General features: G+C 45.1%; 1 protein-coding gene across 3 annotated transcripts; it reads left to right on the top strand.

The window, feature by feature from the left end:
- Positions 1-37,685: 37,685 nt before the first annotated feature.
- Positions 37,686-46,112, top strand: LOC123078347 (DEAD-box ATP-dependent RNA helicase 15). 3 transcript variants are annotated; one of them, XM_044500826.1, is made up of 13 exons: positions 37,686-37,846; positions 37,932-37,987; positions 38,077-38,197; positions 38,302-38,402; positions 39,330-39,502; positions 39,593-39,824; positions 39,955-40,073; positions 40,726-40,782; positions 40,884-41,068; positions 45,341-45,485; positions 45,563-45,646; positions 45,733-45,796; positions 45,911-46,112. In XM_044500826.1, the coding sequence occupies exons 3-13, from the start codon at positions 38,082-38,084 to the stop codon at positions 45,919-45,921; spliced, it is 1,287 nt and encodes a 428-aa protein (XP_044356761.1). In that variant the 5' UTR covers positions 37,686-37,846; positions 37,932-37,987; positions 38,077-38,081; the 3' UTR covers positions 45,922-46,112. The 3 variants fall into 3 exon arrangements, with proteins under 3 accessions (XP_044356761.1, XP_044356760.1, XP_044356762.1); XM_044500825.1 differs by having other exon boundaries at positions 37,745-37,987; XM_044500827.1 differs by lacking the exons at positions 37,686-37,846; positions 37,932-37,987 and having other exon boundaries at positions 39,208-39,502.
- The last annotated feature ends 25,977 nt before the right edge of the window (positions 46,113-72,089 follow it).

The following is a 72,089-nucleotide window of genomic DNA, read 5'->3' as shown; positions in this document are numbered from 1 at the left end:
AGGCATTTCAGAGAGTGCCTAGAGCCAACAGGTCAGCAGCTGTGCCAGTCAGTGACACTAGAGCTACAACTTCAGCACCTGCTGCCACTGCCCCAGTTGCCCTCCAGTTGCAACCCCTCCAACTCCTCAGACATCAACAGAAGTTTTTGCAGATGTTGTCCTCTCCACGCCATCTTCGCACACTGGAGCTCCTGGAGATCGTGCTTAGAGTGCTGCATAGCACTATGCATTTTCAAGCTTTTTGGTAACTTATTGCCAAAGGGGGAGAAAGTGTATATATCATAGGCTTCGAGAGAGAGAGAGAGTGCTTTGCTTTTGGTTGCCTCTCTTGCTACTTGTTTTTGTTCGTTTGGTTGCTACAATATTTATGCTTGTGTGTGAGATACTCTTATGATCATGTATTTGATCATACTATGCTTTAATGAGTGTGCTTGAATGATGTTATCTTATCACTTATGTATGATCAATCATGTTTGTCTTGGTGATGAGTGCATGCTATTTACATTTTATCATTTTGAGTGCTCCATCAAGATGTATGTGACATGGAAGAGTAACCCATGATCCTAATCGATTGTGCATTTGCATACAAAAGCAAAATTTCAAATAATGCACAAATTTAGGGGGAGCTCTTGCTTATCACATACTTCTCAAAGCGACGATATATTTCATTCATATTATCATTTGTCGAAGCTTTGATCTATATGTTGACATCAATTACCAAAAAGGGGGAGATTGAAAGTGCAACTAATCCCCGGGTGGTTTTGGTAATTCATAACAACATATAGCTCATTGAACTAATATCCATTCAAGATGATTATTTCAGAAAGTTCAATGATTGGCATGGCATGGACTAGAGATGTGGACCCCTCAAAATGCTAAGGACAAAGATTGGCAAAAGCTCAAGACTCTTCATTTCTACTTTAGTGATCCAAGATCACATTGAGTCCATAGGAAAAGCCAATACTATTAAAAGGGGATGAGGTGTTGCTTAATGGTCTACTTGCTCAAAATGCTTAGTGATATGCTCCAAAGCCCTCAACCACTCTCTCATATCCAAATATATCCTAAACCTAAAGTCAAACTCGGCCCCATCGATTTGATCCATCCGGCGCCGCCGAGTTCACTTGACATACCATAGCCGGAAACCTTAATCAGTTCGGTCTCACCGATAGGGATTTCGGTCTCACCGAGATAGGATTGCAAGCTCTCTGTTTCCCTTCGTAACGTTTCAGTCTCACCGAAATGAGCGATCGGTCCCACCAAGTTCGCAATGCAAACTCTCTGTTTCCCTTTCATAATGTTTCGGTTTCACCGAAAGGAGCGATCGGTCCCACCGAGTTTGTCTGACCAACTCTTTGTTTGCTCATTGCTGAAATCGGTCCCACCGAGTTCATGTAATCGGTTAAACCGAGATCAAGTTTTGCCCTAACCCTAGCGCATCGGTCCCACCGAGTTGATCATGTCAGTCCCACCGAGAATCCTAATGCTCACACTAAATCGGTCTCACCGAGTTCACCTATTTGGTCTGACCGAGTTGGGTCAAATGTGTGTAACGGTTACATTTTGTGTGGAGGCTATATATACCCCTCCACCCCCTTCTCTATTCAAGAGAGAGCCATCAGAACATGCTTACGCTTCCACTACTCATTTTCTGAGAGAGAACCATCTACTCATGTGCTGAGACCAAGACATTCCAATCCAACCACAAGAATCTTGATCTCTAGCTTTCCCCAAGTTGCTTTCCACTAAAATCATCTTTCCACCATAGCCAAATCTGTGAGAGAGAGTTGAGTGTTGGGGAGACTATCATTTGAAGCACAAGAGCAAGGAGTTCATCATCAACACACCATCTATTACCTTTTGGAGAGTGGTGTCTCCTAGATTGGTTAGGTGTCACTTGGGAGCCTCCGTCAAGATTGTGGAGTTGAACCAAGGAGTTTGTAAGGGCAAGGAATCGCCTACTTCGTGAAGATCTACCCAAGTGAGGCTCCTTCGTGGGCGATGGCCATGGTGCGGTAGACAAGGTTGCTTCTTCGTGGACCCTTCGTGGGTGGAGCCCTCCGTGGACTCGCGCAACTGTTACCCTTCGTGGGTTGAAGTCTCCATCAACGTGGATGTACGATAGCACTATCGGATCCACGCCAAAAATCTCCATGTCTACATTGCGTTTGCCTTTCCAAACCCTTCCCTTTACCTTCATATGCAATGATTTACATTCCGCTGCTATACTCTTAGAATTGCATGTGTAGGTTGATTGCTTGACTTGTGCTAAGCTGCTAAAATCTGACAAGACTTAAAATTGGAAAAGGCTAGATTTTTATTTGGTCAAGTAGTCTAATCACCCCCCTCTAGACCTACTTTCGATCCTACACGCACCATTAGCTTCCCTAGGTACAAAGGTGAATTTAAATCCTTGAAAATGTGGGAGATAAGCCCTCATCTCTCCAAAGACAAATCCAACAGTCGATCTGTCATCTCCTTGCTCCCACATGGTACATATATTCTCGCAATCCGTCTCTGTGATCACATGTGGCAAAGCTTTGCCCATAGCCAGCAACATAGCATTTTGGCATGCCAAGACTTTGGCTGGAAAAGGAGCCACTAGAGATCCATGCTTGGAGAAATGTGCTACCATGAAAAGTGCATGCGGCGTCACGGCCAGCCATCCGTGTACCCGCTTCTCCTACAAGAAAGTTAATAGCCGCATTAGTGTTAAACTTCACCCATCGAGGCTTCGATGAGGACCACCTAGGCTTTTGCTTAGCATCAACTGGAGCATCCGCTTCCACGATATGCAAAGGTTTGATCAGTTCATCAACAAGCTCCATAGACTTATGCAATTGATGCCCCACTTCCTCGTGTGTATATTTATTTCTGCTACTCCATATTACCCGCATGATAGTAATGATAATAGCAGCATGTTCCTTACTCACTATCTCTAAATCAAACAGGTCCATCGTCCATGTTTGAGGATGCAGTTTGGGTACCTTGACCTGGAAGGAATTCAAAGCAGCCCTCCAAAATAGTTTGGCATGATCACACCGAACAAGAGCATGGAACAGTGATGATAGAGGCAAAGGTGTCCCGTCTTTCAATGAGATGGTGGCTATCGTTTTGGATGGAGTAGACTTTGACGATCCGACTACGAACGTGCGAGGACGTCGCGCCTTAGCAATCACCAAACCAACTCCGCGAGGTTATTGAACACACCGAAGCATGATCAACCTGACCACGGGGGTCTATTTCCTGCAAGCAAACGAAGAACAAGCAAGAAACTAAGATTGCAATCTGGATATTGCAAATAAAAGAGGAAAGCTTTACTGACCAAGTGGGGTTCTGTGACGTCTTGGTCTGGTCGTTGAACACAAACGAAGTACGCAAAGTTGCAGCTATGGCGAACTTTTAATCTAAACAAAACCCAAAGTCTAAATGATGCCCTAAGGGCTGTATATAAGGAGGAAGAGGGGGGGATTTCGTGGCCCCTTGTAGGAGGGGTCCGAAACCAACCCTAACTCTATTTTTCCCACATATATGGACTCTAAAAATAGCCAATACTTCTATATTCTGAAATTACATGGGCCTGGCCCAATAATAAGGTGACTAGCACCTATAATAGCCTCTGGACGAAATTTGTGAAGTGGCATCTTGTATACTCTGTCCAAGCCTTCATGCACTCATTACGGTGGCTCCAAAGTCCTGAAATCATCACTTGAAACTCCGTTCTTGTTTCCCTTGCGCATGCCATCATCTCCATGCTTGTTCTTGCTCCTATGTTCATCCTTCTCCAAGCTAGGCCCTTCATTTGTAAGCAAAACAAATGTATCAAATTTAGGCAGCATCATATTCTCATGAACATTAGAATCATTACCAAGAAACGAGAGTACCTGGTAATTTAATTGGCGTGCACGAGCTCTAGTAATTGGTCCAGTATGTATAGTAGCAGGGGTTGCGGGTGTAACAATGGTATTGATGTCCTCATCATCCTCCCCTTCTTGAAATGAAGTCGTCCTCGACGGAAGCTCATCTTCCTCACGCAAATAAGGCTTCAAATCTGCAATGTTAAAAGTGGGACTAACCCCAAAATCTGTAGGCAGCTCAAGTTTATATGCATTATCATTTATTTTCTCTAACACCTTAAAAGGACCATCAGCACGTGGCGTTAGCTTTGATTTGCACAAATCAGGAAATCTATCCTTACGCAAATGTAACCAAACAAGATCTCCAGGTGCAAACACAACATGTTTTCTACCCTTATCTCCAGCAAGTTTATATTTAGCATTCATACGCTCAATGTTTTCCTTAGTTAACTCATGCATGTTTAAGATCAATTCAACACGTTGTTTAGCATCAAAATTAACCTTCTCCGAAGATGGAAGAGGCAACAAATCAATTGGTGCACGAGGTAGGAAACCATACACAATTTCAAAAGGGCACATCTTAGTAGTAGAATGCAGCGAACGGTTATAAGCAAATTCAATATGAGGCAAGCATTCTTCCCACATTTTCTTGTTATTCTTCAAAACAGCCCTAAGCATGGTAGACAATGTTCTACTGACTACTTCAGTTTGTCCATCAGTTTGGGGATGACATGTAGTACTAAAAAGCAGTTTAGTCCCCAACTTAGCCCATAAACATCTCCAAAAGTGGCTAAGAAACTTAGTCTCACGAACTGAAACAATTGTATTTGGCACACCATGCAAGCGAATAATTTCATGAAAGAACAAATCAGCAACATTAGTAGCATCATCGCTTTTATGACATGGTATAAAATGTGCCATTTTCGAAAATCTATCCATGAAAACAAATATACTATCCCTCCCCTTCTTTGTTCGAGGTAAACCTAAAACAAAGTCCTGAGATATATCCTCCCAAGGAACACTAGGTACATGCAAAGGCATATATAAACCATGAGGATTGAGTCGTGACTTAACTTTTTGACATGTAGTGCAGCAGCAACAAAACGCTCAACATCCCGTCTCATCTTTGGCCAAAAGAAATGTGTAGCAAGTACATCCTCTGTCTTCTTCACGCCAAAATGTCCCATTAATCCTCCTCCATGCGCCTCCTGCAACAACAAAAGACGAACGGAGCTAGCTGGAATGCATAGCTTGTTAGCACGAAACACAAATCCATCATTAACGACGAACTTGTTCCATGTTCTCCCTTCTTTACAATTCTGCAATACATCTTTAAATTCAGCATCATGCACATATTGATCTTTGATGGTCTCCAAACCAAATATTTGAAGGTCAAGTTGTGAAAGCATAGTATAGCGATGAGACAATGCATCAGCAATAACATTTTCTTTACCCTTCTTGTGTTTAATGACATAAGGGACAGTCTCAATGAATTCAACCCATTTAGCATGTCTACGGTTCAGTTTTGCTTGACTTTTAATGTGTTTCAAAGATTCATGATCAAAATGTATAACAAATTCTTTGGGCCATAAATAATGTTGCCATGTTTCTAAGGTCCGAACAAGAGCATATAATTCTTTATCATAAGTAGAATAGTTCAGACTAGGCCCACTCATTTTTTAGAAAAGTATGCAACGGGTTTACCATCTTGTAATAACACACCTCCTAATCCAATTCCACTAGCATCACGTTCAAGCTCAAGAGTCTTACTAAAATCAGGAAGTTGGAGTAAAAGGAGCGTGTGTCAACTTATCTTTCAACACCGTGAAGGCTTCTTCCTGTGCAGTACCCCAAACAAAAGGCACATCCTTCTTTGTAAGCTCATTGAGAGGTGCAGCAATGGTGCTAAAATCTCTCACAAAACGCCTATAGAAACCAGCGAGTCCAAGAAAACTCCTCACTTGTGTGACCGTTTTGGGCTGCGGCCAACTCTCAATAGCTTCAAGGCTTTATCAACTTCAATTCCCTGTGGAGTAACAATATAGCCAAGAAAAGACACTCGGTCGGTGCAAAAGGTGCACTTCCCAAGGTTACCAAACAAACGTGCATCACATAGAGCAATAAAAACAGGACGTAAATGTTCCAAATGTTCTTCCAAAGATTTGCAATAAATCAGTATATCATCAAAATAGACTACCACAAATCGTCCAATGCAAGCACGTAAAACTTCGTTCATTAATCTCATGAAAGTACTAGGTGCATTAGTTAACCCAAAAGGCATGACTTACCACTCATATAAAGCAAACTTAGTTTTAAATGTTGTTTTCCATTCATCTCCGAATTTCATACGAATTTGATGGTATCCACTACGCAAATCAACTTTGGAGAATATTGTAGAGCCACTCAATTCATCAAGCATATCATCTAGCCTAGGAATAGGATGATGATAACGAATAGTAATATTATTAATGCCTCTACAATCAACACACACATGCAATGTACCATCCTTTTTCGGCACTAGAATAATAGGAACAACACAAGGACTAAGGGATTCACGTATATAACCTTTGTCGAGCAGCTCCTGGACTTGACGCATAATCTCCTTCATCTCCTTTGGATTGGTACGGTATGGTGCACGGTTGGGTAGCGATGCACCGGGAATTAAGTCAATCTGATGCTCAATCCCTCGAATAGGTGGTAATCCCGGTGGCACGTCTTGTGGAAAGACATCAGCGAACTCCTGCAAAATGTTAGTAACAGCAGGAGGCAAAGAGGAAGGCACATCCTCGAATAAAAATAATGCCTCTTTGCACACAAAAGCATAACAAATAGATTTGCTAAAATCTAGCTCCTCAATATTAGATTTGGTGGCAAGTAAACATGCACTTTTCAATTTAATTTCAGAAGCAACACTAGATGGTTTATTATCAGGCTTCATTTGTTGCGCAAATTCTTTTGCCACAATCTGATTTTCACTCTTATTTTTCTCTTGTTTTGTTTTATTAGCTCTATTAATATCATCTTTCAAAATGGAATCAGGGGACATAGGAAGCAAAGTAACATGTTTATCCTTATGAACAAGAGTATACTGATTATTTCTACCATGGTGTACATAATTTTTATCAAATTTCCATGGTCTACCAAGTAATAAGGAACATGCTTGCATACGTACCACATCATAATCAACATAATCAGCATATGTAGAGATACTAAAATGCACACGAACAGTACGTGTTACCTTAACCTTGCCGCTGTTGTTAAACCATTGGATGTAGTAAGGATGTGGATGTGGTCGTGTGGTGAGAGATAGCTTCTCCACCATCTCCATGCTAGCCAAGTTGTTGCAGCTCCCTCCATCTATGATGACGCGAATAGAACGTTCCTTCACTACTCCCTTTGTATGGAACAAATTATGCCTCTGATTTTGCTCAGCTTGTGTGACCAGCACACTCAAAACATGTTGAGCAACTAAACATTCATACCTATCAGCGTCTTCAGGGGCCATGTATTGTGTCTCATGATCAGAATCATCTCCACCGTGTTCTTAACGTGTAATAAGAGCCAAAGTCTCCTTATCATAGTCACTAGCGGACTCATACCCACCATCCTCAGTAGCAATCATCACACGCTGATATTTGCATTCTCTCGCATAATGACCTCGTCCCTTACAACGGCAACAAATAATATCACTTGTGTGCCCTGTGATGCCATGGAAGAAGAAGAACTCTGTGCAGGCCCAGCAAGTGTGCTCTTGGCAGATAGTGGTGGTTGTGCCTGCTTTCTTGTATCACGGCTGGAGGTGGCACCTGATGAAGGTGATGGTGCAGTGGAAGTAGAGGATGCACGCGGTGTCCATGATGAAGGTCGACCTATAGAAAAGTTAGTCCGCGCCAATGCCTGTCGATCCTGCACTTCACGTTCAGCTTTACAAGCAAGATGGAATAAACGAGTGATATTATTATACTCCTTATACTCTAGAATGGTCTGAATCTCTCTATTTAATCCACCCATAAAACGTGCAAGCATAGCTTCATTCTCCTCAACAATACCACATCTAATCATGCCAGTTTGTAATTCCTGATAATATTCTTCTACATAATTTTTCCCTTGTCTTAAGCGCTGCAATTTTTTAAGTAATTCACGTTGATAATAAGGTGGAACCCAACGAATACGCATAACAGTTTTCAAAGCAGCCCAAGTAGCTGAAATGGGATATAATCTACAATGTTCAGACCACCAAACACATGCAAAACTAGTGAAAGCACAAGCAGCAGGAACACGTCCCTCCTCAGGATATTGTAAACATGTAAACCGTTGTTCAGTTTCTAACTCCCAAGTAAGATATATATCAGGAACATATCTACCCTCAAATGGTGGAATATTCAATTTAGTTTAGGAAGATGGTCATGATCTCATACCTCAGGTGGTGGTGCAGCCCTACCGTTGCGATGATATGCATGAGGACGATCTGGTGGTGGTGGTGGTGGTTGCACGTAGTTCTGATTTTGATCAACCTCATCCTCGTAATGGTCCTCCACCTCTGCAGTAGCATCAGGAGCTACAAAAGCATCAATAGTAGGTACACCGGCACCAGAAGTTTGACCAGGCTCAAGGGGAACGCGTTGTGCTCGTCCCACTTGATTTGGAAGGCGATGTTGTTGTTGTTGTTGTTGTAGAGGTGCGATAGGTGCAGCTGGCGGTGGTTGTGGAAGACGCGCGAGCAATTCATTAAACTTGTTATCAAGCTTTGTTTCGAACGCCTTCTCAATGCCATCTATCTTCTCCATGGCCTCTTCAAATCTGTTTAGCACATCTTCCACCTGTCCACTCATCATTTGCTGAAACTTATCATGAAGCTCCTTGTTCGTCAAGTTCTCCCAGTCAATCTCATTAGCTTGTTATCCTACCATGGTTAGCAGCAATAGAAACACATAAGAATATGATCCTACAGACTACTAACAAGTGGTGGTGGTGGGTGTCACAAATCCGTCAAGCAAATCTCAAATTCTTACCAGTTCTTACCCAGCAGTAGGCGGTGATCGGCAACCGTTGTAGTCAAAACTCTTAAAGCTTGGATAGAGCGATTACCAGGGAGAACCAAACGCACGACGTAGATGTATGTGGAGCTGGGAAGGCTTATAATATGGTAGCAAAAAGGGTCAGCAATAATCAATTCAGTAATGCAAAGTTGAATAAACGCTCAACGACGGTACTGTGCTGGTCCTAGGCTAGACCGTGCTAGAGACGCGAGCCTAGAACACTAACAAAATCACGGCGCTGCGCGTAAACAAGGAGGAGCATGCTCTGGATTTTTCCCCTTTTTCACTTTTTTTTGCACTTCTTTTTTGCTCCGCAACATTTTTTTCAAAAAGTCTACAAATTGTCTAAAAACTGCCTAGCCAGAATTTTCCAGACTTAGTTTTTTTGTTGAAACTAGAACTATTTTTCTACTGCGGGTAGCACGAAAGTTCGGAGTCCTACTCTGTCACGACTCGGAGTATGGCGTGATCTGGAAATCCAAAACAGAGTAACAAAATACTGGACTCGGACTGGTGGCGGAGATGAATCTGGTGGAACTCCGATTGGTGGCGGAGATGAATCTGGTGGAACTCGGACTGGTGGCGGATATATGTTGTAGGTGGACTCGAATTGGCGTGATGGCGGCGGATATGTGGTGGCATATATGGACTAGGATTGGCGGTGAATATGTGGTGGTGGTATATGGTAGCGGCAATGAAGTTGGTGCGGTGGTATGGCAGCAGCGATGATGATGATGCGGTGGTGATATATGATAGCGGCGACGTGACAACCTGTGAACAGAACTCGAAACTCTAAAGGACTAGACGCTAAGACCAACAACTTGACACGACGATGCAACCGCAAATTCAACAAAGCAAATAGAGAAAAGATTATGCAAAGGCTCAGATTGGTTCGGATAGGACGAACTAACCCTATTTTTTTGGGTTTTCATGGACTATAGGTATGAACAACAGACTCGATCTAAACTACGAAAAACTGTAAAATCTCACCGAGCAACCTGGGAATCTGATACCACTTGATAGAGGCAAAGGTGTCCTGTCTTTCAATGAGATGGTGGCTATCGTTTTGGATGGAGTAGACTTTGACGATCCAACTACGAACGTGCGAGGACGTCGCGCCTTAGCAATCGCTAAACCAACTCCGCGAGGTTATTGAACACGCCGGAGCTCGATCAACCTGACCACGAGGGTCTATTTCCTGCAAGCAAACGAAGAACAAGCAAGAAACTAAGATTGCAATCTGGATATTGCGAATAAAAGAGGAAAGCTTTATTGATCAAGTGGGGTTCTGTGACGTCTTGGTCTGGTCGTTGAACACAAACGAAGTACGCGAAGTTGCTGCTATGGCGAACTTTTAATCTAAACAAAACCCAAAGTCTAAACGATGCCCTAAGGGCTGTATATAAGGAGGAAGAGGGGGGATTTCGTGGCCCCTTGTAGGAGGGGTCCGAAACCAACCCTAACTCTATTTTTCCCACATATACGGGCTCTAAAAATAGCCTATACTTCCATATTTTGAAATTACATGGGCCTGGCCCAATAATAAGGTGACACAGCACCTATAATAGCCTCTGTACGAAATTTGTGAAGTGGCATCTTGTATATTTCGTCCAAGCCTTCATGCACTCATTACGGTGGCTCCAAAGTCCTGAAATCATCACTTGAAACTCCGTTCTTGTTTCCCTTGCGCATGCCATCATCTCCATGTTTGTTCTTGCTCCTATGTTCATCCTTCTCCAAGCTAGGCCCTTCATTTGTAAGCAAAACAAATGTATCCAATTTAGGCCGCATCATATTCTCATGAACATTAGAATCATTACCAAGAAACAAGAGTACCTGGTAATTTAATTGGCGTGCGCGAGCTCTAGTAATTGGTCCAGTATGTATAGTAGCAGGGGCTGCGGGTGTAACAATGGCATTGATGTCCTCATCAAGTGATTCATCCCTATGACCACACATAGGACATACAACATCATCGCGAATATGTCGTCGTTGTAGTTCTCCGAAAGCTGGCAGGATATTCTTCATATAACACGCCACACCAAAAAACTCCGATTTTGGGCCCTTAGCTTCCAAAGAGCTGCTAGCCTCGCCATGCAAGGAACTAATTGGCCCCAAGTCTTGAGTCATCTTCTGTTCCATCAATAATCTGTATGATGAACATACAATGAACACACCAAGTTTTCCCCCTCCCACGCCCAAAAATCATGCCCTTCTCCCCGGATTGGCTTTTGCAACGCTTGAGTATTTGCCATGGTGAGATGAGGGAAAAGCTTATGCTAGTTCTTTGGAGGGCTTGGCACCTTAGAGATGATGTCGTTCACAACAAAGGTGAAGCTACTATACGAGATTCAATGGTTTTCTTAAGGAATAATTGGGAGTGCTTATCTAGCCCAAATCCGGTTGTAAACGATGTGAAGGGGAAGCAAAAGTTGCATGGAGTTAATATACAATCTTCTAGCCTGCCTCCCCATGTTGATGTGCTTGGCTGGACTAAGCCGCCCGCGGATCACATAAAGATCAATGCCGACGCTTCTTTCATTGCAGGCACAGGTTTGGCTGCGCTGGGAGCGGTTGGCAGGGATTGTTTTGGTGATATTGTCTTCTCGGCTGGTTGTCATTTTCATGGATGCTCGGATGAAGAGGAAGCTGAAGTCCAGGCCCTTTCTTCCGGCCTCAACCAGGCTCGTAAACTGAATTTGAACAAAGTGCAGATGGAGACCGATTGCATCGCTGTTGTGGCCGCTGTGAATGATACTAATGTTAGCAGGGCCAGCTAGTGGGCTTGTTATGAGAACTCTAAGGATATGATCAAGGAGTTTGGAGCTTGCTCTGTTTCCAAAGTCCATATGGAGAGCAATGTGGCTGCGCATGAGTGTCACGACCGGTTTTTCAATAAAATATTTATTGAGAGACCAATCCCTTTTATGGACCAGTAAAGAAGAATTCCTTCTCACTGGTAGACAATATCTTGGTCACAGAAGAAAAATACCAGGAGTACTGAATAAAATACAAGGTTGAGCGGGGACTGCTCAACAATTTATTACATGCACGCCGATAAAACGAGACGGCGGATAGGGTGGCATAACTACTACTTATGATAACAACGGTGGTGGAAGTATCACCGCGAAGTGGGTGATATGACTCCTGAAAACTACAGCTCTTCGAGCGTCGGAGTGAGGCTCGAGGAGACTTATTGCGGGTGGCGGAAGCGTATATAATACAAGTGACCAATATCCGGGATCGCACAGGACTGACTGGGACTCCTCTAGGCGTCGGACGCACTAACAAACTCTTCATCCAAGAGATCGCCTTCGTCAACATCTGGCCAAAACAACAAGCCAGGTGAGTACTATGAAAGTACTCGCAAGACAGTTCGGACATAAGATATAACAAATGTAAACATGAAGCATGTGAACAAATTAACAAGTGTGTTCAGACATAGAGATAATAATGCATGGGAAAGTAACAGAGAAGTCGGGCGGTAGTCCTCCCGAAATCCCAACATAAATACTGGGTGCCAAACGAGGGTCTGAATGACTCCTCGAGAGGAAACTGCAAGAATGATAATACCGGTGCCAAACGAGGGTCTGAATGACTCCTCGAGAGGAAACTGCAAGAATGATAATACCGGTGCCAAACGAGGGTCTGAATGACTAATCGAGAGGAAACTGCAAGAATGATAATACCGGTGCCAAACGAGGGTCTGAATGACTCCTCGAGAGGAAACTGCAAGAATGATAATACCGGTGCCAAACGAGGGTCTGAATGACTCCTCGAGAGGAAACTGCAAGAATAATAATACCGCAGTCGGGCGTCAGGGCGACACCACATAAAGGGCTTATAAAAGAAAATAAAAGATAGTGCATGCCACAGTCAGACGTCTGAGCGACATCACATAAAGGGCTTCATAACTTAACATCTTATTAGCTCAAGAATTTACATCATATCCAGAGAATAATCAGGCATGAGATAAACAACAGGGTTAGTCCATCCACAGGAGTAACGTTCAGCTAAGTCTACTACTCGTGCTCACTTACCGGAAACAAACCACGAGGACTTGACATAGATGTGGATACACTGATCACGATACTTGACCATGGATACGATGACTCGGAAGGATTTGACTCTGCAGAGTTTGTACTTTAACCACAGCCAACGGATTTCAGTAGTCACGGGGACTAGTTCCGTTTACGGTGTTTTGGAAGAAACACGTCTAACCAGTACACACCCATTCAACATTCCGAAGCCAGGGATCACCCTCGGCAACATTCAAGAAAAACCTTGAGACGGGGAGGCTACAACCTCGCGTAGCATGGGATCAAATTTCTATACGCGCGCTCTAAGGGGTGCCCCCCTCTCGGTCCCAACCGGAAACACCCATGCCCCCTGACCGGATGACTGGCTTTAATCCAGGGCCATGGAACCATCATCCCGGCCCCTCTGTTTGGTGTGTACACGGAAAGAGGTTACCAACTTACTAAACCGCATTCTGGCAGAAAACCAGTGGTAGCACGGAAGGGGGAAGAACGATAACGTGACTCCGCCCACGTTAACGTCGGAATTTGTCGGATGACGCAAGGCTGGTATGCTACAACAGTACCACCTTGCTGCCCTTCATGTCACCACATGATTAGGCCATCTCTCACCAGAGATCATCGCAACTTTGGAACATGCGGGTAGTTGCCTCACAAGCAACGAGGTACTCACCGACACTCAGATGCCACGCACAACCTCTCACGCAAACATGCAAAACACCTATCATATCAAAGGTTCAAACATGCTTGCCTGGTTCGGAGAAGTCGGAGTCTAGCTCGGCGAAGTTCGCGGCTCCGTCACCTCTTCCGGAACCTACGGTATAGCGAAGAAGCATACTAACGTGAAAACCAACGCGTGCATAAAAGTTGTTTCAAAAATTTTCCAAATAAATCCCATAAAAAACTATACAAAAATACAAGACTGACAAAAAAAGAATCACTCAAAAATCATTTTATTAAAAAGTTATAAAGGTTTCTGTCCAGGGACTCATCTGTAATGAAACAGAGAAGTTCCAGGGGCTTAACTGAGAAAACAGAAAACGCTTCGGAAAGAAACGCGCCAGCTCAAAAGGGAAAACGTATTTTCCCGAAGGCGCCAACAGAAAACGTTTCGAGGGAGAGGAGAATAGAGGCTGACAGGGGGGGTCCACATGTCAGGTTTAAAAAAGTTCGCCGGCGCCCGAAGACTGCGGTGGTCGCCGGCGTCGAACCACGGCGAGACAGGGAGATCGGAGTGTACCAAGAGCTTCAGCGTGTCCTTCCGCGTCGGTGGGTGGTGGACTCGACCGACGGGGAGCACCACGTCGACGGCGACACTTTCTCCGGCGGACGGCGGCTCGGGTGATGGTGGAGAACTCCGGTGGGTGCTGCAAACTCCGAATTGAAGCGCGGGTCAGGAGAGTGGATGCATAGGGAAGCTACTGGCAAGAGTTGAAGGGTGGAGGTGCACGCACGGGAGCGAATCGAGCTGGATCCCGTGGCGGGTCGCGGCGGCCGGAGTCGGGGAAGAAAGCTCCCTCGGGGCTCTTCCAGTGGCTTGGTGTGGTCTAGGTGGAGTGCAGAGGTGGTGTGGGTTCGAGTTGAAGCTCGGGGCCTCTATTTATAGGCGGATCGAGGGGGTGGCCGTGAACGGGAAATCTCCGGCGAGCGATTACGGCGAGGCAGTGGTTGAGCAGGGGGTTTGAGTGGCCAGGCAGCATCAGGGAGGTTTACTGGTGCCGTTCCACTGCTAAACTGGGTCGGGCTTGGCGTAATGGCGCTGGTCCTCGACGGGGCGGCCGTACGGGCACGACGGCGGCAGAGAGCGCGCTCCGCGCCCAGCGGTTCACGACGAGAGTGGCAGCGCGTTCTGGGGAGTGGAAGACCACGCGGCGATCTCCGGTGGCTTGGGCGGCGCTGGGTGGCGCCGTCTGCGCCGCGCCTCTCTCTGGCGGCCGCAAAGCCGCCGCTGGCGTCGGTCACGGGGCGACGCACCTCCTCCAGCTCGTCGCCGACGCCCGCAAGCGTCCAGGTGTTCGTGCGGCGCAGGGACAAGGGGGAGGGGACGGGGAGCAAGGTGCCAACGCGGTTACTGGCGAGATCGAGGAGATGTTCTGAAGAAAACGACAGCAGCTTCTGAACTGCACTCTGAATTTACTGAACTTGACATTGACAATGCCCTGCAGGTGTTCGACATAATGATATGGCATGAAGAAATTTTTTTCTGGAGCTGGGACTTGGTGAGGTGACCACTCAATGCACCCAGAGGCTGCCTGATTTTTCTCAGAATTTTTGGAGAAGGATTTGAATGAATTTCATCAAATTTGGCAAATCTGGTCCAAACTTGCAGCAAGTATAGTTTGAAAAATTTGAACTGAAGACCAGTGGATCTTCATGGATCTTGGTTGAGGGTTCAAAGGACTAGGGAGGGAAATTGGTTTGGGGGCAAAAATCAAAACAGAAATGGTAGCTCCTTTGTAAATCTCCAAGGGCTAGAATAGAAGGCAGAAATTGTTTTGATGAGATTTAAATGGAAAATAATCATATGGGGAGGTTCAACTTGCTGGATTTGATGCAAATCATGATCCAAAGGTGAGGGAAGGTTTAAGGGAGGGGATTTACCCTTGGGTCATGGCAAGAAGAATTTTTGAAAGTGGCAAAGGATCATTCCAAAAGCTATAGGGCCTTTTTCAAAGAAATATTCAAAAGGCATTTTTCCAAGAGAAAAACATTTTGGTTTGAGTCCAAATAAAAGAAAGAACCTCCAAGACCAACATCAAGTCTTGGGTGAATCCAAATAAAACTCTTGCCATAAAATTTTTTTTTTGAAAGGAGGGTTTCTTTTGAGGAAAATTTTTAAATCACCTCCCTCAAGTCAAGTAAAAATTTAAAAGTTTGAAAAATCCAATTAAAATTTTTGGGTGTCACAACACCTACCCCCTTAGGAAAAATCTCGTCCTCGAGATTTCTCCTGATCCTCAAATAGATATGGATATTCTGCCTGAAGGAAATCTTCCCTTTCCCATGTAGCTTCATCCTCAGTGTGGTTGCTCCACTGAACCCTGAAAATTTTTGTCGTTTTCTGACGGGTACTCCTTTCAGACTCTTCCAAAATCTTTACTGGCCTCTCTCTGTAGGTGAGGTCTGGTTGCACATCAATGCTTTCATGAGGTACATACTTCTCCGGGTTACTTACACATTTTCTTAGTTGAGAGACGTGGAACACGTCATGGACGTCTGACAGCTCCTTGGGTAGGTCTAGTTTGTAGGCTACTGTGCCTCTTCGTGCGACTATACGGAATGGTCCAATAAATCTCGGGGCTAGCTTCCCCTTAATTTTGAACCGTTGCATGCCCCTCATAGGAGACACTCGTAGGTATACGGAATCACCGGGTTCAAAGCTGACTTCACGATGTTTCTGATCGTAGTAGCTCTTTTGTCGGCTCTGCGCTGTCTTGAGTCTGTCCCTGATCTGCTTAACTTTTTCCTCGGCCTCTTTAAGCATGTCTGGGCCGAAGATACGGCTGTCACCTGTTTCTGACCAATTCAGTGGGGTACGACACCTCCGCCCGTACAATGCCTCAAAGGGTGCCATTTGCAAGCTGGCTTGGTAACTGTTGTTGTAAGCAAACTCGGCATACGGCAACCTCTCTTCCCAACTGGACCCATAGGTGAGCACACAGGCTCTCAGCATATCCTCTAGGATTTGGTTCACACGTTCTGTTTGTCCATCAGTCTGAGGGTGGTACGCTGTACTGAAAGCTAGCTGCGTGCCCAGAGCTTGTTGCAGGTGATCCCAAAATTTGGAGACAAATTGTGTGCCTCGGTCGGATATTATAGTCTTTGGGACTCCATGCAAGCAAACTATACGGGAGAGATAAAGTTTGGCCAGTCTTTGTGTGGAGTAGGTAGTCTTCACGGGAATGAAATGAGCAACCTTGGTTAGTCGGTCTGTGATGACCCATATGGCGTCATTTCCGCGTTGTGATCGGGGTAATCCGACAATGAAGTCCATTCCTATTTCATCCCATTTCCACTCCGGTATCCTGTTTGGCTGGAGTAGCCCTGCTGGCTTTTGATGCTCGGCCTTGATGCGCTGACATGAATCGCAACAAGCAATAAATGTGGCTATATCTCTTTTCATACCGTGCCACCAAAATCTTTCCTGAATGTCCTTGTACATTTTGGTTCCTCCAGGATGGATCGAGTATGGAGCGGTGTGGCTTTCGGTTAGGATTTGTTGCTTGAGTTCCTCAATGTTAGGTACGCAAAGTCTGTCTCCGTACCATAATATTCCTTCACTGTCTGTGACGAACTCTGAAACCTTACCAAGGTTCATTTTCTTCTTTATACCTTCGATGCTGGGATGTCCCTGTTGAGCCTTCTTAATTTGTTCCACTAGGGTGGGTTGTATCTCCAGATTTGATACGGTGCCCTCAGAGACTAACACCATGTTGAGCCTAGCGAACTCTTGCTGAAACTCAGGCCTCAAGTTTTGCGGACCGTCGTTGTCCGGGCTGGGGTTTCGACTAAGGGCATCAGCCACTACATTTGCTTTCCCTGGATGGTAGTGAATTCCGACATCATAGTCCTTGACCAATTCCAACCAGCGTCGTTGGCGTAAATTTAGCTCTGGCTGTGTGAAAATATATTTGAGGCTCTTATGGTCCGTATATATTTCACAGCGATTTCCCAACAGAAAGTGCCTCCACTCCTTGAGTGCATGTATGACTGCTGCTAGCTCCAAGTCATGTGTTGGGTAATTTTCCTCATGTTTTCGCAGCTGCCTGGAGGCATACGCGACAACTTTGCCATCCTGCATTAGTACACATCCGAGGCCTTTTCGGGACGCGTCACAATATACTTCAAAACTCTTGTGTATGTCTGGCACGGTTAATACTGGTGCGGTTGTTAGCTTCTTCTTAAGTTCTTGGAAGCTTCTCTCGCATGCTTCCGTCCATACAAATTTCTTGTCCTTCTTGAGCAACTGTGTTATTAGTTTTGCCACAGTGGAGAATCCTTCAATAAATCTTCTGTAATATCCGGCCATTCCCAGGAAACTCCGCACATCTGTAATGTTGGCGGGTGGCTTCCAGTCAAGTATGGCTTTGACTTTTTCCGGGTCTACGGCCACGCCTTCTTGGTTTAATATATGGCCTAGGAAACCAACCTGCCTTAGCCAAAACTCACATTTGCTAAATTTGGTGTACAACTGATGTTTCCTTAATTCTCCCAAAACAATTCTGAGATGCTCAGCATGCTCTTCTGGTGTCCTTGAGTAAACCAGAATATCGTCAATGAACACCACAACAAATTTGTCCATGAATTTCATGAACACTTTGTTCATGAGGTGGACGAAATATGCGGGGGCATTTGTTAGACCAAAAGGCATCACTGTGAATTCATATAATCCGTATCTGGAGGTGAATGCTGTTTTAGGGATATCCTCTGTCCGTACTTTCAGTTGATGATATCCCGATCTCAAATCAATTTTTGAGAACACCTTGGCTTGTGCGAGCTGGTCAAACAAATCATTTATCCGTGGCATCGGATATTTGTTTTTGATGGTGACCATATTGAGGGCTCGATAGTCTATACACAGTCTCAGTGTCCCATCCTTTTTCTTGGCGAACAACACTGGCGAACCCCATGGTGAGGAGCTGGCTTGAATAAATCCTTTGTCCAATAATTCCTTTATCTGCTTCTTCAACTCCACCAATTCTGAGGGTGCCATTCTATAAGGTTTCTTATAGATGGGAGTGGTGCCAGGTGCTAGTTCGATGTTGAATTCTATCTCTCGGTCTGGTGGCATGCCTGGCAGTTCTTCAGGGAACACATTAGGAAACTCGCATACCACTGGAACTTTTCTCAGTTCTGAAATGTCCACTTTGTTCAGTTTTGGTTGCCGTGACCGTGGCCTTTCTTGAGCTGTAACCTTTATTTTCTTGCCATGATGGTGAGTGAGAATCACGGCCCGATTGAAACAGTCAATGAATCCTTTGTTGGTGGTTAACCAGTCCATCCCTAAAATGACATCCAGTCCTTTATTTTCCAACACGATGAGATTTGCTTGGAACTGTAGTCCTTCGAACTCAATGATTACTCCTTGGCAGTAGCTCTGAGCGATTTGCTTATTTCCGGGGGACTTGATGATCATAGATTTTTCCAAGGGGAGTATCGGAAAACCATGTTGCAAAACAAAACTCTTCGAAACGAACGAATGGGAAGCTCCAGAATCAAACAAAACCGTGGCAGGTACTGTGTTGACAGGGAACGTACCGAGCACGATGTCTGGGGCATTCTGCGCTTCTTCCCTGGTCACATGGTTCAGGTGACCCTTCCTGTGGTTGTTGTTGGGATTGAAATTGTTGCGCTTGGGGGCTGGATTATTTCCACCATTGTTCGGCTTGGGGGCCGAGTTCCTCGGCTTTGGGCATTGTTTAGCATAGTGCCCTTCTTCACCACAAGCATAGCAGGTGACCCCTGGACGGTACGTGAACTCCTTGTCCCTGGCATGAAACTGTCTGACGGGCCTTAGATCAGTAGTCGTGGATTTCCTTGCTTCTGTCCTTGGAACCTCAGTCTTGCTTCGGTTGTTGCGAGCAAGAGCCGTCTTGTCCCTCTTTCGCTTACGGATATCTTCCAGACTACGGCGCTCATTCTCCAAGGTAATGGCCTTGTCAACCAGAGTTTTAAAATCCGGGAAAGTGTGTACAACCAGTTGGCATTTCAGTGCCGGTGCCAGGCCGTCCAGGAATTTTTCCATCTTCTTGCTCTCTGTCATGTGTTCGTCGTAGGCATAACGAGATAGCTGGGTAAACTGACCGTTGTATTCTGTCACTGACATGCCTCTTTGCTTGAGGTCGTCAAATTCTCTCTTCTTGATTTTTATGATGCTCCTGGGGATGTGTGCCCCACGAAAGCCTTCCTTGAACTCTTCCCAGGTGATGTTGTGTTCACTGGGATGCATGTGTAGGAAGTTTTCCCACCATGCTGTAGCTGCTCCAGTAAGGTAGTGTGGTGCATAAAGCACCTTCTCATGATCTGAACACTGAGCAATAATCAGCTTCCTTTCGATGTCACGAAGCCAATCATCGGCCTCCAGCGGCTTATCAGTGTGAGCAAAAGTTGAAGGGCGAGTCTTCTGTAACTCAGATAACTTGGAATGAGGTTGATAGGGTTCACGGTGGTTTCCCATATTGATGACGTGATTCATCATCTCTTGGTGCTGTTGCTGGCTTTGTTCGAAGAGACGGCATACTTGAGACAAGGCTGCTTCGCTGTCTTGTTGACTGGACTGTCCCTGAGTGAAGTTGTTGCTAGTCTGTGTCCCATAAACTTCTTCTGGCTGATTGGGCATGGAGCGAGTCCACGGGCGAGACATTTTTCCAGTCTGGGGTATTATTTTGCAAAACCCATGAGAAGAACTGTGTAGCACAAGGAAAATCTTGCAAAGCCAACAATTTAAAAGACCTCAAGGTTTTTAAGAAAACATAAACGATTTTGCACGGAGAAGAACTGCTTAGCATATATCTTACACGCGAAAAGCAAACACACGATACAGCACTCAGGATGTGCGTACACATTCCTGACATGTTATTTAGACTAGCATACTCCTCCGGAAAGCAGCGAACACACAAATACAAACTAGCGTACAGATAAAACACACCATACAAGCAGACATAATGCGCGACTACTCGGCGCACTCAGTCGGAGATGGTGACGATGTCCTTTCCCTTGCTGAGGGCAAGACTCAGCGGTGCAGGAGATTCAACCTCCAACTCCTCTCTAGCTAGCTCCTGGCGCGCAACACTGCGCTGCGGTGATGGCGCGGGGGCGACAGGCGGTAGTGCGGGTGTGGCAGGCGGTGCAGCTCTGACTGGAGTAGGAGCGATGACTCGGTCGAACTCCTCAGTGGTAGGCAGACGGCGAGCAGTGGCCAAAACGGCCGGTGCATAAGAGGCTGAAGACGAGACGAATGTCAGAGGCGGTGCTGTGAGGAGAAGCTCCTTCCTGCTGGCAGGACCGCCCCGGACTAAGTCCATGCGGGCAGCCACAAGATCGTCCACGAGGTTCTCGAAAGACTCCTCCAGAGCCTTGAGATACTCCACAACCATCTTGATGGCTTCATCTCGTTCTCCCCGATGGCAGGCGAATGCATAGTGACTGGTATATGGCACATGGCATGGGAGGTAGCGGTAGCGGCGAGTCTTCATCATAGGGAGAATATCCCGAAGGCGAGCTATCGCCTCACGGGCAGCCATCTGCATGGCATGCCTCTCCGTAGGCATGGCCTGTGACGCCCGGATAATTATGCTACAGTAACCCTACGCTAATGATGCCACGTCACCTCTGTTAGTGTTGATAATCTCGCGTTAGTTCAAAACCGATTCGGAATTCAACTTCAAATTAAAGGCAAACAATTAAAGTTTTCAAAAGTCAAAATAAAATGTTGTTAATGTGACAAATAAATCATGGATGATATTGGTGGAGAAACAACATCTTTTTAAAATATTTAAATACCCTAAAGTGATGACAACAGCAGCAAAAACAATTAGTTATACCCCTATTATATTTTATAAAATACTAAACTACTTTAGCTAGGTTCCAAAGTTATTGTGGCAGTGGTATAATTAATGTTACTATTTTAGGTACTAAATGGATATTTTACAAAACTAAAACAATTTGGGAAATAAAATTAAATCAGAAAAGAAAAATAAGAAAAAGGATAAGACTAAACAAAAATTAAAACAAAAAGAGAGCCTCCTGGGCCACTTGGCCCATCTAGCCAAAAGGGGCCAGCCCACCCCCTCGTCCCCTTCCTCTGCTACAGGGAGGCAGGGGGATCGTGGCGCTCATCCCCCCGGCCATGGCCACCCGAGCCCTGCGTGGAAGCCATCCACGACCTCCCCCTCAGTACAAAAGGCCCCCTCTCCCTCCTGCCAACCCTAGCCCACTACACCCCATTTTCCCCACGAACTCGTCTCCCCTCGCTCCTCCTCCCGAACGTGATCTGGATCGGGGCGCCTTGCCCCTGTGCCCACCGCCGGCGCCCCGTCGCCCCTGTCCCCCGTCTCCGACCACCGCCGCCTGAGGCCCCGACGTCGGCGCCGCTTCCCCCCCCCCCCCCCCCGTCGCCCGCCTCGCAGGACGCCGTGCTCGCCGCCCCGACGCCAACCGCCGTCGCCCGGAACCGTCGTCCTCGTCCCCACCGCGCCGGACGGCCTCAGCCTCCCCCGAGCCCGCTGCCACTCCCTACGGCTCCCCAGTGAGCTCCGCTACCCCCCCTCTCTCCCTGGGCTCCGGTTCCTCTCCTGCTAGCTTCCCTGCTAGTACCGACCGCCGCCGTCCGCCATAGCTGCCTGGCTCGCGCACCCCGAGCTCCTCCGCCCGCACCGATGGTCCCCGCGTGCTCCTGGCACTCCCAGGGCCCCGTAGAGCCCCACATCTGGCCTTCCCGTGCCTCCCATCGCCGTGCCTGTGCAACCCCGAACTCCGGCCGCCGCTAAGCTCACCGCCGATGCCGTTTCCGGCCATCTCCGGACGAACCACTACCACCATCTGGCGCGGATCGTCTTGGCCGTTCGAACGCGACCAAGCGCGCGTGAAACGGACCCCTGTGGCCGAATTCCGGCCACGGCCGAGGCTCGCCGCCGTGTACGGGCTCGCCGGAGTGCCCTCCCGCCGGCGTCCGACGTGGCGCCTGGGGCCCACCCCCAGGGTCACTGACCAGCGGGCCCCTGGGCCCCACCTTTGACCCGTTGACTTCGGTCGATGCTGACTGGGCCAATCCCAGCAGCTGACATACGGGGCCCACCAATAAAACCTTAAAAAAAATAAAAATAAAAATACTAATTAATCAGTTAGTTAAATTAGTTAGTTAAACTAATCCCTAATCAGACACTGACTAGTAGGGCCCACAATCTAATTAAGTTTTTTTTGTTTAAATTAACCCAGTTAATTAGCTACAGAGGCTGACATGTGGGCCCCACATGTCAGGGTGACATGGTCAGCGCACAGTTGACTGCTGATGTCACACATACGACATGCTGACGTCACCATTACTGTTTTGGATAATTCGAATTTAATTTAATAAATAAATAAATTCCAGAAATTCAAATAATCTTTGAAAATTCATATCTTTTAAACCGTAACTCGGATGAAAATGTTTTCTACATGAAAATTGCTCAGAACGACGAGACGAATCCGGATACGTAGCCCGTTCGTCCGCCACACCTCCCTAACCTATCGAACTCGCAACATTCCCCCTCCGTTTCATCTGTCCAAAAATGCCTAACTTCGGGAAAACTTTCCGGATATTATCCCCCTTCGCTAGTATCGTGTAGCACTGCGTTAGAACACTCCTATCGCTGCGCTTTGCCATGTTATGTCTCATCGTGCTTATGTTTGCATTGTATTTACTGTTTCTTCCCCCTCTTCTCTCCGGTAGACTACGAGACTGACGCTGCTGCTGCCCAGTTCGACTACGGAGTTGACGATCCCTCCTACTTGCCAGAGCAATCAGGCAAGCCCCCCCTTGATCACCAGATATCGCCTATTCTTCTCTATACTGCTTGCATTAGAGTAGTGTAGCATGTTACTGCTTTCTGATATCCTATCCTGATGCATAGCCTGTCATTGTTGCTACAGTTGTTACCTTACCTGCTATCCTACTGCTTAGTATAGGATGCTAGTGTTCCATCAGTGGCCCTACACTCTTGTCCGTCTGCCATGCTATACTACTGGGCCGTATCACTTCGGGAGGTGATCAGGGGTATATACTATACACATTATATACATGACACATGTGGTGACTAAAGTCGGGTCGGCTCGAGGAGTACCCGCAAGTGATTCTGATGAGGGGGCTGAAAGGACAGGTGGCTCCACCCCGGTAGAGGTGGGCCTGGGTTCCTGACGGCCCCCGACTGTTACTTTGTGGCGGAGCGACAGGGCAGGTTGAGACCGCCTAGGTGAGAGGTGGGCCTGGCCCTGGTCGACGTTCGCGGTTACTTAACACGCTTAACGAGATCTTGGTATTTGATCTGAGTCTGGCCATTTGGTCTATACGCACTAACCATCTACGTGGGAGTAGTTATGGGTATCCCGACGTCGTGGTATCAGCCGAAGCTCTTTTGACGTCAGCGACTGAGTGGCGCGCGCCGCATTGGACCGTAAGCTCGCGCTTGTATTAAGGGGGCTAGGTCTGCTTCCGGCCGCGTACGCAACGTGCAGGTGTGCATAGGGCGATGGGCCCAGACCCCTGCGCGCATAGGTTTAGACCGGCGTGCTGACCTCTCTGTTGAGCCTAGGTGGGGCTGCGACGTGTTGATCTTACGAGGCCGGGCATGACCCAGAAAAGTGTGTCCGGCCAAATGGGATCGAGCGTGTTGGGTTATGTGGTGCACCCCTGCAGGGAAGTTTATCTATTCGAATAGCCGTGTCCCTCGGTAAAAGGACGACCCGGAGTTGTACCTTGACCTTATGACAACTAGAACTGGATACTGAATAAAATACACCCTTCCAAGTGCCAGATACAACCCGGTGATCGCTCTCTAACAGGGCGACGAGGAGGGGATCGCCGGGTAGGATTATGCTATGCGATGCTACTTGGAGGACTTCAATCTACTCTCTTCTACATGCTGCAAGATGGAGATGACCAGAAGCGTAGTCTTCGACAGGACTAGCTATCCCCCTTTTATTCTGGTATTCTGCAGTTCAGTCCACTGATATGCCCCTTTACACATATACCCATGCATATGTAGTGTAGCTCCTTGCTTGCGAGTACTTTGGATGAGTACTCACGGTTGCCTCTCTCCCTCTTTTCCCCCTTTACTTTTTATCTGGTTGTCGCAACCAGATGTTGGAGTCCAGGAGCCAGACGCCACCGTCGGCGACGACACCTACGACACTGGAGGTGCCTACTACTACGTGCAGGCCGTTGACGACGACCAGGAGTAGTTAGGAGGATCCCAGGCAGGAGGCCTTGCCTTTTCGATCGTTGCTACTTTTGTGCTAGCCTTCCTAAGGCAAACTTGTTTAACTTATGTCTGTACTCAGATATTGTTGCTTCCGCTGACTCGTCTATGATCGAGCACTTGTATTCGAGCCCTCGAGGCCCCTGGCTTGTATTATGATGCTTGTATGACTTATTTATGTTTTAGAGTTGTGTTGTGATATCTTCCCGTGAGTCCCTGATCTTGATCGTACACATTTGCGTGCATGATTAGTGTACGGTCAAATTGGGGGCGTCACAAGTTGGTATCAGAGCCGACTGCCTGTAGGAATCCCCCTTTCCAACTCCTTGGCCAAAGTCGAGTCTAGTCAGTGAAAAAACTTTTACTAACATGGCTGTGTGGCTTACGGGCCCACGTCGCCATTTGGTGGTATTAGGATCTTTTACTCCTTGCCTATACTCTGGGACTCTGATCTCTCTTCTATTCGGGTTAAATGATTTTACTAAATCTAACATTAGGATCTCGTTATCACTTTCACCCGGAGAGCCCCTTATTACTGATGATCGTCTGTTGCACGTGAAGACCCTGAAGATACTCTCCGCTGATAACCCGAGAACTTGTGTTCATCGCTTTTGCAATTCCCTTTCATCGATAAACTCCTATGGATAACCACGTATACTCGCCATTCATACAATGTTTCCCAGATGATCTTGTTATTACAAGATACCCCGAAATTCTCTCTGTTGTTCCGAGAATCCTTTGAGCTTACTACCTTGCTGTTCATTGTCACCTGAATACCCCTACGGATAATCCTCGCACTTACCGAGTATCCGCTCATCCCCAGTTGATTCAAGTATTTCACAAAAGTGTTCAAAATATCATGCGATCTTCCGAAAATCTCAGGAGCCTGTTGCTCTTGAAATTCTTGCTTACTAGCATTATGGTTAATCCCATAAGTCTATAATCTTATTAGCATCTTTTGTCATTATCATTTTGAGTCCGTTGATTCAATTTGTTGCGAATGCTCGCAATCCTCAATCATATCCTAGAATTCATCCTTCCGGCTCAGACGTCATTTTAAACGTGAGCTGGATCTCGACCTATCAAATTGCCATCGATTGTACCCCTAAACCTACTCAACTTATCCATCCTTGATCAGAGCGTTGCTTCTGACCCCCTGATTTGGAAATCATAATTCTTTTGCGTTTGAACTTTGAGTTAGTCAGTTGTTTCTATAATCAGATCTCCTTGCATTCTTCTTCCTCTGGTTGAGTACCGATGCTCACATCAGATCCCTTGTGGACCATCGGTTCCTTTGTTGGATTTTACCCGACAGTGTCCTTCCTATTGAATAACCTTGTGAGCCTTTCCATGGGTATATAATGCCTTTGGTAAATTGTATCCTCTGTTTTCTCAACCATGCTCTGTTTTTGAGCTGGTGGTATTTACTATTGAAGCTGGTGGTATATGTTTCCACGATACCCTGACGGGTTGAACCTATGCCTTCCTTAATATGTGTGAACTCAGAAGTTTTCACGAGTCATACTCATCTGGTATTTCACCAGGTAAAACTTTCAACACTAATGCCTTTACCAAAGCGAGGAGTGAATGGAAGGTTATACATTGAAGAAGTGGGAGTCGACCTTGAACCTTGCGTTCATGCCCATGGACACGATGTATAACTTATCATGGAAGCTGCTTGTAAAAATAATTACCCCCCTTGTTATAAGTTCATATTGTATCCGTGGTTCGATCATTTATGATCGTGGTTTCTGACCATGTTCTCCTTTAAATACCATTTCTCGTGCAAGTTTAAGCACTTGTCTTCTGCAGAGTAATACCCCAGTCCAACCTCTACTTTGATTTGTCGTCGAGTATTACCCCCTGGTATCTCAAGATTATCACAGAACTGCATAACTTATTATGAGTTCTCCATCAAGTATTACATCCTCATTGATTCCAATTTTTCACGGGCTCCGAGTTATTAAACACTCAAGGACATCGATAATTGAATCGAGTCCGCACTACGGTTCAACAACTTTTAGTAATGTTCCTTACTTACGAGTTTGTACCCGATCGCGTCATTCCTAGCCTGTTTGGCTATATCATTATCTTGATGATTTAACTGTGCTACCCGGTCCTTATTCCCGGAGCACCACTTTCGACGATGAGCTAAGCTTACGTCGATTTTCCTCGTCATATCGTTTCACCTCGAACAACAAACTTGCCCCAAGTTTGTGTAGTATCCGTGGCTCCAATAATCTTTTGTTGCATCAGTCCTTTTGCTTGATGCAGTCGCTGATCAATTGCTTCTTCGTGGATCCCCTCGACAACAAAATGTCGTGATCACCATCAACATTTTGAGCTCTTCCAGGATATCAGTCGAAATTCAGGATGAGAAATACCATCCTTGCCCCTCGATGATTTGTGTTATCATCGGCAACGTTATTGCCCCCCCTCCAAGTCAGACTTGATCATGTTATGGAGCTCTTTACTATCTAGCTTATGTTATGTTCTACATTGAAGTATTACTGTCCTTCATGTCAAGGATGTTGTGAGGATTGCCCCACCTCTTAAGAATTCCTGATATAGTAATACTTCTCGTCATCTCCATTCATTTCTAGGTTCACGTGTTGATTCTAACCGGGATACCAACAGGTGAACTGTGTTGTTTGGATTCTGCCCTTCTAGCAACCTTATTCCTTTGAAGTTAATGGTCGGTCGTTCATTCTTAGACTATTGATTATGGAATCACCATTCCGACGTTGATCGTGCAACCCATCCCATATTTCGGGTGCACCTTTCAACCAATGTTTAATTGGGTATGTTCTCCTCGAGCATACCTCATTATATCATTCGATCTAGCTAATGTTATCTCCTTGTTCACATAGTTGTGGAAATCCATCTTTTGGAAATCTCAATGGATTGTCGCTGAGTCAATCAGTCACCTCCTCACCTCTCCTTGATGTAATGATGAACCCTTGTTCGGAACTCGCTTCCATAGTTCATCTCCCGAGAATCTTCGATGTCGTTTCGACAATTTGTGCTGCACCTTTCTTCTCAGGCATCCTGAGTCTGAGTTATCCTGACACCAATCAAATCTGAATCTCGGTCAGATATGATGGTTGGAACATATTTCCAAGAGTTATAACATTGGCCTATTTATGACCCGGTAAGGTGATGACATGCCGAACACACCTGGCCGGAGGACCTATTGTTATAAGTTTTCCTTTTTAGCAAGGTTAGCTATTCTTCCATGAGGAAATTGTAAGACTTATTCTATAAGTTGTTCCTGATGGATCCTTTTTGTTTCCAAATTCTGATCTTCACCTGTTGACCATGTCAATGCTATCTCAAAGCATGTCTATGGTACTCCGATTTTGAACAAGAACATTTGAAGCCCAATACTAAATGTTTCTTGCGCAGTTATCCAAACACTGCTGTATGGGTTATGTCATGAAATTCCTTCCCCCTTACCTAAATGGTTTTCTACATTATATCCTGTCATGGATATCATGCTCAGCTTGTCCTTGGGAAGGATATACCCTTGAAATATGTGTTTAAACACATTTTCCTTTCCATTCTTCTGTTTAATCTGATAATTATATTTTCCTTTCCATTGTTTGGTTTAACCTTTCTGGTGATCTATATGATCTAAGCAGTAATATTCTCCTGCTTATGTAAACACCTCGGTGTACTGCTCTGTCAGTAAGACCCTGTTACTATTGTTGGTGACATTTCGGTAACCACCGATGGACGAGAACTTTGCCTAATGGTCCGCCTCGTTTCAACGAGCAGGAAAATGGTTCTCTTCGTCCCTCGCCCTTGGTACCGACGATGTTGCTGACATATAACTAACAAGCTACTCTCTGACATGCCTTGCTATCATGACCGTGCAACATGTCACTGCTCCTATAAAAAAAACCCCACATGGTGGGCCCATAACCCACAGTTCCACAGGATCGAAAACTGACTCTCCTGTACACCGTGTTGTCAGAGTTATTCCTCGCTCTTGACTTTGTATGTAATTCACGGGCCACCTGCCTAGTGATCTATACTCGTATTAGATGCAATGCTTATTCACATTGCTCTAAACCCCTTCAACACTTTGTTTCAGGCAACGAACGATTGCCTATGCGCTTGAAAACTTCTATTTTTGTACCTTCTTACTTTGCTCTCGATAATTTCTTAAGTTGCAATTCGAGAGATACTTTCCGCCACTTTCCCCGATGATGTTGACCAGATAGTAAACCCTGCAGAAGTCCGTTCTTCCAGAATACCCCCCTTACTCTGTCGTAAGTACGATGGAGTTCCCGAAGAAAGGACGACAACTTTATCATGATGACCTGAAACAGCAGAATGAAGACATCAATGTAATGGATCAACCTCTTCGAGAAGAACAACCAAGACCAAGAACGCTCCCTAGAATTTCGTAACCCAAACCTTCCCCCTTTACTTCCCTCTTAAATCTCGGGACGAGATTTCTTGTAGTGGAGGAGAATTGTGACGCCTGGATAATTATGCTACAGTAACCCTACGCTAATGATGCCACGTCACCTCTGTTAGTGTTGATAATCTAGCGTTAGTTCAAAACCGATTCGGAATTCAACTTCAAATTAAAGGCAACCAATTAAAGTTTTCAAAAGTCAAAATAAAATGTTGTTAATGTGACAAATAAATCATGGATGATATTGGTGGAGAAACAACATCTTTTTAAAATATTTAAATACCCTAAAGTGATGACAACAGCAGCAAAAACAATTAGTTATACCCCTATTATATTTTATAAAATACTAAACTACTTTAGCTAGGTTCCAAAGTTATTGTGGCAGTGGTATAATTAATGTTACTATTTTAGGTACTAAATGGATATTTTACAAAACTAAAACAATTTGGGAAATAAAATTAAATCAGAAAAGAAAAATAAGAAAAAGGATAAGACTAAACAAAAATTAAAACAAAAAGAGAGCCTCCTGGGCCACTTGGCCCATCTAGCCAAAAGGGGCCAGCCCACCCCCTCGTCCCCTTCCTCTGCTACAGGGAGGCAGGGGGATCGTGGCGCTCATCCCCCCGGCCATGGCCACCCGAGCCCTGCGTGGAAGCCATCCACGACCTCCCCCTCAGTACAAAAGGCCCCCTCTCCCTCCTGCCAACCCTAGCCCACTACACCCCATTTTCCCCACGAACTCGTCTCCCCTCGCTCCTCCTCCCGAACGTGATCTGGATCGGGGCGCCTTGCCCCTGTGCCCACCGCCGGCGCCCCGTCGCCCCTGTCCCCCGTCTCCGACCACCGCCGCCTGAGGCCCCGACGTCGGCGCCGCTTCCCCCCCCCCCCCGTCGCCCGCCTCGCAGGACGCCGTGCTCGCCGCCCCGACGCCAACCGCCGTCGCCCGGAACCGTCGTCCTCGTCCCCACCGCGCCGGACGGCCTCAGCCTCCCCCGAGCCCGCTGCCACTCCCTACGGCTCCCCAGTGAGCTCCGCTACCCCCCCTCTCTCCCTGGGCTCCGGTTCCTCTCCTGCTAGCTTCCCTGCTAGTACCGACCGCCGCCGTCCGCCATAGCTGCCTGGCTCGCGCACCCCGAGCTCCTCCGCCCGCACCGATGGTCCCCGCGTGCTCCTGGCACTCCCAGGGCCCCGTAGAGCCCCACATCTGGCCTTCCCGTGCCTCCCATCGCCGTGCCTGTGCAACCCCGAACTCCGGCCGCCGCTAAGCTCACCGCCGATGCCGTTTCCGGCCATCTCCGGACGAACCACTACCACCATCCGGCGCGGATCGTCTTGGCCGTTCGAACGCGACCAAGCGCGCGTGAAACGGACCCCTGTGGCCGAATTCCGGCCACGGCCGAGGCTCGCCGCCGTGTACGGGCTCGCCGGAGTGCCCTCCCGCCGGCGTCCGACGTGGCGCCTGGGGCCCACCCCCAGGGTCACTGACCAGCGGGCCCCTGGGCCCCACCTTTGACCCGTTGACTTCGGTCGATGCTGACTGGGCCAATCCCAGCAGCTGACATACGGGGCCCACCAATAAAACCTTTAAAAAAATAAAATAAAAATACTAATTAATCAGTTAGTTAAATTAGTTAGTTAAACTAATCCCTAATCAGACACTGACTAGTAGGGCCCACAATCTAATTAAGTTTTTTTTGTTTAAATTAACCCAGTTAATTAGCTACAGAGGCTGACATGTGGGCCCCACATGTCAGGGTGACATGGTCAGCGCACAGTTGACTGCTGATGTCACACATACGACATGCTGACGTCACCATTACTGTTTTGGATAATTCGAATTTAATTTAATAATAAATAAATTCCAGAAATTCAAATAATCTTTGAAAATTCATATCTTTTAAACCGTAACTCGGATGAAAATGTTTTCTACATGAAAGTTGCTCAGAACGACGAGACGAATCCGGATACGCAGCCCGTTCGTCCGCCACACCTCCCTAACCTATCGAACTCGCAACATTCCCCCTCCGTTTCATCTGTCCAAAAATGCCTAACTCCGGGAAAACTTTCCGGATATTATCCCCCTTCGCCAGTATCGTGTAGCACTGCGTTAGAACACTCCTATCGCTGCGCTTTGCCATGTTATGTCTTGTCGTGCTTATGCTTGCATTGTATTTACTGTTTCTTCCCCCTCTTCTCTCCGGTAGACCCCGAGACTGCCGCTGCTGCCCCCAGTTCGACTACGGAGTTGACGACCCTCCTACTTGCCAGAGCAATCAGGCAAGCCCCCCCTTGATCACCAGATATCGCCTATTCTTCTCTATACTGCTTGCATTAGAGTAGTGTAGCATGTTACTGCTTTCCGTAATCCTATCCTGATGCATAGCCTGTCATTGTTGCTACAGTTGTTACCCTTACCTGCTATCCTACTGCTTAGTATAGGATGCTAGTGTTCCATCAGTGGCCCTACACTCTTGTCCGTCTGCCATGCTATACTACTGGGCCGTGATCACTTCGGGAGGTGATCAGGGTATATACTATATACATTATATACATGACACATGTGGTGACTAAAGTCGGGTCGGCTCGAGGAGTACCCGCAAGTGATTCTGATGAGGGGGCTGAAAGGACAGGTGGCTCCACCCCGGTAGAGGTGGGCCTGGGTTCCTGACGGCCCCCGACTGTTACTTTGTGGCGGAGCGACAGGGCAGGTTGAGACCACCTAGGTGAGAGGTGGGCCTGGCCCTGGTCGGCGTTCGCGGTTACTTAACACGCTTAACGAGATCTTGGTATTTGATCTGAGTCTGGCCATTTGGTCTATACGCACTAACCATCTACGTGGGAGTAGTTATGGGTATCCCGACGTCGTGGTATCAGCCGAAGCTCTTTTGACGTCAGCGACTGAGTGGCGCGCGCCGCATTGGACCGTAAGCTCGCGCTTGTATTAAGGGGCTAGGTCTGCTTCCGGCCGCGTACGCAACGTGCAGGTGTGCATAGGGCGATGGGCCCAGACCCCTGCGCGCATAGGTTTAGACCGGCGTGCTGACCTCTCTGTTGAGCCTAGGTGGGGCTGCGACGTGTTGATCTTACGAGGCCGGGCATGACCCAGAAAAGTGTGTCCGGCCAAATGGGATCGAGCGTGTTGGGTTATGTGGTGCACCCCTGCAGGGAAGTTTATCTATTCGAATAGCCGTGTCCCTCGGTAAAAGGACGACCCGGAGTTGTACCTTGACCTTATGACAACTAGAACTGGATACTGAATAAAATACACCCTTCCAAGTGCCAGATACAACCCGGTGATCGCTCTCTAACAGGGCGACGAGGAGGGGATCGCCGGGTAGGATTATGCTATGCGATGCTACTTGGAGGACTTCAATCTACTCTCTTCTACATGCTGCAAGATGGAGATGACCAGAAGCGTAGTCTTCGACATGACTAGCTATCCCCCTTTTATTCTGGCATTCTGCAGTTCAGTCCACTGATATGCCCCTTTACACATATACCCATGCATATGTAGTGTAGCTCCTTGCTTGCGAGTACTTTGGATGAGTACTCACGGTTGCCTCTCTCCCTCTTTTCCCCCTTTCCTTTCTATCTGGTTGTCGCAACCAGATGTTGGAGTCCAGGAGCCAGACGCCACCGTCGACGACGACACCTACGACACTGGAGGTGCCTACTACTACGTGCAGGCCGCTGACGACGACCAGGAGTAGTTAGGAGGATCCCAGGCAGGAGGCCTTGCCTTTTCGATCGTTGCTACTTTTGTGCTAGCCTTCTTAAGGCAAACTTGTTTAACTTATGTCTGTACTCAGATATTGTTGCTTCCGCTGACTCGTCTATGATCGAGCACTTGTATTCGAGCCCTCGAGGCCCCTGGCTTGTATTATGATGCTTGTATGACTTATTTATGTTTTAGAGTTGTGTTGTGATATCTTCCCGTGAGTCCCTGATCCTGATCGTACACATTTGCGTGCATGATTAGTGTACGGTCAAAGTTGTTCCAAAATTTTTCCAAATAAATTCCATAAAAAACTAGACAAAAATACAAGACTGACAAAAAAAGAATCACTCAAAAATCACTTTTTATTAAAAAGTTATAAAGGTTTCTGTCCAGGGACTCATGTGTAATGAAACAGAGAAGTTCCAGGGGCTTAACTGAGAAAACAGAAAACGCTTCGGAAAGAAACGCGCCAGCTCAAAAGGGAAAACGTATTTGCCCGAAGGCGCCAACAGAAAACGTTTCGAGGGAGAGGAGAATAGAGGTTGACAGGGGGGTCCACATGTCAGGTTTAAAAAAGTTCGCCGGCGCCCGAAGACTGCGGTGGTCGCCGGCGTCGAACCACGGCGAGACAGGGAGATCGGAGTGTACCAAGAGCTTCAGCGTGTCCTTCCGCGTCGGTGGGTGGTGGACTCGACCGACGGGGAGCACCACGTCGACGGCGACACTTTCTCCGGCGGACGGCGGCTCGGGTGATGGTGGAGAACTCCGGTGGGTGCTGCAAACTCCGAATTGAAGCGCGGGTCAGGAGAGTGGATGCATAGGGAAGCTACTGGCAAGAGTTGAAGGGTGGAGGTGCACGCACGGGAGCGAATCGAGCTGGATCCCGTGGCGGGTCGCGGCGGCCGGAGTCGGGGAAGAAAGCTCCCTCGGGGCTCTTCCAGTGGCTTGGTGTGGTCTAGGTGGAGTGCAGAGGTGGTGTGGGTTCGAGTTGAAGCTCGGGGCCTCTATTTATAGGCGGATCGAGGGGGTGGTCGTGAACGGGAAATCTCCGGCGAGCGATTACGGCGAGGCAGTGGTTGAGCAGGGGGTTTGAGTGGCCAGGCAGCATCAGGGAGGTTTACTGGTGCCGTTCCACTGCTAAACTGGGTCGGGCTTGGCGTAATGGCGCTGGTCCTCGACGGGGCGGCCGTACGGGCACGACGGCGGCAGAGAGCGCGCTCCGCGCCCAGCGGTTCACGACGAGAGTGGCAGCGCGTTCTGGGGAGTGGAAGACCACGCGGCGATCTCCGGTGGCTTGGGCGACGCTGGGTGGCGCCGTCTGCGCCGCGCCTCTCTCTGGCGGCCGCAAAGCCGCCGCTGGCGTCGATCACGGGGCGGCGCACCTCCTCCAGCTCGTCGCCGACGCCCGCAAGCGTCCAGGCGTTCGTGCGGCGCAGGGACAAGGGGGAGGGGACGGGGAGCAAGGTGCCAACGCGGTTACTGGCGAGATCGAGGAGATGTTCTGAAGAAAACGACAGCAGCTTCTGAACTGCACTCTGAATTTACTGAACTTGACATTGACAATGCCCTGCAGGTGTTCGACATAATGATATGGCATGAAGAATTTTTTTTTCTGGAGCTGGGACTTGGTGAGGTGACCACTCAATGCACCCAGAGGCTGCCTGATTTTTCTCAGAATTTTTGGAGAAGGATTTGAATGAATTTCATCAAATTTGGCAAATCTGGTCCAAACTTGCAGCAAGTATAGTTTGAAAAATTTGAACTGAAGACCAGTGGATCTTCATGGATCTTGGTTGAGGGTTCAAAGGACTAGGGAGGGAAATTGGTTTGGGGGCAAAAATCAAAACAGAAATGGTAGCTCCTTTGTAAATCTCCAAGGGCTAGAATAGAAGGCAGAAATTGTTTTGATGAGATTTAAATGGAAAATAATCATATGGGGAGGTTCAACTTGCTGGATTTGATGCAAATCATGATCCAAAGGTGAGGGAAGGTTTAAGGGAGGGGATTTACCCTTGGGTCATGGCAAGAGGAATTTTTGAAAGTGGCAAAGGATCATTCCAAAAGCTATAGGGCCTTTTTCAAAGAAATATTCAAAAGGCATTTTTCCAAGAGAAAAACATTTTGGTTTGAGTCCAAATAAAAGAAAGAACCTCCAAGACCAACATCAAGTCTTGGGTGAATCCAAATAAAACTCTTGCCATAAAAAAATATTTTGAAAGGAGGGTTTCTTTTGAGGAAAAATTTTAAATCACCTCCCTCAAGTCAAGTAAAAATTTAAAAGTTTGAAAAATCCAATTAAATTTTTTGGGTGTCACAATGAGCTTGCTGCCTATGATAGAGTGAATGAGGATTTCCTTCTATTAGCTGATGTGCCACAAGCTTCGAAGCATGTAATTGCTTCTGATTGTAACTCAAACTTACTGATATGAATGAAGCTCTCCCTTTCCTCAAAAATAAAATAAAAAATAGCATCAACATCAGAAGGGATGAAAACTCACCGGACTAGATCGTCATCCGAGTTACCTGTGTCCTCCACAATCACGTCCACAACTAGGTGCACCAGATGCTTAGAAATACGAGCCACCGGCCTCAAAGACATGGTGCTCGCAATCCAATTGTCATGCCACACTTTGGGCCAGTTCTTTTGAGCAGCTCTCTGGAAATAAGCTGCTGTGGAAATAAGTCCAGGATAAGCTGCTGTGGAAATAAGCCCATGAAAATAAGCTATCCAGTTCTTTTTAGTTTCTGTCATTGAGCTTATTTTCTCATATGTCACGTGAATTGTCTATAATACCCTTGAACTATAATTTGAGATCTCAATGTGCAGAAAATGGATCAATCAAATTTGAGATCTGAATGTACAGAAAATGGATCAAACAATTTCACATCTCAATGTACAGAAAATGGATCAATCAAATTTGAGATCTCAATGTACAGCAAAATGGATCAAACAATTTCACATCTCAATGTACAGAAAACGGAGACGCAGGGGAAAGGCGTGCTCGCCGGAGGTCCTTCCTCGGTTCTGCCAGTCGTCTCACATGCCGGAGGCCACCTGCGCCACCGCTTCGGAGCTCGCCGGCGTCCGCGCGCCGGTGGATCGAACGGGATACTCCTGCCTGGGCTCGGGCTCCCGGCCACCTGCGACGCGGCCTCGACATTCGGCGGCCAGCGGACGAACGGTGAGGGTGCACGAATGGCGGGGGCGCCGGAGGACCTGAGGCGGCAGGACGCCCATCCCCGTCGATGGCAGCGGCGGCGGAAGGACTGGAGGAGGACATGAGGCGGCGGGACGCCTACCCCCATCGATGGCAGCGGCGACGGAGGAACTGGGGGAGGACGTGCGGCGGCAGAACCTCCGGCGCGGATGACCGCTGCAGGCGGCTCGAGTGGCGGCGGCGGCGGAAACCCTATCGGGAGAGCTCTCCTCCTCGTCTGTGGCAGACTGGCAGGTCACGCGGTGGCAATCTGGCAGTAATTTGCGCCAGCTTCAAGGGCAATGACGTATACCGCTTCGTTTGTAAGTGGCTTCTGCGCGGAGCTGGTCTACCCCCAGCTTATTTTCATCGTGAAGGAGGAGGCCGTGGAAATAAGCTAAGCCCAACACCTCAGTTCGAGTTCTTTTGGGCTTTTAGCTTAATTTGACCAGAAGCTGAAAAAAGCTACAAAAGAACTGGCCCTTTAGTGGTTGTGCCATCTCTGATGCGGCGAATAAGACCCACCCGAAGAGCTTCCCTACCATTGCATACTTATAGTCTTTGTATTTTTTTCATTTTATAGTTTAAAGCGTGGCTTTGTAGTAACTTTTTCTTTTTGGGAGATGAAATGCTTTAATGAAGCAACCACTAATAAAGCTCATGATTTATCCCACATGACACTTTGCCTCATTTTTTTTTCTGTATTCTTTCATGATTTTTTTTGAATTTATCAAAGTATTGAGCAATTAGGAATAAATGTTTCCGCACAACCCATTGAGGCTAAACATGCCACAGACCAACACTTTAATAAGTGTGCCTAGACTTGATACCGGTTCTCATATTTTTCTGGATTTATTTCAGGCCTTTGATGATGTGCATTCAGTGGGAATAGATGTTCCTGTTGACTATGGAGGCATATGTGGCGACTTTGTTAATGTTAAGATTATGTGCCGGCTCAATCTCTCGAATCTGCTCATAAAAAAAAGTGTGCGTGCGTGCATGCGTTTATAAGGTAAGTGTATATATGTATGTATAAGGTCCCTCCCAATGCTTCACCATGCACATGTGCTAAGACTGTCAAGTAGGCATAAAATCTGATGTGACATGCTAATTAAGAAGAGAGAGTACTTCGGTGACCAAGAAAAAAACGGTGCTAAACGCGTGTTCTTAGATGGAAGCATAATTCTGAGTCTACAACTAACTAAATGAAGGAAGCCTAGCACCTATGCATTGAAGAATTGAGTTTCTAAGACATCTAATATACTTAGCACCTCATTTTTCTAGAAAACTCATCTTATCTAAGCACATTTGCATTGGAAGACCTAAAGCGTATGTGTCAGTGTTTTAAAAAAGTGTGCCGTGCAGGGTGCCGACCTGCGCGCCGACATGTCACGGCCCGCTTTATTTTCGAGGGTTACGACCCACATACAAAACGTTCCTCGGCGGGCAGCATGGGCCGGCCCACTTGGTGCCCACCGTCGGAGCTGCCCTAAGGTACGGGTCCAACCCATCTTGTTGCGACAAATCCTCAAACAGAACACACCCAAAGTGCTCTGCCCCCTCCCGCATAGTCGCAGCAGTCCCAAATACGTGCTACCTAGGTCGTACGCCCCAAGAGGCAAGAACCCTAGATCCCGAATCCAGCACCGCACGCGTTTGACCCTGCGCATGCAGCCGTAAAACTCTGATTTCTCTCTTTGCAGCCTCCTCGCTCCTCGAAATACCACGGTCTCCTCTCCTCCTTGTCTGAGATCCTGAGGTTGGTGCTTTGTGGTTGCTTTGCTGTTGCGATGCTAACTTTGTCGGATTCGCGTCTCGGCGGTGCTTAACCACTGTTGCTAATCGCAGCCGCGATGGGAGAAGCCAAGGACGCCGAGGTGTACGAGGAGGATCTCGTCGACTACGACGAGGAGGTGGAGAACGCCGTCGACGGCGCAGCCGCCAACCCTTCCGTCGACGTCGTCAAGAAGTGCGTGCCGTCGATGCTTCTATCTAGTAGTTTTTACTTTTCTTGCTAGGGTTCGTGGTCGAGGGATCTCATCTCACCTGGCATGGTTTGTGGTGTTTGGACAGGGGTTACGTGGGAATCCACAGCTCAGGGTTCAGGGACTTCCTGCTCAAGCCAGAGCTGCTCCGTGCGATCCAGGACTGCGGGTTTGAGCATCCTTCCGAAGGCAAGTTCTTAAAAAAATTTAGAGCCATCAGAATTGGATCTACATGAATAATACGCAGTGGACTCTTGAATTGCAATTATTTGTTTGTTTTTTTGTTGTGGGAAAGCAATTATTTGTTTGTTGAGCACATATAGACATATAGTTGATAGCTCGAGTCGTAATTGCACTGCCAACGGTGATCCGGTTTTATTGTTATGGATTCAGAGCCGAGACCAGTGCACTGGTTGTGATAATTACAAGAATGCTTATACAGAGATTCAACCAAAACTGCATTTCTAAAAAGAAAATAGACGGAGGGAAAGAGAACACAGCATGCTATTGTTTTTCATAACCCCTGTTATGGACACATCTTAGCTTTGCTTGATTAGATTCGTAGCTGAAGTGACACCTTTTGGTCAGTATAAGATTATTGTTACATTCAACAGAGAACGAAAGACAAAAAATAAGAATCACTTGTTTCATTTTTTTTACTCTTCCCCGTGAGGTGCTACTTCTGAGTTATTCTGTTAGCTGAGATCCTCACCTGCATATATTTGAATACATGCCCCAGGCATCAAAGCACTTATGCACTCAGTTCTTATAGTAGATTTTCTTTTAAGGACAGTTAACATGCTAAGAACCGAACATGCTAGCATGATGAAGGATAAGTGCAAATCATATAACTGGGCCAAGAACAAGAAATTGTTTCCCATGATCTGATAGTTCTAATACAAAATCAAATCAAGCATATTTGAACATCCATCTTTTAGTTTGTTATATGTTAAGTATGTCCCATTGTGACTGTCCCTGTTTTGCTGATGTGCAGGTATAATTTCTTCTGACATTTTCGGTCGGAGGAGAGGATATGGTAAAACTCTCCATTAATGGGCCCAGAAGGTTAAATATTTCTCACTGGTGCTACTCCTATTTTGTTTGGCTCCACATCAGTGCAACATGAATGCATCCCTCAAGCCATTCTCGGAATGGATGTCATCTGTCAAGCAAAATCTGGGATGGGCAAGACTGCTGTTTTTGTCCTCTCAACTCTCCAGCAGATTGATCCGGTTGCTGGGCAAGTAGCTGCACTTGTGTTATGCCATACACGAGAGTTAGCATACCAGGTTTGCATACATATTTTTTCATTTTTATTCTATCAATGTCAGATATGCCTGCTGATGCTAATTGTCCTTTTTACTTAATATATATTGTAGATTTGCAATGAATTCGAGAGGTTTAGCAAGTACCTGTCAGAAACAAAAGTTGCTGTCTTCTATGGTGGCGTTCACATAAAAAAACACAAGGATTTGTTGAAGAATGAATGTCCTCACATTGTGGTTGGCACACCTGGAAGGATCCTAGCTCTGGCTAGAGACAAGGACCTTTCATTGAAGAATGTGAGGCATTTCATTCTTGATGAATGTGACAAGATGCTTGATTCACTTGGTAGGCTGCTGGTTCCAGGCCATTTTTCAATGTTTATAATAGTTCAGTTCACTTCAGCATAAGTTTCTGTTTATATGCCTGTTTTTCTGTAGTTCAGAGCTGTGGTACTAACCTATGTTATATTCTTCAGACATGCGTAGAGATGTCCAGGAGATCTTCAAGATGACACCCCATGAGAAACAAGTGATGATGTTTTCAGCAACACTCAGCAAGGAGATTCGCCCGGTTTGCAAGAAATTTATGCAAGATGTAATGTCATGCGGCCTACCTCATTTCTCCAGTGCTTCTTCCTATTTAAAACCTTCCTCCCTTCTGGTGGTTATGCTCGTACATAGTTAGGAGAGGTGGTAATTTGTTGTCAGTAGGATTGCTGGTTGCTTGCTGATCATATTGATCGTTTTTGGTGGATTGAGTTATTCAGCTACTTCCACCTTGGTCTGTCAATTGGTATCTGTGCACATTCCAATGGGCTGCGATTGAATGAAGTCTTTTGTTCTTGATGTGAATTGTGAAACATTCAGGAAGAACATGAGAATTGGGTTGGTAGGGCACCGATGTCTTAGAGGTTTTAAGTCCAGTGGGCGTTTTCTCCAGTTTTCTGTGGCCTCCACACTTTTGGTTTCCGTTGGATTGGAGTAAACTGCTTCTGGTTCTCCTACCGTTCTCATGGTGAAGGCAGACGAAGCAGAATTCTCTTTACCGTAAACCTTATGGCAAAGCACTGTTGCAAAACGTGTTGGCTATGGTTTCACAAATTGCAGTGCCAATCGTGCATAAATGAAGCTCCTGGTGGAGGCTGAAAATTCATACAAAGTGAAGAAATGATATGCCATTCGTTTGGAGTGGCTAGAGTTACATTGTTGCCAGAATTCTAATATCTTCGTCATTTGTCACCTTACAGCCCATGGAAATTTATGTTGATGATGAGGCTAAACTGACCCTTCATGGTCTAGTTCAGGTATAGTGAACTATCCACTAGCCATTTGTACATTTTGTTTATTCATCTCGTATCAACCTCATTCTTTATCAACCGCGTCAACATTTTTGCCGTGATTCCAGCACTATATTAAACTAAGTGAGGCGGAGAAGAATCGGAAATTGAATGATCTCTTAGATGCGCTCGACTTCAACCAAATTGTGATATTTGTTAAAAGTGTTGGTAGAGCTTCAGAACTTAACAGGCTGCTCTGTGAATGCAATTTTCCTGCGATCTGCATACATTCGGGAATGACACAGGAGGAGAGGTATGTCTTCTCTAATTCGTTCCCAGCATAGTCCTTTCTAGTTTTGTTTATCATATTATGTTCTGACTAGCACAAATGCCTGCGCGTTGCAACGGGAGAGAAAATTAGCATATGTCCGTCAAAAAGTTCACCAGAGCGGCACGACGACGTTCGTGCGATGCCACCCAGCGGCGACAAAAAGGCGCATGCTGAGGTTAAGAAGAACAATATCATGAAAAAGCCTTTTTTAACACAGTACAATCGAACTCGCTCACATACACGAGAATACACTCACCATTATAAACACACACCCTACCTCTATGAGCACCTCCAAGGGATTGAGTTGGCATAAGATTTTGTTTTTCTATCGAGAACGGGAAATTAGACGAATAGTACATCTGTTTTATATGCCACAGCCCTCTCTGTTTTTTTATCTCGGTGTCTTTCTTTATCTCATGCAGCCACAGTCCCATTTAAATGGGGCACTGCTACAGGGACGGCCAATTCCCAGCCGAAATTTGAACGTGGATCAACTCACCCGTTGGATTCCATTTTTTTGCAAATCAAACCTTTTAAGATGGACATCGTCCAGATTTCCTCCACGAAGTGTCGTGTGCAAAGTACTTCCGATTTAAATGGGGGGTCTTCCTCTCAATCTCATTAGAGTGTGCATGTCATAAATCTGGTTTAATTAGCCCACTCATCCGGTGCACTGCACCTCATTCTCATTCCTCTTTAGTTCCTTCCTGACTCTCCTTCATTCCTTTAGGAGTAAAAACAACATAAGTAGGCTGCCCAAGTACTAATTATGCAAGGTAATAAAATATGGAAAAAGATGTAGGATAGCTAGCATCACTTATTTTATCTCATAACCAAATAGGCCCATGTTTATTGTGACCATTATTTCTCTTAAATATTTCATTGTCTTGAAAGGATTTGCTGTAGAAAAATGCTGGAGATTAGGATGAACAATTTCATGTTCCAAAATACTAACCAGTACTGCAGTGACATACTAAAATAGTAAGCTGCAGCCATGTGGAACAGAGAGAACTGCCAACACACGAACTTGTATTATGACTGAGCGACTTGGTTAAGCATACTCCCATGATTCGAGCCCACACGCTGCCACTATCTACTTTCCGTCCTGAACTTTGCTATGATCATCACCGTAGATGTTATTAGCAATATATGTATGTTGGACTTCCACGTACGGACCACTACTTGAGTAATTCATCACATTCCTTATTTTTTGCGAAACAATTCATGACAACTTAAATCAGAGCATGCTCAGCTGGGATGGCACTGAGCGGAGGACGGGGTTGGTGCTCAAGGGGTCGTGGGATTTTATTCCTTCTTTCTTATTCTTTTTTCCTTCATCTAAATTTGACCAATTTATTTCCTCTTTAAATTTCCTTCCTTCCAATTCTTTTCCTTCCTTGCTTTTCCTACTCGTAGGAGCGGAATTTATTTAATTCTCAACTGCTCATAACTGCAGGATTTATTTCTCCTTCAATTATTTCCTTCATGCTCAACTGCTCATAATAGTGGGATTTATTTCCTTCTTTCATTTCTTCCTTTCCTTCTTGCACATCCGAGCGGAATTTATTCCTTTTTTTAATTATTAGATTCCTTTCTGCTTATATTTGTGAGCCATTGGGACCCACTTGTTGAGGCGGCTTATTGATTCCAATTCATAGACTTGTATAAATTGGTGTGATGGGGTGTCAAAAAGCGATGTGGGACAATTCAATACTGACACAAAGAATTTTCTGGCCCAATACCATGTGCGTGTAAGTATATAGCCCTTTTTTCCTAGCACAATTGATACCTAGCTCAACTGGTTGATATCATAATGGTGAGAGGTGAGATCTTGAGTTCGAACCCCACGAACACCACATATTTTTTCCATTACCCATATGTGCAAAATATAATAGTAAAAAATTAGTAACACCTCAGACTCAGATAGTAAAAATAAAAATAATATTGGTGCACGGATAAAAAAAATCTGAGAAGGTGTCTGAAACCAATAAAATCACATAGGCGGGATGAAACCAAGAATATCACCTTGCTTTATTAGTAGGTATAGATATAGATATAGATTGTCGTGGATTTTTGTTGTTTGTAAGATTAGCCTTTATTATTTACGAAACAATGGTCTGCTGTCCTCATATATTTTAGTACTACCTCTGTAACGAAATGTAAGACGTTTTTGCAGTTAATAGAGGACTAATAGTAGACTAGTTTTTCAGTCAGCAACACAACTTTGACAACTAGCTCGGTGACTAATTATAGACTAGCCTTTTAGTTGTTACCCCCAGCAACTCGTCTCAACACTATGACTAGCATTGGTAGTATTATGATGTACAGTCGCAGTTTTTTTTTATTTTTCAGCTTTCAGTAATTGTTCCTATATTTGGATGATTTGAGAGCCTACCCCAACTTGTTTGGGACTAAAGGCTTTGTTGTTGTTGTTTGGATGATTTGAGAATTTAGATCATGCTATTAGTTTGCTAGTTGACGATAATTGGATGGGGGTTAATAGAAAGTTAGAGCTGTGGAGATTGACTTTGGAATAAAAAAGTTTTAGGCTTAGTAGAACTAAAACTGAGTACATGAGGTGCGGTTTTAGTACTACTAGGCACAAAGAGGAGGTGGTACTTCTATGGTCTTGATGGGCAGGTGGTACTTTAGAAGGATACCTTTCGATATTTGGGGTCTATGCCTGCAAAAGGATGACGAAATCGATGAAGAGAGTGCCAATGTGGGGCGCCAAGCTTCTGGTGTCCTCTGTGAGAAGAGAGTGCCACAAAAGCTAGGGTGCGTTTGGGAGCTAAGTATTTTTGAAGTTTTCTAGGAATACTGTGGTTTCTGAGAAAACTTCAGTATTAAATACTTTGAGGTGTTTGGATAAAAAAAACACTGCAGCCTAACAAACCATAGTATCTCTAAAACTGTGGTATTTTTGTAGTATTTGAAAAAGAGGTTGGGTCCTCTTTTTTAAAAACTGAGAAACGCTGGCTCATTGGTCTCTCTGAGTCCATCATCTTATGACCCATACTTGCTAGACAATAGATCTATCTGGCCAGAGGTGTGCGTACACGTACGGATGACTTAGCACCGGCCGGAAACATGTGCACGCGGAGGTGATTCTTACAGGGGTGTGTAGCTTCTGATCACTTCTAGACGCACGAGCTGCACCTTCAGTGCCTGTCACAACGCTCCATCTTTGATGGATCACAAGAGATAACTCGACTATGTATCCTAGCATCTACAAAGAACGTGCTCATGCCCAACATGCATACGGCAGCCGTTAGCACGAGTTGATCCGGCCGTGGGTGCAGCCGAGTTAGGTTCGGCTGTAGGTATCGTCAAGATTATCCATGCAATGACAGAACAATTGTTCAAATTCAGAGAAACTTAATAAAACTGCCATTTGCCAAACGCCTCCACAGTTTTACCAAAACTGAGAAAAACTACGGTTTTTAGAAACTAAAGTATTTATTGCCCACACATTAAAATACCGAGGTTTTGTAATACTATGGTTTTGCAAAAACTGTGTTGCCAAACTAGGCCTAAAAGTCAGGTTTTATAGGAAGGCGATTTGGTCTACGATGTTGTGTGGTGTAGAATGTTGTCCAACTAAAAGGCGACGTGTGCAACAGTTTGGTGTAGCAGAAATGCGCATGTTGAGATGGATATGTGGCCACACAAGAAAGGATCGGGTCCGGAATGATGATATATGCGATAGAGTTGGGGTAGCACCATTATAAGAGAAGCTTGTCCAACGTTGCCTGAGATGGTTTGGGCATATGCAACACAAGCCTCCAGAAGAGGTGCCGGTGTATAGCGGAAATCGTGCTGATAATGTCAAGAGAGGTCGGGGTAGACTAGACTTGACATGGGAGGAGTCCGTAAAGATAGATCTGAAGGACTGGGATATCACCAAAGAACCTAGCCATGGACAGGGGTGTGTGGAAGTTAGCCATCCATGTGCCAAAACCATGACTAGGTTTTTAGATGTTATGGGTTTCAACTCTAGTCTACCCCGACTTGTTTGGGACTATAAGGCTTTGCTGTTGCATTAGTATAGTATAGGCTACTAATTATAAAGACTAGTCAATCAGTCTACAACACGGCTTTGAGTACTAGCTAGGTGATTAATTACAGACTAGCCTTCGAGTTGGAACCCAGCAGCTATCATGACTTGTAATCGTCGGGAGCATTTGCGTTTTTCTTTATTTTTCAGTTTTTAGTATTTGTTCCTGAGTTTATCTAATATTGGTTCTTGGATAGGTTGACCCGGTATAAGAACTTCAAGGAAGGGCACAAGAGGATCCTTGTGGCTACGGATTTGGTTGGCAGGGGGATTGATATTGAGCGTGTCAATATTGTCATAAACTATGACATGCCTGATTCTGCTGATACATACTTGCACAGGGTAATTTTAACTTTGCCCTACTGATTGTGATTGGGTGTTCTTATCTCTGGCTAACATAACATGGTCCACCTCCACAGGTTGGAAGGGCTGGGCGTTTTGGAACCAAAGGGCTTGCAATAACATTTGTTGCTTCTGCCTCTGACTCTGACGTCCTCAATCAGGTTTGTATAACTGATATATATATACTTATTTGGTATGATGAGTGTAGTGCAGCCTAACTGAAATTTCATACATATTTTATTTGAAGGTGCAAGAAAGGTTTGAGGTCGACATCAAGGAGCTGCCTGAGCAGATCGACACTTCAACATACAGTAAGTAGTCTTGTTGTCTAGATCAAGTGGTGCATTGGCGTGTTTTGATACCTATATAGTGTTGTTTCTTGAATCCCCAACACCTGATCCCGTATTATCAACTACAATTGCCAGTGCCATCTTGAAGATCCAAGTGGTGGCTAGGAGGGTTTGCTTTTCAGACACAGCACCTTTACATTTCTATTGGGTTACATAAACTTTGATGTTAGAGATGCTCTAGTTGTACTTAATCAGCGATTGAATCTGCTGAGTATTTTGTTGTAGTACTCAGACTTATGGTTGTTAAGGAACCTATTCAAGATGTTGGTGTTCATCATGTTTGTGAGCATATTATTAGGACATTCTTATGTTAGTTTTGGAAGGGGGGCCTCGGCGCAGCTGTAAAGTTGTTGCCTTGTGACCATGAGTCACGGCTTTGGGTCCTGGAAACAGCCTTGCTGAAATGTAGGGAAAGACTGCGTACAAGAGACCCAAATTGGTCGGACGGTTACCCGGAACCTGTGCAATCAGGAGTTACGTGCACCGGTTTTCCCCATTCTTATGTTATTTTTCTTTTAGCACTTTCACTTACTAATTTTCTTTTATACTAACATCTGATTGAATTTCACTTGAATTTGTGCTCTGGATCCAAATTAATTGTCGCAGCTCTAGTACAAATTAATTGTGGATGTAATGCAAAGCTGCTTGTATGTGAATGCTTGAGAGAATGGTTTCAGATTGGCTCTCAAAGGTGGCTAAAGTCCTTGTCGACGAGGCTTGCTGTCTGGCTTTACAATGTAGCTGACTTATTGCCACGGTACCCCCAGTAGTTGTTGTTTAGCATGAGCACCATCTGTTGTTGGGTTAGATGGTGCTCATGCTAAACAACTACTCCCTTCGTTCTGAATTACTTGTCTTAGATTTGTCTAGATACGGATGTATCTAGCACTAAAATGAACCTAGATACGGATGTATCTAGACAAATCCAAGACAAGTAATTCGGAACGGAAGGAGTACAACTACTGGGAGTGTGGTCCTGCTCCTGCGTTTGAGCTCAAACAAGAAAGTGTGGTCCAGCTCCTGCGTTTGAGCTCAAACAAGAAAGTGTGGTTCATACTGCACAGCCAACACTGCCGGTGTAAATCCAACTGTGCTACACAGCTTCCCAACATGGTGGCTTAACTCTCAGTTACACCAATCCGAACTGCATACAGATGGATTTATTTTTTAAAATAAAAAACACAAGTTCATTCATTTCAAATAACATCGTTTATGTGGAGGGATATAATTCATCAAAGGCTCCAAAAACCAATCAAAACTCTAAGCCAATCTAGCCAACCTAGCAAGCTCATGAGCAACCTTATTTACTTCTCTATTATAGTGTCCAAACGCAGGATAGTCACAAGCAAAGTAATAACAATTGTTTGTCAAAAGCTGCCGCTCCGGCAGATTGTTGTAACATCCCAAAATTCTATATTTTGGAATGTTATATTAAATAAATAGTTTTGATTGTTTGTTTGATTGTGGTGTGGTTGAATTGAAATTGAGTGAAATGTGAAACTTTTGAAAGTTGATGAGAGGGAATGAAATGACTTTCCCAAACTTTCATCTTGCATTTATAATCTTCATGAATTCAAATTCATTTCATCACAAAACCCTAGAGTGAAGATGATATTACTTCTTCCATTTAATTAAATGAAAAAAGGTTTTGAAAATATTTGAATTTCATTTGGAAATATTTCAAATTTGAAAACTTTATGCAACTTAATGATTTTCATGAGAGAAGATAAAATGACTTCTTCAAATCGTATGAAATATGAGTTGGAAGTTTAAAAGAATCAAATTTAAAGTCCCTTTAAAATTATTTTCAATTTGGAGTTATTTGGTTTTATTCAAATTATTTTTATCCAAAAATAAAATATATGGAAAATAGGGTAAAATGATTCCCTACAATAGAAAAATGGAGAGAGATAAATTTGAACTTATTTTGGTATTTTAAAATATTTTTATTTGGTTTTTAAATAAACTAGTAGCAGTGTTTGCTTTATTTAAATTTTTGTGGATTTTATTTGCCACTGAGAAAATGTTCATGCTGTAGAAATCTTTTTCTGAAAATTTTGATATATAATATGCCTATACAAAATTTTATTTTTATTTTCGTTATTCAGTTTTTCTTTTTCCGTTTCTTAAAAAAACAAACAAACTACATGTAATGAATCTAGTCAAACCAAAATATTGTCTCCTCTCTCCGAAGAAAGATACCTTTTCTCAACCTTATAAAAAAACTACATGAGGAGACAACTTTTCTCTACCTTATTAAAAAACGAAAAAAAGATACTCACTTCTGTAGTTTATTATTTCTAGACTAGTAAGGTAGAATAATTAGATTAACATTTAGTCTCTGTATTTATACATTAGACCTATTCTTTTAGTCATATATATTTTTCTTCCGTAAAACAACTTGGCCCTTAATTTTCAAATAGCCAAAAATTTTTACTCATTCATCTAAATTAGATGAAACCAGCGCCTATAGTTTCGTCTTGTTTTCACCTATCCAGTGAAGCTGTCATATCAACTTTTGAAATTTTCAAATTTCGAAATTTGTTCAGATTCATATTCATTTTGTTCATAACTCGAGTTCTATAACTCCGAATTAATTGATTCTTTTTGCTAATTGAAGCTTTTGACCTAAACTTTCTGATAAGGCCAAATTCACTTAATTTTGGTACTGTTAGAAATTGTTTTCTGTTGCAAGAGTTAATTGTTTGTTTTCGAAGTTTTCCGAGATCTTTTCTTCGATTCTTTTGCATGATTACTTATATGTGGTTACTATTACTTGCTTACAATAAATTGAACGGAGTGTGACGAGTAGAACTATCAGGAGTTATGAGTGCGAATCATCTTCATCAACAGTACAAAGCAAGTTCACACTTTGATCATATCCCTTCATTACCCACTTTTTATGCATTAGTCTTATCCCTAAACATTTCATGAGTAGGATTGATAACATGTGGGTATTAGGAAGTAGTTGATGAGGTAGGAACCTATTGCCTTACATTCAAACCTTGGGTGTTACTACGTTATGCTTATACTGCTATGCTATGCTCGTAGACGTGGTTTGGTTTTGAGAGAATTCATGAAAGATGTGAGAGTTATTGTTAACTAAGGTTTAACTTAAGGTGGCTATTTTAATACACATCTGGGTGGATTGGTTGGGGCACCCTGGAGCACCAGTGGTTTGCCCGGGCACCTGGATACCCAGTGCTTGCCCAAGGGGATCCTGGAGTACCCGTGTGATCACCCTATGGAATGCCACCCAGGCTCAAAGGGATCATAAGATTATTCATGCTAGAAACTTCCGTGTGCAGCCACAAGCCATTATGGGCTCTGGCATAGTTGAGTAAGTTGTGGGAATCCTTTCAATGATGGGCTAGCAGATGTAGGGGATTGTAGGTGTACCTGCCTATCTATCGGTTAAGGGGACCTCTTCGGAAAGACTGTGTCTCGGTCATCCGTTTCTCAAACATCATGCAATGCGAGAAATACAACGGAGGAGATCGAGTTTTGTGGGGAAAAGTGCGCAAACCTCGGCAGAGTGTATAAACTAATCATGATTAGCCGTGTCCCCGGTAATGGACATCTTGAGTATCTGGTATTTGAATTATTTGACTGATCTCATCACATTACTTAAATAAGTTGTTGGGTTATAACTATTATTTTGGGATTGAGTTGGGGGAACCTTCTCAATATTTTCAACAAACTTTGTAGTTAAATAAAACATATTCCTTTGTTGTAGGAAAAAAATTAGCTTTATGCAAAACTTAAACTTAGAGCCTCCACCAGCCAAATATGCATGTAGTGATAGCCATTATTCAACATTGCTCTACAGTGTGAAATTGCCAGTACATTCAATGTACTGACCTATATGGCTGCAACGTCTCATGTTACAGGATTCTCATGACGAGTAAGTGATACGTTAGGGTTACGATTTCTACACTCAACTTTGCCGTTGGTGTTGATGGGAATCCACAACCTTGTTGTTACTTCCGCTATTTGGATTGAGGTAATAGTATTTACGTTACTTTATACATGTGATTTACCTTTGTTATAAATCCTCGAGTACTGTGTGTGTCAGCATACCGATCCAGGGATGACACTTAAGCACAGAGACCTTATCCATTCGGGTCGGGTCGCTACAAGATGGTATCAGAGCACATGTTGACTGTAGGACGTGACCCCTATAAACTGGCAAGCCCATAGGAAAGATTTCTCTAAAACTTTATTTTTCAAAAAGATCTTTTACCTCTCTTCTTTTCTAAACTTTATCAAAACATTCCCTTTTAGTTAGACTAAACCCCTTTCCCCTTTTGACCACGCGAGGATTCAAGTGATGAGACCACTCCAAGAAGTACAAGATATCGGACAACTAAGACCATTTCGGAATAAAGAGGATTTTACCGTGCAATGGAAACTACAACGGTTGAAGATTCCGAATACTAGGAGAATGTGAAGGCTCTGAAGAATTTTCAGATTGGTATGACCTAGGAAAGCTACCCTTATAGAATTTGTCAGACTATTGAAGCTGTCAATACCCGAGATCAAGGTGTGTCGCAGAAAGACTGGAACATGGAGCGTTAAAACTCAAAGTTTTTGTCAAGAAAACCCTAAGGCAGGAGATATCAACTAAGGATGGAGCACCTATCAGCAAAACGAAGTTTTAACCTTAGCTGGTGTATCGCCAGGATCTGGAGTGTTACATCAAGAAGTTTAAGATGGACCTGTGTAACACCCCGGTAGTTCAACTACAGTAATCGTCCCCTAATGGTGGCCATGCCATCATAATTACTTTGCAAGTTGCCACTTGTCAAAAATCAAATTCAAAATTCACTTTGTAATGCAAGTCAAAATTTACATTTTCAAAAGTGCAAACAAAACAGTTCATAATTTTGCAAATAATCCCTAAGTATTTATCATGTAGAAGTCAACCTCATTTGGATCCCCAAAAATGCCCCTGAGAATTAATTAAGTGGATCAACAGCAAATCACTTGAACTTTTCATTTTCTAAAAATATTTAAAGTTTTCTAAATGTCCCCAAACTTTGCGAGCCACTCCAGAATATTGTCGTTGAATTATTTGCCAAATATGATGGGCAAAAGAAACGTTTTGCTATCTAATTAAAAAATGCAAACAAGGAAAAAAACAAAAGCTGAAAAGATAAAAGGGAAAATACTAATAAAAGAAATAGAACCTAATCTACCGGGCTTTGGCCCAAGTGGTTGGGGAGGCCCAGCCCACCCCTGCAATCCCTTTCTACTCGCTACAGGAACAGGAGGGGGGCGGTGGCAGCCATCCACGGTGCCATGGCCGCGGTGGCAACCATCCCCGGCTCCCCTCACCTACAAGTCCCCGATGCCCCTCCCCTTGAACCCTAGGGCGCCATAACCTTATCACTCCCCCCCTCGCGCCTCCATCTTCTTCCTCACGCATCGTCGAGCCACTGACGCCATGGATCCCCTCGCCCACGTGCTCCCCGTTGTCCCCACCGACCGAGACGGCGTCTGACATCACCGACAAGCTCCTCTGCTTCGTCTACGCTCAAGAACGCGAGCCGGAATCCACAACATCGCTGGATCGGCCCCGTCTTCCTCGTCTTCGTCCGCTGGCCGTCGTCGTCGACCGCTCCAGCAAGTCCTCCCCGGGCCTTCTTAGCAACGTTGGTGAGGTTCCACCCCTCCTCCGCCTCTCCGATAGATCGCCTGCTCCCTGCTAGTCTTCCCCTTCTTCCCTTCTCCGTCATCGACGTAGTCGCGACCGCTGTCCCCGAGTTCTTCCTTGGCCACGTCGATGTGCGCGCGTCTGCTCTCTGCTGCAGCTGCTACCTAGTGCCTCTGCACGCCGCGTTCGCCCGAGCCTCGCCCCTGCTGCATCCCGCGCTAGGCCGCGCCCCATCCACTGCCCGAGGCTCCGCCCGCCAGCGCCTTGCCGTGACCAGGCGCGCCCCCGTGCCGACTCCGCTACAGCCGCTCCCGCTCGCTGTGGGACGCCGCTGCAACTTGCCCCGCCCGCGCGTGCCCGTCCGTCACTGCCGCTCCTGCCCGCTAGTGCCGCTGCTCGTCGCGGCCAACCGCCCGCGACCCCTGCTCTGATTAGTGCTGTTGCTGTTGTGCCGCTGCTCCTCTGTACTGCTGCTCGCTGCTTTGCTTTGCTAGCTGCTGCTGCTATGCTTTTGCGGCTGCACTGCTGCTTGCCGGTGCTATCGCTGCTCACTTAGCTGTTGCCATCGCTGATGCTATTTAGCCGCGGTCGCTCCTCTTACTTCTGCTGCTACTCATTGCTTTGCCATGGCCGTGTGTGCGCGTGCGTGTTCTGTGTGGGTGGCCGGCCATGTGTTAATTTGTTTAGGCTAATCTAGATTAGTTAGGTTATATAATAATTGTTTAGGTTATATGCTAGCATATGACATGTGGCCCCCCACCTGTAATTATCCAATTAAAGGAAAATGTAAAATTGGTGTCATTGACATATGGGCCCCACATTGACCCTGTTGACTAGTCAACCTTGACTAGTTAACTGATGACTACCCCCTGTCCCCACATGTAATAGACTATGACTAGAGGTGTACTAGGTGACAAAAGTAATGTTGCTTTTTAAATTCGAATTAAGAATATTTGAGAAATGATTAAAACTTTGATAATTCATAGAAAAATAACCGTAGCTCGGATGAAAAAGTTTTATACACGAAAGTTGCTCAGAAAAACGAGATGAATCCGAATACACAGTCCGATCATTCGCCACACGTCCCTGGCATAGCGAACATGCAACAATCCCCCTCTGGTTCGACTGTCCGAAAACGCGAAACATCGGGAATACTTTCCCGGATGTTTCCCCCCTTCACCAGTATCATTTACTACCGTGTTAGGTCACCCCTAGCACCGCGTATTGCCATGTTATGCCTTGTGTTGCTTTGATTGCTCTATTATTTATTGTGTTCCCCCTCCGTTACTTCTTTCCGGTAGACCCTGAGACTGCCGGCGAGCCCCAGTTCGACTACGGTGTTGATGACCCCTCCTTCTCGGCTGAGCTTCCAGGCAAGCCCCCCTGATCACCATATATTGCCTATTCCTTCTCTCTACTGCTTGCATTAGAGTAGTGTAGCATGTTACTGCTTTCGGTTAATCCTATTCTGATGCATAGCCTGTCATTGTTGCTACAGTTGTTACCCTTACCTTCTATCCTACTACATAGTATAGGATGCTAGTGTTCCATCAGTGGCCCTACACTCTTGTCTGTCTGCCATGCTATACTACTGGGCCGTGATCACCTCGGGAGGTGATCACGGGCATATGCTATATACTTTATACTGTTACATTACTTATGATACTGTTCAGAGATGGGGGCTGAAGGGGCAGGTGGCTCCATCCCGGTAGAGGTGGGCCTGGGTTCCCGACGGCCCCCGACTGTTACTTTGAGGCGGAGCGACAGGGCAGGTTGAGACCACCTAGGAGAGAGGTGGGCCTGGCCCTGATCGGCGTCCGCGGTTACTTTAAAATAACACGCTTAACGAGTTTCTGGTATTTGATCTGAGTCTGGCCATTTGGTCTATACACACTAACCAACTACGCGGGAACAGTTATGGGCACTCGACGTCGTGGTATCAGGCGAAGCCTTCGTGACGTCAGCGACTGAGCGGCGCGCGCCGGATTGGAACGTAAGCCTGCTCTTGTATTAAGGGGGCTAGTTCTGCTTCCGGCCGCCCTCGCAACGTGCAGGTGTGCAATGGGCGATGGGCCCAGACCCCTGCGCCATAGGATTTAGACCGGCGTGCTGACCTCTCTGTTGTGCCTAGGTAGGGCTGCGACGTGTTGATCTTCCGAGGCCGGGCATGACCCAGGAAAGTGTGTCCGGCCAAATGGGATCGAGCGTGTTGGGTTATGTGGTGCACCCCTGCAGGGAAGTTTATCTATTCGAATAGCCGTGATCTTCGGTAACAGGACGACCCGGAGTTGTACCTTGACCTTATGACAACTAGAACCGGATACTTAATAAAACACACCCTTCCAAGTGCCAGATATAACCCGGTGATCGCTCTCTAACAGGGCGACGAGGAGGGGATCGCCAGGTAGGATTGTATTATGCGATGCTACTTGGTGAACTTACCATCTACTCTCTTCTACATACTGCAAGATGGAGGTGGCCAGAAGCGTAGTCTTCGACAGGATTAGCTATCCCCCTCTTATTCTGGCATTCTGCAGTTCAGTCCACCGATATGGCCCTTTACACATATACCCATGCATATGTAGTGTAGCTCCTTGCTTGCGAGTACTTTGGATGAGTACTCACGGTTGCTTTTCTCCCCCTTTTCCCCTTTCCTTTCTTCCTGGTTGTCGCAACCAGATGCTGGAGCCCAGGAGCCAGACGCCACCGTCGACGACGACTCCTACTACACCGGAGGTGCCTACTACTACGTTCAGGCCGCTGACGATGACCAGGAGTAGTTTAGGAGGATCCCAGGCAGGAGGCCTGCGCCTCTTTCGATCTGTATCCCAGTTTGTGCTAGCCATCTTATGGCAACTTGTTTAACTTATGCCTGTACTCAGATATTGTTGCTTCCGCTGACTCGTCTATGATCGAGCACTTGTATTCGAGCCCTCGAGGCCCCTGGCTTGTATTATGATGCTTGTATGACTTATTTACGTTTTTAGAGTTGTGTTGTGATATCTTCCCGTGAGTCCCTGATCTTGATCGTACACGTTTGCGTGCATGATTAGTGTATGATTGAATCGGGGGCGTCACAAGTTGGTATCAGAGCCGACTGCCTGTAGGAATCCCCTTCCACACTCCTTGGCCGAAGTCGAGTCTAGACATTGCAAAACTTTTACTAACATGGCTGTGCGGCTTATGGGCCCACGTCGCCATTGGGTGGTATTAGGATCTTTTATTTCTCGACCTATACTCTGGAACTCTAATCTCTCTTCTATTCGGGTGAAATGATTTTACTAACTCTGACTCTAGGTTCTCGTAACTACTTCCTCCCGGAGAGCCCCTCACTCCAGATGATTGCTTGGTGCACCAGAAGGTTCCGAAGATGCTATTCGTTGTTTTCCCGAGACGCTTGTGCCGACCGCTTTTGCAAATTCCCTACCACTACTATCTGTATGGATAACTGAACACACTTGCCTACATTCAATCCCATTGATCTTGTTATTACAAGATACCCCGAACTGCTCTCCGTTGTTTTGAGAATCCTTCGAGCTTACTGCCCTGCAGTTCTTGCCTAATGAATACCCCCTACGGATAATTCCTCGCACTTATCGAGTATCCGCTCATCCCCAGTTGTTCAGGTGTTTCACAAAAGACTTTGAAATACCATTCGATCTTCCGAAACTCCTGAGCATCCTATTGTTCTTGGAATTCTTCCTTGCTTGCATCATGGTTAATCCCATAAGTCTAGTAATAATTATTGGCATCCCTTGTCATTATCATTTTGAGTCCATTGATTCAATAAGTTGCAAATGCTCGCAATCCTCAATCATATCCTATTATTCATCCTTTCGGCTCAGATGCCATTTTAAACATGAGCTGGATCTCGACCAACCAAATTGCCATCGATTGTACCCCTAAGGCTATTCAACTTATCCATCCCTAATCAGAGCATTGCTTCTGATATCTTATCTTGGAATTCATAATTCCTTTGCATTTGAGCTTTGAGTTAGTTAGTTGTTTCTATAATCTGATCTCCTTGCATTCTTTCTTCCTCTGGTTGAGTACCGATACTCACATCAGATCCCTTATGGACCACCAGATCCTTTGTTGGATTTTATCCGACAATATCCTTCATATTCAAAAACCTTGTGAGCATTTCCATGGGTATATAACACCTTTGGTTATTTGTATCCTCTGCTTTGATAATCATACTCTACTTTCGAGGTTGTATTATTTACTCCGAAGTTTGTGGTATATGTTCCTAAGATGCCCCGATGGGTTGAACCAACGCCTTCCCTAATCAGTGAGAACCCGAAAGATTTCACGGGTCATACTTATCTGGTATTGCACCAGGTAAAACTTTCAAAAACTAATGTCATTTTCGAAATACGAGAGGTGAACGGAAGGTTATGCATTGAGGAAGTGGGAGTCGACCTTGAACTCTGTGTTCATGCCCATGGACCCGATACAGAACTTATCATGGAAGCTTCTTGTAGTAATGATAATCCCCTTGTTATAAGTTCTTCTTGTATCTATGCTTGGTCCTTTGCAACCGTGGTTCCGACCATGATTGTTTTTTTCTTTGATCCCATTTCTCGGACAAGTTAAATTGCTTGTCTTCTGCAGATCAATATGCCTGCCCAACCTCGATTCTGCTCAACCTTCGAGTATTACCCTCTGGTACCTTGATAATATCAAGAACTACATAACTTCTTATGAGTTCTTCATCAAGTATTATTCTCACTGCTTCCAATTTTTCCTGGGTTCTGAGTTGATAACCACTCAAGGACACCGATAACTGATTCGAGTCCGCACTACGATTTGACAACTCCTATTAATCATCATTGCTTACGGGTTTGAACTCGAGCATGTCAATCCTAGCCTGATCGGCTATCATGATAGTGCTAATTTTAACTGTGCTATCTGGTCCTTCTTTCGGGAGCACAATCTGCGATGATAGCTAAGCTTACGTCGATCTTCCTCGTCATACCCTTTCACCTTAAACAACAAGCTTGATTTCGAGTTTGTGTTGTAACCATGGTTCCAATAACCTCTTGCTTCATCATTCCTTTGACTTGATGTCATCGTCAATCGATTACACCTTCCTGATATCTCTCGACAATTGTGTCATGATCATCATCAACATTCTGAGCTCTTCCAGAATATCAATCAAATTCATGATGGGAAATACCATCGTTGCCCCTCGATGATTGTGTTATCATCGACAACATTCTTGCCTTTCTCCAACACAAACTTGTTCGTGTTTTGTGTTATACGTTGAGATCCTTGCTATCCAGCATTTGTTCTTATTTACCTTGGAGTATTACTATCTTTTATGTCAAGAATGTCGTGATAATTTCACCACCTCTTAACAATTCTTGATACAGGTGATACTTCTTCCATATCCGTTCATTCCTTGGTCCCCGTGTTGTTCCTAACCGGAAACCGACAATCGAACTATGATGTGCAACTTCAAAAACTTCTAGCAACCCTATTGCTTCGAAGTTAATGGTCGATATTTCATTCTCAGACCATTGGTTATCGAATCACCATTCTAACATTTATCATGCTACCTAAGCCCATATTTCGGGTGCACCTTTCAAGCAATGTTTAACTGTGTATGTTTTCCTCGAACATACCTCATTATATCATTTGATCTGACAAATGTTATCTCCTTGTTCACATAATTGTGGAAATCCATCTTGTTGGAAATCTCGATGAATTGTCGCTGAGACCATCAGCCACCTCCTCATCCTCTCCTTGGTTTAATGATGAACTCTTGTTTTGGAACTCGCTTCCATAGTTCATTTCCCAAGAATCTTCGATATCATCTCGTCAATTTGTGTCGCATCTTCTCTCCTCGAGCATCCTGAGTTTGAGGTATCCTGACACCAATCAGATCTGAATCTCGGTCAGATATGATGGTTGGAACATATATCCAAGAGTTATAACATTGGTCTTTATATGACCAGGTAAGATGATGTCATGCCTAGCACACCTGGCCGGAGGACCTATTGTTATAGTTTCCTTTTTAGCAAGCTCAGCGATTCTTCCATGAGGAAATCGTAAGACTTATTTTATAAGTTGTTCCTGATGAATCCTTTGTGTATGCAAAGTCCGACCTTTGCTTGAAGACTATGTCAATGCTATCTCGAAGCATGTATATGGTACTCCTATCATCAGTAAGAACATTTGAAGCCCAACGCTAAATATTTCCTGCTCAATTATCCAAACACCGCTGTATAGGTAATGTCATGAAATTTCTCTCCCCTACCTAAAGAGTTTTCTACTTTTTATCCTGTCATGGATATCATGATCTGCTTGTCCTTGGGAAGGATATACCCTTGAAATATGTGTTTAAACACATTTTCCTTTCCATTTTTTCTGTTTAATTTGATGATCACATTTTCCTTCCCATTGTTTTGTTTAACCTTTCTTGTGATCTATATGATATAAGCACTAATATTTCCCTGCTTATGTAAACACCTCGGTTGTGCAACTCTGTCAGTAAGACCCTGTTACTATTGTTGATGGCATTTCGGTAGCCACCGATGGACGAGAACTTTGCCTAATGGTCCGCCTCGTTCAACGAGCAGGAAAATGGTTCTCTTCGTCCCTCGCCCTTGGTACCGATGTTGTTACCGACAAAAATGACAGGCTATCCTCTGACATGCCTTGCTTACATGATCACGCAAGACGTCTCCGTCCTTCCTACTTTTAACCCACATGGTGGGCCCATAACCCACAGTTCCACAGGATCGAAACCTGACTCTCCTGTACAACCCTGTTTCTAATGGTTATTCCTCACGCTTGGCTTAGTGTTTAATTCACGGGCCACCTTCCTAGTGCTCTATTCTGGTATCAGACGCAATACTTACTCTCGCTGCTCTGAACCCCTTTCTCACTCTGGTTTAGACTTCGAGCAACTATCTATCCGCTTGGAATTTCTTATTGTACCTTCATACCTTATTCTCGTTGTATTTTATATGTTCAACTCGAGAGATACTCTTATGCTCATTCACGGGTTAACCCCAATTTGTTTCCCTCATAAGCATTCTGTCATAGCCGAGCTGTCCCTTACCGATTCGTAAGTACGTTGTAGTTTCCAAAGAAAAGGACGACTTCACCATGATGACCTGGAGCAGAGAGAAGAAGACGTCAATGTAATGGATCTACCTCTTCGAGAAGAGCAAACAAGACCGAGAAGATCCGTAGAATTTCGTAACCAGAACTTTCCCCCTTACTCCACCTCTAAAATCTCGGGACGAGATTTCTTGTAGTGGAGGAGATTTGTAACACCCCGGTAGTTCAACTACAGTAATCGCCCCCTAATGGTGGCCATGCCATCATAATTACTTTGCAAGTTGCCACTTGTCAAAAATCAAATTCAAAATTCACTTTGTAATGCAAGTCAAATTTTACATTTTCAAAAGTGCAAACAAAACAGTTCATAATTTTGCAAACAATCCCTAAGTATTTATCATGTAGAAGTCAACCTCATTTGGATTCCCCAAAATGCCCCTGAGAATTAATTAAGTGGATCAACAGCAAATCACTTGAACTTTTCATTTTCTAAAAATATTTAAAGTTTTCTAAATGTCCCCAAACTTTGCGAGCCACTCCAGAATATTGTCGTTGAATTATTTGCCAAATATGATGGGCAAAAGAAACGTTTTGCTATCTAATTAAAAAATGCAAACAAGGAGAAAAACAAAAGCTGAAAAGATAAAAGGGAAAATACTAATAAAAGAAATAGAACCTAATCTACCGGGCATTGACCCAAGTGGCTGGGGAGGCCCAGCCCACCCCTACAATCCCTTTCTACTCGCTACAGGAACAGGAGGGGGGCGGTGGCAGCCATCCACGGTGCCATGGCCGCGGTGGCAACCATCCCCGGCCCCCCCTCCCCTACAAGTCCCCGACGCCCCTCCCCTTGAACCCTAGGGCGCCATAACCTTATCACTCCCCCCTCGCGCCGCCATATTCTTCCTCACGCATCGTCGAGCCACCGACGCCATGGATCCCCTCGCCCACGTGCTCCCCGTCGTCCCCACCGACCGAGACCGCGTCTGACATCTCCGACAAGCTCCTCTGCTTCGTCTACGCTCAAGAACGCGAGCCGGAATCCACAACATCGCTGGATCGGCCCCGTATTCCTCGTCTTCGTCCGCTGGCCGTCGTCGTCGACCGCTCCAGCAAGTCCTCCCCGGGCCTTCTCAGCAACGTTGGTGAGGTTTCGCCCCTCCTCCACCTCTCCGATAGATCGCCTGCTCCCTGCTAGTCTTCCCCTTCTTCCCTTCTCCGTCATCGACGTAGTCGCGACCGCTGTCCCCGAGTTCTTCCTTGGCCACGTCGATGTGCGCGCGTCTGCTCTCTGCTGCAGCTGCTACCTAGTGCCTCTGCACGCCGCGTTCGCCCGAGCCTCGCCCCTGCTGCATCCCGCGCTAGGCCGCGCCCCATCCACTGCCCGAGGCTCCGCCCGCCAGCGCCTTGCCATGACCAGGCGCGCCCCCGTGCCGACTCCGCTACAGCCGCTCCCGCTCGCTGTGGGACGCCGCTGCAACTTGCCCCGCCCGCGCGTGCCCGTCCGTCACTGCCGCTCCTGCCCGCTAGTGCCGCTGTTCGTCGCGGCCAACCGCCCACGACCCCTGCTCTGCTTAGTGCTGTTGCAGTTGTGCCGCTGCTCCTCTGTACTGCTGCTCGCTGCTTTGCTTTGCTAGCTGCTGCTGCTATGCTTTTTGCGGCTGCACTGCTGCTTGCCGGTGCTATCGCTGCTCACTTAGCTGTTGCCATCGCTGATGCTATTTAGCCGCGACCGCTCCTCTTACTTCTGCTGCTACTCATTGCTTTGCTATGGCCGTGTGTGCGCGTGTGTGTTCTGTGTGGGTGGCCGGCCATGTGTTAATTAGTTTAGGCTAATCTAGATTAGTTAGGTTATATAATAATTGTTTAGGTTATATGCTAGCCTATGACATGTGGCCCCCCACCTCTAATTATCCAATTAAAGGAAAATGTAAAATCGGTGTCATTGACATATGGGCCCCACATTGACCCTGTTGACTAGTCAACCTTGACTAGTCAACTGATGACTACCCCCTGTCCCCACATGTAATAGACTATGACTAGAGGTGTACTAGGTGACAAAAGTAATGTTGCTTTTTAAATTCGAATTAAGAATATTTGAGAAATGATTAAAACTTTGATAATACATAGAAAAATAACCGTAGCTCGGATGAAAAAGTTTTATACATGAAAGTTGCTCAGAAAAATGAGACGAATCCGAATACACAGTCCGTTCATTCGCCACACGTCCCTGGCATAGCGAACATGCAACAATCCACCTCTGGTTCGACTGTCCGAAAACGCGAAACACCGGGAATACTTTCCTGGATGTTTCCCCCTTTCACCAGTATCATTTACTACCGTGTTAGGTCACCCCTAGCACCGCGTATTGCCATGTTATGCCTTGTGTTGCTTTGATTGCTCTATTATTTATTGTGTTCCCCCTCCGTTACTTCTTTCCGGTAGACCCTGAGACTGCCGGCGACCCCCAGTTCGACTACGGTGTTGATGACCCCTCCTTCTCGGCTGAGCTTCCAGGCAAGCCCCCCTGATCACCATATATTGCCTATTCCTTCTCTCTACTGCTTGCATTAGAGTAGTGTAGCATGTTACTGCTTTCGGTTAATCCTATTCTGATGCATAGCCTGTCATTGTTGCTATAGTTGTTATCCTTACCTGCTATCCTACTACATAGTATAGGATGCTAGTGTTCCATCAGTGGCCCTACACTCTTGTCCGTCTGCCATGCTATACTACTGGGCCGTGATCACTTCGGGAGGTGATCACGGGCATATGCTATATACTTTATACTGTTACATTACTTATGATACTGTTCAGAGATGGGGGCTGAAGGGGCAGGTGGCTCCATCCCGGTAGAGGTGGGCCTGGGTTCCCGACGGCCCCCAACTGTTACTTTGAGGCGGAGCGACAGGGCAGGTTGAGACCACCTAGGAGAGAGGTGGGCCTGGCCCTGATCGGCGTCCGCGGTTACTTTAAAATAACACGCTTAACGAGTTTTTGGTGTTTGATCTGAGTCTGGCCATTTGGTCTATACGCACTAATCAACTACGCGGGAACAGTTATGGGCACTCGACGTCGTGTTATCAGCCGAAGCCTTCATGACGTCAGCAACTGAGCGGCGCGCGCCGGATTGGAACGTAAGCCTGCTCTTGTATTAAGGGGGCTAGTTCTGCTTCTGGCCGCCCTTACAACGTGCAGGTGTGCAATGGGCGATGGGCCCAGACCCCTGTGCCATAGGATTTAGACCGGCGTGCTGACCTCTCTGTTGTGCCTAGGCAGGGCTGCGACGTGTTGATCTTCCGATGCCGGGCATGACCCAGGAAAGTGTGTCCGGCCAAATGGGATTGAGCGTGTTGGGTTATGTGGTGCACCCCTACAGGGAAGTTTATCTATTCGAATAGCTGTGATCTTCGGTAACAGGACGACCCGGAGTTGTACCTTGACCTTATGACAACTAGAACCGGATACTTAATAAAACACACCCTTCCAAGTGCCAGATATAACCCGGTGATCGCTCTCTAACAGGGCGACGAGGAGGGGATCGCCAGGTAGGATTGTGTTATGCGATGCTACTTGGTGAACTTACCATCTACTCTCTTCTACATGCTGCAAGATGGAGGTGGCCAAAAGCGTAGTCTTCGACAGGATTAGCTATCCCCCTCTTATTCTGGCATTCTGCAGTTCAGTCCACCGATATGGCCCTTTACACATATACCCATGCATATGTAGTGTAGCTCCTTGCTTGCGAGTACTTTGGATGAGTACTCATGGTTGCTTTTCTCCCCCTTTTCCCCTTTCCTATCTTCCTGGTTGTCGCAACCAGATGCTGGAGCCCAGGAGCCAGACGCCACCGTCGACGACGACTCCTACTACACTGGAGGTGCCTACTACTACGTTCAGGCCGCTGACGACGACCAGGAGTAGTTTAGGAGGATCCCAGGCAGGAGGCCTGCGCCTCTTCCGATCTGTATCCCAGTTTGTGCTAGCCATCTTATGGCAACTTGTTTAACTTATGTCTGTACTCAGATATTGTTGCTTCCGTTGACTCGTCTATGATCGAGCACTTGTATTCGAGCCCTCGAGGCCCCTGGCTTGTATTATGATGCTTGTATGACTTATTTATGTTTTTAGAGTTGTGTTGTGATATCTTCCCGCGAGTCCCTGATCTTGATCGTACACGTTTGCGTGCATGATTAGTGTACGATTGAATCGGGGGCGTCACAACCTGCAGGAAGTCGTATTTGACAGAAAGTATTTCGTGAAGAACTCGGGACCTAGAAGCTGAAAGTAGCCAAGCTGGAGGAGCAAAACCTCGAGATACCGGATATTCGTTAGGAACTGAAGGACAGTAGGACCATGGTTCATGCCAAGGATGTTGAAACCCAGAAGTTTGGAACGCAACTCCAGAAATATTAAAGGACGTCACGAGAGACTTCGCGTCAACAGAGATGATCTGGCAAAAGAACTTGAGAAGGACAAGCACGATCGGAAGAAGCCATCGGAGACATGAACATGACTTGAAGAGTTTGGTGATTTTGAGGATTTATTGACCTTTAGAAGACCAAACCCCTGTTATATCCTTACGTTAGATGCGACGATTGTGAGCTGTCATTTGTTTGATGTTTTTCCGACAGCCACAAAATAAAATCCGTCTTTTCAAAACTATTTTTTGTATTGTGTGTATCCCTCTCTATCTCTCTTATCTCACCCAAAAACCCATGGACCCAATAGAGGATGAATGTAGATGAACTCACATTTCCGGGACCGATAACTCAATTGGAGACAGAACGATGGATTCAGAACATGGAAGAACATATGAAGAATAACACTATAGCCGGAAAGGATATGGCCCAACATGCTCTTCAATGTTTTGAAAGAGGTGCTGCTACTTGGTGGAGGATGTACCAATCCATCAATGGATGGCAAAGAGTAACCACTTGGGAAGAATTTAAGTTGACTCTACTAAAGTCTCGGCTTGTGTCCCAGAAGTTGAAGCCTTATGGAAATGATATGAAGCAACCTTGTGCATGCAAGCTTTGTGGAGAAATAGGACACAATCATAAAGAACACAAGGATGAATGCCCTAATTGTGAAGGAAGTCACCCAGATGAAGAATGCCCAACTAGGCAGATTACTTGTTTCTTGTGTGAAGGGACTACCCACTACCCTGCCCAGTGTCACATTTACCCCATGGTACAAAGAACCATCCAGCAGAAGAAAGAAGCAATGAAAGGATCCCTCATGGAAATTTTAGAAGAACCTGTGATGAAGGAAAAGGTGGAGGACACACCCGAAGAAGACATAATTAAACCCTGCACCAACTCATGCTATTCATGTGGAGAAGAAGGACACATCTCCCAGAATTGTTTGAATGGGGATCTAATAGCATTCCCGACAATGGAAGTAGAGTATGACCCACAGGAGATAGAAGTCCTGATTGGTACGGAAAAGTCCAGGAAGAGAAATAGATTGGATTCCAAGAAGGACCTGCGTCATATCATATGTTTTAGGTGCAGAGATTCAGGGCACTACTTTAGCGGTTGCCCAAAAAGGAAGCCGAGGACCCAAGGGGGCTATGTAATCACAAGGAAACCATGAGACTTGTCAGAAGTAATATGTTTCCGCTGTATTGAAGTAGGGCACTTTGCCAGAGATTGTCCCAATGAGAAGGAGGCTTGTGCTAAATAGTTGAATTTGCAACAAAAGAAATATAGTAGTAGTAATGGGAACATTTCTTTTTATATTCAGGGTTGAGTTGAGGCATGTAGTGGAAAATGCAGGAGATTGTAATAATTTGAGAATCAACAAAGTTAGCATCGTTGGTACTGATTTGGATTTTGTGAGTAGTTACTCTATGAAGAAAGATTTTGACCATTTTCGAGGATATGAGAAATATGGTATATGAATGAATTTGTGTATTTCAAGGGTGGTAGTTCCCTGCGAGGAGATTTGACCCCTGGAAAAGATAAGGATATCCCACGAAGTGGACTTCGGACAAAGTAAGTATAAGTTTTATCTCGATATGTGGGATACCCCAAGAGTATGAAGGGATGAAGTACTATTGGATATAAAGGAGGTAGAATGTTGGTAATATGGAGCAATTGTAACTCCATGATGAGTCTGAGTAATCACGTCTTAGTTTGGTACCAATAGAAGGAAGAGAGACAGTACAATTGGATGGATTTAAGAATGCTAGGAAGCTGGATGTTGGGATAATGATCAGTTGGCCCCGATGATGATTTCAAGGTTTGCAAGTGATGAGATGGGCCATAACCCACAGGCTCCAGGACCTGCCAAGAAGCAAGCACACTCTTGCTGAAGGAAAAACCCTGAAAGAGGATATGCCTTTATCAACAGACGGATCTTATAGGAACAACGCAAACCTGAGAGTTGTGAAGGTACGATAGATGTTTGTTTGGCTTGCAGAATCAATGGATTTATCCGAACTTGGTTCGTCGACAAGAGAAATTCTGCAATGCTTGTGAGGATGACCGAGTGTTAGAATGCGAGATTCGCTAAACCATGTACAAGGTAATGATTTGGGTGCGGGATGGATTGATCACCATACCGACTTACTCTTATTATTCGCCTTGCTATATGGGATGGTAAATCTGAGTGACTTACCTATAGTAGAGTGACGACAACCAAAACCTTGTTTAAACCTTAGAATGGCATGACAATTTTTTCCCTTGTACAAGGCAGCTGTTGCCAACCGTAGGTTATACGGTGAGGTTCAACCAGACCCATTTCCTGCAGGAGAAACCATAAATTGTTGACCACCATGAGATATCGATAGTTGTTTAGTATTGGCGCCAGACCCGTCAGATAAGAAGACCCAGTCCTGGAAGAACCTTACCAAGGACACAGGAATTGAGGAAAAAGGTTATACCACTACCGGAAGAGCCAGAGAAGGAATTTTCCCGAGAATCTGAGATGACCAACACTGTCATGAATAAGGATGGAGTATATGAGTTTTGATGGAACCATAGCCATGTTTCTAAGGGTGGTAGCACCCCAGACCCCCTGTGACGATCAATGGATTTTGAGAAGACCCCGAACCTAACCTATTTCTTGCTAGCCTCTCTGAATCTCGAGGGCGAGATTCATTTTAAGGGTGGTAGGTTTGTAACATCCCAAAATTCTAAATTTTGGAGTGTTATATTAAATAAATAGTTTTGATTGTTTGTTTGATTGTGGTGTGGTTGCTTGTGTGAAATTGAGTGAAATGTAAAACTTTTGAAAGTTGAAGGAGAGGGAGTGAAATGACTTTCCCAAACTTTCACCTTGCATTTATAATCTCCATGAATTCAAATTCATTTCATCACAAAACCCTAGAGTGAAGATGATATGACTTCTTCCATTTAATTAAATGAAAAAGGGTTTTGAAAAGATTTGAATTCCATTTGGAAATATTTCAAATTCGGAAACTTTATGCAACTCAATGATTTTCATGAGAGAAGATAAAATGACTTCTTCAAATCGTATGAAATATGAGTTGGAAGTTTAAAAGAGTCAAATTTAAAGTCCCTCTGAAATTATTTTCAATTTGGAGTTATTCGGTTTTATTCAAATTATTTTTCTCCAAAAATTAATATATGGAAAATAGTGTAAAATGATCCCCTACAATAGAAAAATGGAGAGAGATAAATTTGAACTTATTTTGGTATTTTAAAATATTTTTATTTGGTTTTTAAATAAACCAGTAGCAGTGTTTGCTTTATTTAAATTTCTGTGTATTTTATTTGCCCCTGAAAAAATGTTCATGCTGTAGAAAATATTTTTATGAAAATTTTGATATATAATATGCCTATACAAAAATTTATTTTTAATTTCGTTATTTAGTTTTTCCTTTTTCGTTTCTTTTTTTAGAAAAAAACAAACTGCATGTGCGGCCTATAACTATCCGTCGTCCACGTGCGCAACATAGTCAGCAAACAGGCCCGTAACTCTTTTTATTTATTTTTCGGTTATGCTTGGAGAAAGAAAATATTATTTTCAGAAATATTTCTTTTTCTTAAAAAAACACTACAGCGCGCGGCCGGGCCGAACTTTTAGCCCATGCGCATGATCTTTTTCAAATTTCATCTGCGTACATATATATTTAGTCCTACGTTGTCTAGCCTTTGACCCTAAACATCTTTTCCACCTATAAATATAGACCTATAGAGCCTTCAAAAATCATCCGATTCGGATTAAATCAATATTTTGGTTTGACTAGATTCATTAAAAAAATATTTGTCCCTCATCGGCGGGACTTCTGGAAGTTGTCTCCTCTCTCCAAAGTTGTCTTTTCTCTACCTTATAAAGATATCTTTCTCTGTTTTTTTATACTTCCGTAGTTTATTATTTCTAGACTAATACGGTAGAATAATTAAAATATCATTTAGTCTCTGTATTTATACATTAGACCTAATATTCTTTTAGCCATAGCTATTTTCTTCCGTAAAACAGCTTGGCCCTTAATTTTCAAATAGCCATAACTTTCTACTCGTTCATCTAAATTAGATGAAACCAGCGCCTATAGTTTCGTCTTGTTTTCACCTATCCAGTGAACCTGTCATATCAACTTTTGAAATTTTCAAATTTCAAAATTTGTTTAGATTCATATTCAAACTTTTTTTGTTCATAACTCGAGTTCTATAACTCCGATATAATTGATTCTTTTTGCTAATTGAAGCTCTTGACCTAAACTTTCTGATAAGGCCAAATTCACTTAATTTTGGTACTGTTAGAAATTGTTTTCTGTTGCAAGAGTTAATTGTTTGTTTTCAAAGTTTTTCGAGATCTTTTCTTCGATTCTTTTGCATGATTGCTTATGTGTGGTTACTATTGCTTGCTTACGATAGATTGAACAGAGTGTGACGAGTAGAACTATCAGGAGTTACGAGTGCGAATCATCTTCATCAACAGTACAAGGCAAGTTCACACTTTGATCACATCCCTTCATTACCCAGTTTTTATGCATTAGTCTTATCCCCAAACATTGCATGAGTAGGAATGATAACATGTGGGTATTGGGAAGTAGTTGATGAGGTAGGAACCTACTGCCTTACATTCAAACCTTGGGTGTTACTACGTTATGCTTATACTGCTATGCTATGCTCGTAGACGTGGTTTGGTTTTGAGAGAATTCATGAAAGATGTGAGAGTTATTGTTAACTAAGGTTTAACTTAAGGTGGCTACTTTAATCGACATCTGGGTGGATTGGTTGGGGCACCCTGGAGCACCCAGTGGTTTTCCCGGGCACCTGGAGAACCCAGTGCTTGCCCAAGGGGATCCCGGAGTACCCGTGTGATCACCCTATGGAATGCCACCCAGGCTCAAAGGGATCATAAGATTATTCATGCTAGAAACTTCTGTGTGCAGCCACAAGCCATTATGGGCTCTGGCATAGTTGAGTAAGTTGTGGGAATCCTTTCCATGATGGGCTAGCAGATGTAGGGGATTGTAGGTGTACCGGCCTATCTATCGGTTAAGGGGACCTCTTCGGAAAGACTGTGTCTAGGTCATCCGTTTCTCGAACATCATGCAGTGCGAGAAATACAATGGAGGAGATCGAGTCTTGTGGGGAAAAGTGAGCAAACCTCTGTAGAGTGTACAAACTTATCATGATTAGACGTGTCCCCGGTTATGGACATCTTGAGTATCTGGTATTTGAATTATTTGATTTATCCCATCATGTTACTTAAATAAGTTGTTGGGTTATAACTATTATTTTGGGATTGAGTTGGAGGAACCTTCTCAATATTTTCATCAAACTTTGTAGTTAAATAAAATATATTCCTTTGTTGTAGGAAAAAATTAGCTTTATGCAAAACTTAAACTTAGAGCCTCCACCAGCCAAATATGCATGTAGTGATAGCCATTATTCAGCATTGCTCTACAGTGTGAAATTGCCAGTACATTCAATGTACTGACCTATATGGCTGCAACGTCTCATGTTGCAGGATTCTGATGACGAGTAAGAGATACGTTAGGGTTATAATTTCTACACTCAACTTTGCCGTTGGTGTTGATGGGAATCCACAACCTTGTTGTTACTTCCGCTATTTGGATTGAGGTAATAGTATTTACGTTACTTTATACATGTGATTTACCTCTGTTATAAATCCTCGAGTACTGTGTGTGTCAGCATACCGATCCAGGGATGACACTTAAGCACAGAGACTTGATCCATTCGGGCCGGGTCGCTACAATTGTCCTCCATTGTTTATGTGTCAATGACCTCCAAATTATCGCAGTTAATAACATGTTGATTGCACCCCGCCTAAACCTGGTCATGGGCAGCGTGACCCAATGACCCGGCCCGGGCCGGGCTTGCACCTCGGGCTGGGCTCGACAGCCCGAAGTAACATTCAGGCCAGGCTCAGGCTTTAGTTTTCAGCCCAAAATTAGCCTGGCCCAGCCTAAAAATGTCTAGAACATGCACATTGACTGGAATATTTTGCGTCTGTGGGCCGTGTGGCCTGCGGCTAGGACCAAAGAAGTGGAGGTGCAGCCCAACAAATAGTCCACCAACGCCTATTCCTTTCCCCTCATACCCAACCCTAGTCGTCACATGTTTTTCCTTTCGCACCCATACGCACACCGCACGCGACTCCCACTCATTCCTCACCATATCTCGGCGGCGGCGGTGGAACACACATGTGAGGCTCATCTTTTCACAAGGGATAGACAAAGCTGAGTGCCGTAGCTTCAGCCGTTAGGACATTTGTGCACCAATCATTTTTCTACTTTCCCCCGCAATAAGTTTGCCTTTATTGTCCCTCGGGACAGCTCTAACTATACTCCTAAGCAAATCTTCATCCATAGATGCATCAACATTAAGTTTAACAAAACCTAGAGTTGGGTGAATCCAACCCCCTCTTTTTATGGATGCATCTACATAGTTAGCCATTAGAGCATGAATCTCCATAGTAATCTGATCAACATCTTGAATTGTCTCTTCATAAACTAATTTACACTTCTCCCACCATAAATACCAAGCAGTAATGGTGATTATCTCACGAGCATTCCGAAGACCCGTAATAGACAATTCCTAATTTGGCAAAAAGGAGTAAGAACTCCATAGACTCAAGTGGACTTCTTTCTTTTGAGAAATCAATCATGTAAAGGTTGTCTAGACATGTTTAACAAATGCCACTTTGATAATATGACTTCACACAAGACCAAATATTATATCACCGACATAAGACAATTGAAGAACGGAAAGCAAATTGTTATGAAGGGATTGGACAAGCATGTCATTCTTAAGGGATACTCCGTATATCATTAGTTATTGCCACTTTACCCCAATCCAAGTACCTTTCCTCTTCCATTATCATCAAAGACTATTGAATATTGCTTCATAGCGTAAGGAAGTCCACACACAAGTCACTCTCCAGTCATATCATTAGTGCAACCACTATCGATTATCCATTTTCTTCCATTGAAGGATCCATCATACACACAAACAGGTCTTGACTTTAGGTACCCATTGTGTAATGGGTCCTTGAATGCTAGTCATAAGGGTCTTAGTAACCGAAACAACATAGAATCTCAAGGACCAACAAATTTAGCGTAAACATACCCATCCTTTGCCTTACGAAGCACATATGATGGGTTATGACAATACCGAAAACCGCCAGTGTCCTGTAGGGTGGAGAGCACGATTGGATGTACCAGAGGGGATCAAACACATGGGTTTTACCTAGGTTCGGGCCCTCATGGTCGAGGTAATATCCTAATCCTATTTTGTTTTTTCATTGATGGTGGAAATGCCTCGTGTGAGGGGGGTACAACTTGGAGCTGGTGATAGATACCGAGGTATATGCTATTGATCAGATGTCCCTCAATGGTTCAATCTACCCCTAGCCTCGCTGTATAAAGGGAATGCGGGCTAGGGTTTATAGGTTTCCAAACCGACCTCACCTCTAAGTTGGTCGAGGGGACCTTGGCTTGCACGCCATGATGGTGATTATCCGAAAGTCAGGGCTTCCTTTGAAACGAATGGCCCCCGGCCGCTGCCAAGCCACCTGGGCCCTAAGGCCGGCCCATTGATAGGCTTCCTGGTCGACGGGCCACCCTCGGTACAGTACACCATTAGTAGCCCTGAGCCTGTCTCAACTTTTGATATGAACCCTTCTCAAGGTCGAAATCGAGGAGGTTTCCTCCTGCGTGAAATGGATGGATTAGTCGATCAGAGCAAAATTCCTTTTTATTCAAGATATTTATTTTAATGCTTTGAAAAATTAAAGCATGATTCCCCATAGAGATATGTACATAAAGGGTTCTAACTACAGCATGTTTGACTTTAAGTTGCTTGGAGAGCCCCACACGGGCTCCGACCTGTTAGTCCACACCGGTCTCGTAGTGGCAGTTTAACTGCCAAAATCATATGTGTATCCGAATGGATCAAGTTGTAATTGGCTTGCTGCGATAACTGAGGTGTCATGACCATGCGCTTTGGTCATGTCCCATCACTATTTCCCTAAAGACGGGAAGGTAATCAACTGAATCCATGAACTCTGTGTCATGATGATAATGGCTGGATCCCCGCGCCCATATTTCGCATAATGGGAAACGCCGTAGAAATGGGACACATGTTCGCCTGTCGAGCCCGTGATTGGATATCCCATGGAGATATAAGGAGAAAGGAAGGGAACAGTTCTCCACTATACATGTTCATCACGCAGTTCTTGCTCGCGCCTCTTCCTCCTCTATTAAAACCGTCATTGCCGCAAGCTTTCTGCCCACAAGCCCACACCCACTCTCCCCATTCAACCCATCCGAACATATGATGTCATGAGGTGAGGGCAACCGTGGCCGGGGCTGGGGTAGGAGTGGCCCTAGGCCCACCACCAGCAAGGAGCAGAAGAAGAGGAAAGTGAGTGCCTCCGCCAACGAGGAGAGGAAGGAGGCGAGTGCCACTATGGGCAATCCCGTGGGACACATCTAGAAGGGCTCATTCACGCATGGCTTCTTGCCGTGGGAGGAGGTGCTCCCGTGGAGGATGGTTGGCGACGAGATGATCCCGACGGTGGCTGACAAGGACCGCATGATACACCAACAGTTTATCTATAGAGATCTGTCACTCCCGCTTCACAACTTTGTGCACGAGCTTCTGTATTTTTATGGGTGTTAGTTGCATCACCTAACGCCCAATGCAATTTTTCATGTCACCAACTTCATCACGCCATGTGAGTCCATCCTCGGCATAGGGGTGCACCTAGAGCTCTTCAGCTACTTCTTTCGGGTGAATGTCAAGAAGAACGGCGGTTCTACAACTGCGGGGGTGCCAATCTCCAACGGCACCCTTGTTCGTATTACTTCAAGATAGCCTTGCCAAAGTCATTCACGACTGACACAAGGGCTGGTTCTACCACTAAAAAAATACACTTCCGTGATGATACGTGTTTGTCATAGTAGGTCATGTTTTTTTGTCATGCATGTACATCCATGACGATTTTATGACAGGATCAAGATAGTCATACCTGTGCTGCCGTAGAAGTGTTCCATGACAATACCAAAATTATCATCACGGAAGT

The sequence above is a fragment of the Triticum aestivum genome, chromosome 3D (assembly GCF_018294505.1).
Source record: "Triticum aestivum cultivar Chinese Spring chromosome 3D, IWGSC CS RefSeq v2.1, whole genome shotgun sequence".
In the NCBI taxonomy this organism is placed as follows: Eukaryota; Viridiplantae; Streptophyta; class Magnoliopsida; order Poales; family Poaceae; genus Triticum; species Triticum aestivum.
This window is presented reverse-complemented; position numbering and strand designations above follow the sequence as displayed.

Excerpts from the sequence above, each read along its gene's own strand:
- LOC123078347 (XM_044500826.1), top strand. The coding sequence starts at position 38,082 with ATGGGAGAAGCCAAGGACGCCGAGGTGTACGAGGAGGATCTCGTCGAC. Across the intron at positions 38,198-38,301 it reads TCCGTCGACGTCGTCAAGAA|GGGTTACGTGGGAATCCACA; the intron begins GTGCGTGCCGTC and ends GTGTTTGGACAG. Across the intron at positions 40,783-40,883 it reads CCCTTCATGGTCTAGTTCAG|CACTATATTAAACTAAGTGA; the intron begins GTATAGTGAACT and ends CCGTGATTCCAG.